The sequence below is a fragment of the Pholis gunnellus genome (assembly GCF_910591455.1).
Source record: "Pholis gunnellus genome assembly, chromosome: 20".
Classification (NCBI taxonomy): domain Eukaryota; kingdom Metazoa; phylum Chordata; class Actinopteri; order Perciformes; family Pholidae; genus Pholis; species Pholis gunnellus.
This window is the reverse complement of record NC_136547.1, coordinates 11,252,560-11,324,648: the sequence shown is the minus strand read 5'-3', so window position 1 is coordinate 11,324,648 and position 72,089 is coordinate 11,252,560. Positions and strand designations below refer to the sequence as shown.

At 42.4% G+C, this 72,089-nt stretch overlaps 2 protein-coding genes across 2 annotated transcripts; both read left to right on the top strand.

The window, feature by feature from the left end:
• Window positions 1-14,174: 14,174 nt before the first annotated feature.
• On the top strand, window positions 14,175-17,391 carry LOC306712425 (phospholipid scramblase 1; the record flags this gene model as incomplete). Its single annotated transcript, XM_079181707.1, has 7 exons — window positions 14,175-14,225; window positions 14,724-14,814; window positions 15,526-15,568; window positions 15,695-15,915; window positions 16,054-16,215; window positions 16,734-16,895; window positions 17,362-17,391. Exons 2-7 carry the CDS (start codon window positions 14,746-14,748, stop codon window positions 17,389-17,391), a joined length of 687 nt encoding a protein of 228 aa, XP_079037833.1. The 5' UTR covers window positions 14,175-14,225; window positions 14,724-14,745.
• Window positions 17,392-26,049: 8,658 nt separating this feature from the next.
• plod2 (procollagen-lysine, 2-oxoglutarate 5-dioxygenase 2) lies at window positions 26,050-53,553 on the top strand. The gene is made up of 20 exons (XM_079181227.1): window positions 26,050-26,479; window positions 35,596-35,687; window positions 36,719-36,855; window positions 38,820-38,983; window positions 41,444-41,556; window positions 41,655-41,718; window positions 41,985-42,082; window positions 43,034-43,135; window positions 45,219-45,344; window positions 45,432-45,553; window positions 46,115-46,219; window positions 47,097-47,222; window positions 48,043-48,184; window positions 48,924-48,986; window positions 50,009-50,122; window positions 50,416-50,481; window positions 50,707-50,811; window positions 51,871-52,017; window positions 52,233-52,358; window positions 52,539-53,553. The coding sequence occupies exons 1-20, from the start codon at window positions 26,377-26,379 to the stop codon at window positions 52,692-52,694; spliced, it is 2,271 nt and encodes a 756-aa protein (XP_079037353.1). The 5' UTR covers window positions 26,050-26,376; the 3' UTR covers window positions 52,695-53,553.
• The last annotated feature ends 18,536 nt before the right edge of the window (window positions 53,554-72,089 follow it).

Sequence of the window (72,089 nt, the reverse complement as noted above, 5' to 3'; positions counted from 1 at the left end):
AAAAGACAATATGTCAACATCCTCTCCAAGTTAATGTGACGGCGCCGCAGACACATGGAGACCGACTGTCTTCCTCCTCCTCCTCCACCATCCCACCGTCTCCCCCCCGTCTCCCTCCCATCCCTCCTGCTGGAAGAATTCCCAACCCTCTCTGCAGGTAGCCAGCCAGCCAAGACCAGCAGAACATGTGTTTTCCTCCCCTGGTCGGGTCAGAGTGAGGTCGTTCATTCATTCCCGGTGATATAGCGGCACATCTCACCCACTTGCATGCTTATCATGCGCCGCGCCCTCGCAACAGATGATGAATTTCACTCAGCCGATGGATAGATAGAGATAGAGAAGGAGAGAGGGATGGAAGAGTGGGAGAGAAAAAAATGGAGAGAGAGACCCCCCTCCGATGCCTCCAGACACATCTCGTCCGAGCCAGTTTGCAACTCAATCAGTGACATGTGCGATTTTAAGAGGGGAATTGAATGTTATGCCACTTTTTTCTTTTTTTTTTTTAGATGTTCGAGCCGGGGTTGGTTCTGAACTTTGACCACAAAGTTATGAATTTTCCTTAGGAAGGCTCAGAGGAACTTAAGGAAAACATTTTCGACACAATGTACACAGGATATTCATGTTTCAAAGCAAGTTTAGATTGCAATAACTTTGGGAAGTCTGGCGTTTAACCACGCTGTTTGTTTTGTCCATTCTTCAGATCATTCATAATATTGATGCAAGGAATTTTAGATGTCCCAAATACAATATTGCTCCACTGCTGATCATGGGACGCTTATGAGCTCATTCACTGAGGGAGAAATTATATTTGAGGATGAGGTTTGAGCAACTTTATTTTTTGAATGAGAGACTTGCAAAATGTTTGCTCTTATCATTAATCAGATTGTATTTGCCGTGCACAGCAGCCTCACCACGTCCCCATGGCCTGTGATCATGCCAGAAGCAGCCACTCACGGGGTGTAGTACTTGCCAGAAAGACCAACGATGCTGGAAGGTATTTTGTCCAAGTGCAGGTGCCAGACACACAAAGCGGGATTACAAAATATCTGGGTAACTTGGCTAATTAAATCCCAGAGCCCATTGAAACCTGGAATTAAGTCAATTGTATGACACTCTCTCCTGGTCCAGAGAAAAGTCATCTTAAAGACATGCTAACCCCTTGTATCGCTCCCTTATCTTCCCCAAACGAGCTGAGATGACTGTAAAACACCGAAGGCACATAAAATGAATAAACAACAATAACACTTAGGTATCACGGGCTGTACTTAATGTTTATCAGGTGTCGTGGCGGCCATGACACCGTGCTGAGTAAGACTCTCTACAGGAGGCATCCTCTTGGCCCCGTCACCAGCATGTGGGCACCGACTGGAGCTGAAGAGGCGAGACAAGAGATTAAGCTTTGTCTGTGCGCCCTCCCTGCCTCAAACACAACAACCTCTCCGCACCCCCACCCCCGCCACACACACACACACACACACACACACACACACACTCACACGCACACAACCCGCTCCCATTTTTTCTTATTACCGTAAGCTTGAAGGGGAAAAAAAGGACAAAATAGTACTTACTAATGGACTAAAAATGTCCCCAAATCCCTACCCTTTCACTCCCCAACAGCCGGAAAAACCACTCACCAAATCGGTTCTCAGTCGCACTGTTGAGGACTACATTTAGTCAATCATACAGTGCCCAATAAGGAGTGGATTTTGGGGACATCTTGTGAGACCGGGTGAAATGTTGAGCTAATGGGAAGAGAGTCAGTGGTTGAGTGAAGAAGCCAGGCAGAGTAGGTAGTTAAAGAGCAGAACAGTGCCTTAGGGGTACTCAGTGTATCCGGACTCACACTGGGAAAAGTGTATTTATCAACTTAATAGCAGGTGTCTGATTGAACATGACTATGATTACAGTAAGTTGTTCCTTCTTTTGGCTCCTCTTCCTCCTCATCATACTCCCCCTCCCCGTCCCAGTCTGTTTTCCACCTCGCCATCCTCTACCTTCTTTTTTCAAAGCTACAGGAAGACGGTATGGCGGGTAATATCATTGTCAACACTGCCTGATTTAATTACAATACAGCAGCACAACACATTGCGGGCGCAGATCATTTATAATTCAGTTTACGAGGCATGTCAACAACCTGTTCTCAGAACTTCCTCACTGCTACCGTCTCCGTTTTGCTAAGTTTTATAATGAGCTTACTTTCAAAGTCTAATATTTGAGGGGATAGCATGTTCAGGTAATCCAGAGAAATAACTGGAACATAAGAAGCAGGAATGGTATTCTGAGAGAGAAAAAAAATGTGCACAAACGAGACGGGGAATCCGACTTGTGGTAGATGTGGAGCGGGAGCCATTTAGCTGATAAGGCAGGGAAGGCCCTTCAGGTGTCTCCTGCTCCACTGCTGTGTAAATGAGCTCCAATTAAACAGGCAGCCCCTAGCTCCGGGTCTCCCCACAGCCCTCCCCAGCCTCTTCAGCCTCCTCCTCCATTCCCTTAGCCTCCCCCAGCCCCTCGCTGCTCGCCGTAAGGCCCGACTCACCCCATGGCTCCTGCAGCTGCTCGCTCACTCCCACTCTCTGTTTTTCACTCACACTGCGTGACCCAAAGGCCTGCTTAACTTGTGTGTGTATGTGTGTGTTTTTCTCTGTGTGTGTGTGTGTGTGTGTGTTTGTCAGCCCCGCAGCATTTCAGCTTATTGTCAACTCTCGATAAGTGACAGCGTGGCGGAAATGCTGCATCCCAGTGTCTGGTTGATTTGTGTATATTGCAGTAATTGCTCTGAAGCTGGAAAACTTATTCTCACCGTTGTGATATTTAAACATTAAATGGATAATATTAGACTGCTCTAACTTTGTTCTACCCCCCAGCCCTTATAACCTGTATGTTCCCAATTGTTCAGTGTCTCTGCACACTGACCAAACACAGCATTAGCAGTTTGCAAACATTGTCTGATTCCTCAGAAGGCCTTTGCCACGCAGCAACGGGGGTCTGAGAGCAGCGGGTGATTTGGCCAATTAGATGAGGCGGTGATTTAGGTGGCCAGATTGGGAGAGTCACTGTTGGCTGCCGGCCAGGACTCTGGGGTTGCCACCCCTGAACCTCGAGACGCCATGCCATGAGTTCCTAAATGACAACAGCGACGGGGAGAGGAGGGATTGATCGGTGATGACAAATAATTTTTTTTTTACAAAATATTAGCTTCTTGGTCAGAATAAAGACGAAGGAGGTTCACATTCACATTGTGGAGTAATCTGATGATTATTTAACATCTTAAACAATAACGCTCCAAAAACGGTGAAAAATTGCCAGAGCCCAAGGTGACAGATTCAAATTGCTTAATTCCATCTGACGAACAGTCCAAAACTCGATCGATGAAACGATGATGTGAAAACAGAAAAGAATCTGCTGATTGTTACACTTTAAAAGGGACGATGTTTGGCTGTTTTGCTTGATGAATTACTTCCAACAATGAGCTAATTATCAAAACTGTTGGTTCTCCTGGCCAACACACCAACCTGTCAACTACTGTCAATTTTGTAAAATGCGTCGTTACAGCACATTTCCGCAAAAAAATTCGGTCTGAGTCTTGTTGTCGTCGTTGCCGATGGATGGGTCAGAGAACTACAAGCCAGACTCCAGCTTGTGTGAAACAGATCTCTCCTCACCTCCCGCCGCACGAGGAAAGCACAATTACCTGTTCTGGTCGACGCATAGAGACCCTGTCAACAGCGCCTCGTGCATAATACATACCTGACATTCTGCTGACGTTACCTGCCACATGCAACCAGTCACACTGTAAAAGGTGTTTGTCTGCTCCCCCGCCACTCCAAATGCTAGATATTTAAAATTAATGGCTGTGATTAAGAGACTTTAAAACCCTGCAAATGGTATATTTAAATATTAAGTCACATGTAATTAAGCAGGGAGAAATATTCATTCCCGTTGTTAGGGCAATTATAACAATCTCCATCAAGGGATTTCTCAGCTTGACTTTTGTTCGGAGCAATAGGGATTAATATTATGGTTAATTGAAGTCATTTTCCCCAAGACCGGTGGTATTTCTTATTCCCTGGCCTTAGGAAAACGGACGCTGGACACAGCGGCCCGGTGTAGAGTCTTAACGGCATGATTTCCTCCTCTGTGGTTCCGTCCTGTGAGCATATTTAAGTGTGCGTAGGGGGGTCGTCGAATCAGTGGACAGTCGGAGACGAGGGCTCAGTGGGGAAACGCCACTCGAGTTAGCGGCATCTTCCGGACGTCACTTAGTAAAAGAATAAATAATAATAATGATGGTACGATGTCCAGCTTGTTATAACACACCATGCAACGGTGCAATCAGACAATGCCATTAAAACTATCAGTAATTATAGGCTATTAACTGAGTAGTAGGTACATCTAAACGATACAGTCGAAACATGTCTTGGGATGTTTGACCTCCACTGTGCAGAGTGATGAATGTGCCGAGTTTTCATATTCTGAAGGGGGAACATTTTTCATCTTTCATCTGATTTCCAGACTTGGTGTAGTGACATCACCACAACTACTGTTTAAAAGACATTGTGATGAGGAAATGTGAAGCTGTACATCTATAACGTCTCGTTTCTCATAGTTAAACTTTGAAACTGACGATATCTGCATATGTACCAATGAGGGGGAAGATGTTTTTTTTAAATTATAATATCATATATACTCTTTAAAAAAAAGAGATGGTCTTTAATATGACCAGGATTGCATCAGCCAATATAGTTTGTGCATCAGGAGATGTTGACAACACTTTCTTCTTTCAGAAGAAGTTCTCCCGCTTCCTCATGTGGTATAAACAACTGCCAGTGCTGAGATTATATGTTAATGATGATGCGGTTGAGTAAATCACATAATGTGAAGCAAAAGTAACCGAGCTGACATTGTCAGTCAAAACTGACAAATTGTTAGATTGGATTTATCATCTGTTTATGCAACAACATAAAATTGTTTGCCATTTGCCAGAATTTGACATTTCATTACTCAAAATCTGTTTACTTGATCATGTGACGATGTGCCTCCATCGCAGCCAATTGGCGGCTCCCTCTGTTAAAAATCCTCAAATCAAGACATAATTGTCCCGCAAGCACTCACGCCAGACAGTACAACTCCATTTCCAAATCTGTCTTAGTGTAAGTAATACGCCTGCATACTGTCATGAGTGACACAGGCCTCTTCTCAGCGGCGCCATGACCCGTTTTAAAGATCATCGCCAGCCCATGAGCATGCACCCAGCAGTTGTCCTCCCTCTGAATGTTATTACAGAGGGAAGCAAGGTCAGATTGCAGAGATGATGATACATGGGAAGCCCTTTTTGAAATAAGAAAGTCCTCTCTCTTTTTTTTCTTTAGCTCCTGCGTCGCATATTGACCTTGGCATTTCTGACAATAGCATCCATCACACACACATGAAACCTTTCCAACAGGCAACTCTGGTCTGCTGAGCAGCCAAGTGAATACGATTAAGGAATAACACTAGTAGATGGATGCCTGACGTCAAAGCGGCAGAGGGATCAACGTCCCTGTTCCTCGTGCACTCCACTTCCTCCGCCCGCCCCCTGCACTGCCTGGCTGGGTTGTGTTTCTCTGATTTTGACACAAATGATTAACGGCCACGGTGTCACTGCGTTATTGATCGATACTGCAGCATTATGGCGTTATGGCATTGTGGCGTTAATTAATTTAGTGGCGCATTGAGAGGTTGTCGATCGAGTGATCGGCCGACCGCGGTGCATCACTTCACAAAAGAAATAAGTTATATGAGAGTGAAGTCTATTATGTACGTATAATTTAATCAATCGCTCCATTTTTATTTGTTTGCTTTTTGTGAAAGATTATTTCTATTTCAAGTTACTGCAATTTGCTATAATATGAAAAACCTGCCTAGTAATAAAGTCAAAACCATTACCTTTATGAGGTTTCCAGCTAATCACTGCCTGACATCCATGACCCATTCACTGCACACACCTTGTTTTCAAGTATTTCGCGTGTCTGCTTTCAATTTTCCAGAACCATTAATGCTCACATTTTTTATAAAATAAATATTAAAAGTGACGAAGAAAGAAATGACTCATTTTACGGGGGAACCCGAAGTAAGATTCCAGGCTGACGGTTGCTTTGCTGTTTAATCACACGATATCCTGCAGGTCCTGTTTAAGAGCAATGATGACTGTGGACTTAGAGAATCTCCTCAAGGATAACTTGATCACTTTATTTACTTTGTTTAATTTCAGAACGCCATCTGGTTTTCTTTTTTATAGCCTAAGATCAAACCATGAATAGAAAACAGAAATAGTTTCAGGTTTAATGAGAATGTGTTTAAAGAGATGCTATTAGAGCATTTTACTATGAAGGCTGTTGTTCTTAGCATCATTCAGCATTCCCTCTGGTGCTTTCTTGAAACAATTTTTACTGATTATATAATGAATGACAAAAACATGCAGTTAATGCTCGAGTTTCAGAGAGAAATGCAGACTGCAACACCGCCAGAGTGTGCAGAGTGCCAGCATGGAAAAAGACATTAACACAGTGCACGTGTGGATGTGTGTGTGTGTGTGTAGGTGTGTGCATGTGTTTCAGAGAAGGGCTGCACTGAAGTACTCAGCTGGGAGCATCCAGTCAGTGACCCCTGTCTTTCCAACTGTGTGGAGAGAACTCTTCAGTGTACATGCATGAGTGTGTGTGTGTGTGTGTGTGTGTGTGTGTGTTGTGCAGAAAGAGAGAGACAAAGAGAGAGTGAGTTAGAAGTACAGCACAAAGGACAGAGGAGCATTGTGCGGTGGTGAGGCTCCTCAGGTCCGCTCCGACCGTCAAAATGCTGCAGCTCACGAAGCCCGGCCTGAGGAGAAGTCCTGAACCACACCGGCCTTTGCACTTTACGCCGACACACGGCTCACACAGGGCAAGGTGGCCGCCTCTCTGTCTCCGTCTGGTCAGGCCAGGTTAGACAGACTCCCTAAGCCGAGCAGAAACAGCACACTCACTGTACGCATGCAGTCGTTCCTCATTTAGCATTCAATCCTGGCGCGCTATCCCCGGCACACTTTTGGAAACTGAAATGACGTACATTTGAATACTGATGTGTCCTAAGAATGTTTACAAAAAATAAATTAAAACAATTTGTAAAAAAAAAAAAGACAAAGCATTGAATTGAAAATTATTATTATTATTTTGTTATTGTACTGAATTTGCAGATGTTATTTATTTCAGCATCTGTAGTCATCGGCATGTGACATTTTTCTTTGGACATAATTGAAACCCTGACTGAATATCTAGTCCTTATCTAGAACCAGAATATAGAGATTTAGGCAAAGATGAACAAAGTAAGAGATGAATTGGTGAAAAGTAAAAAAAAAAAAAAATGTAGAAACCATAAATCATGGGCCATTCTGTGCCAGTGCAACTAAATTGATAGTTTTCAGAAAGAAAAAAAAATCATATTTAAATCATAAATAGTCATAAACCTACAAGGGTTTTGGAATAAACATAACAAATGTAATGTTATTTAAAGAACAATTTCTTTCCTTTGTGCTGTTACTACCAAAATTTGAAAATAAAAAATAAAAATTCCAATTTTTCCTTGAATCATTCTCAGCGTGATGGTGTTTTCCACAATCAAGTTTTACGGTGTGCCAGCAGGACACCTTGTCCACGGGGACTCTCCATAGAAAGAGGTCAGTATGCTGCGGACCCTCTCATGTTATCACCACCAGACTGTCATGGCTTTCCATCCCATTTTACCTTGCATGCGTAACCGCCCCCCCCCCTGAAACCTCGCAAGACAACGAGATGGCACCACAACAGCTGCATGTTCTGCAGCTTTGTCCATTTACAGCACATTTCATAGTCTTCCTGGATGTATTTCGTGAAATGGAGACCGCCGTGTAGCACAAAACAAGGGAGGGCTCATTTTGTGTAGGCAACTTAGCGAGCGTAGAGGCACAAAACTAAAATGGAGAGGCTGATTTCATTTTTTTTTTTAAAAGGGGAAGAGAAGGCGGTGGTGTCGAGTGTAGAGTTGCAATGCACTGTACGCCATTCTGCTGAAACATGGACCTGGAGCACCCTCTACCCATCACAAGTCAAAATGCAGGCCGACTCCAGAGTCCTCCCCATTACCGCGTCTGTAATTGTCTGGGAGCCAGGCCTCGCGCCTGCTCTCCAGAATTTTAACAGAAACCATGAGAAGGGAAGCTTCTTTAAAGGCTTCATCAACTGTGACCAACCGCCGTCAGCAGTAACCCATGTTATACAGGCCGCGGTTATGACACCCTCAAAGGGCTGCCCCCGAGGAGGCAGGCGACAGGGAGGGGGGTACAAGGGGAACAGGGCCTCAGAAGTTTCCCACCTTCCCTTGAACCGCAGCCGCGAACCCTCGGCAGGAGGTGGACAGGGCCAGCTTTGAAAAATAACACCTTTGTGATCCCCAGTGTTTTGGGGATGGCTCGTGGTCTGCAGATGGCTCCGGATACTCTCGCTATGGAGGGATGGGACAGACAGGGGGAAGGAAAAAGAGCAGAGTTGCCAGTTAATATATCTAAATATGACCTAATCTTGCCAAGTTATTGTATTATTCTATTCTCATAATGCTGTTTCAAGATCGAGCTGCTAGAGACTGAGAAAATAATGTATAATAGTAACAATAGTCCATGCTCAACAAAGCTGTCAACGTGCGCACTAAATTGCAAACAAAGATGCTCCACGTTTAGCAGTTTTACAACGGTGCCTCCTCTAGTCAGGATGATCTATGTGAGCTGCAATTAAGTTATACGGAAAAGCCGCCATCAAAGTTCACACGTGTCCTGCATGTGGCTAGCTAATGTGTGCGCGAGAGCTCAGACGCATAGGAACGGGAAGCCTGAAGAGTTTTGTACAGGGGGGAATAAATTACAACGGGCCTAGCAGCAGTGACAGCGGGGTTTTTTTTTTCTCCAGCAGTCTGGGAGAAGAAAACGGTGCGCTGAACTTTTAACCCCAGGATTGTGAAATCATTTTTAGCTGCAGCTGACAGTCGGTAACCGGCACTTGACAGCGAGCTCGCTAAGGGCTGGTGACACTTTTCCTGCGTTCTCAGCAGGGTCCTCAAATGATCCGGCCCTCGGTGAAGGTGATCGGCTGTTGTGCCGTTTGTCTTGGCTCTCACTATGGAATCGAGCATCTTTCCCTCTTCTTGTTCGGCTGCTAGCATCCAATTAATCAAAAGGCAAATGTCACAGTATGAACGTCCTCTTTTTAGCGTCCGGCTAAGGGCCAAAAATGAGGGATTTCATTCAAACGAAATAGGCAGACTCACTCTAGGCATATTAGTTGTCTTCTTTGTAAACTTTTTTCACATATCTCGGAAGGTTTTGTGATGATTGTGTTACAGTCTTTCGTATAACAACTCAGCTTACAAAGTCAGCGTGAGTGCCAGTCTGGGAGCTCGGTGCAGAAGACAGTGCCTGGTGAAGGCTTGTGTTGCCTCCAAACAGCTGTGGTGCCTCTTTTGTGTTATTTGGAGGGCCTGTTGCCCCTGCTCTATTCAGGGCTTTCACACCAGTCTCACTCACTTCTCACTCCCTGGGTTCCTCCTCACAGGTCATAAATTAAGCGGGGAGGGAGGGGAGGCTTGAGATCAGAGAAAAAGATCAGTCAGGACCTCATTTCAGTTCAGTTTTTCCAAAATCACACATTCTGCGATATGACGGCGCCGAAAGAGTCAAAAGTTCCGTAAGCAACAGTAAGATGCGAACCTGCTGCTCGGGGGGGGGGGGGGGGGGGGGGCAACTCTCGGATGCAAAGACAAGTCCGTGGATTAAGTTAAGTCAGAGGATTTGGGGATTTATCCACTTGGGGGCCACACTGCTGTTGACACTATACTTTAATGAGTGTTGTGGTTAATGTGGCCACAGCTCATGGCTCAGAGGTGTTGCTAGGCTGTGCGTGTGTGTGTGTGTGTGTGCATGAGAAGTTGGTGAGTGGGGGGGGGGTCCAAAATATGCTTATGGTGACAAGCGCTGGGATAACTCATACTGCCTCTCCTGTCAAAACAAAGACTATTGGAAGTGAATGAGGCTGGCAGAGACCTGGAGGAGGCTTTTGATGCCGCTGACTTTTATTTTCCTTCATGTGTGGAGATGGACTCCATTCTCATTTGCACTATTCAGAATTCTTTTTTTTTTTTTTCTTCAAATGCATCATGATGGACATATTGTATTCAGTATGGTCGACATACTCAAGCCAGCAGTGCATACTGTGACAATGACTTAATGACATGAATAGGGGGAATATTGCACAGCCCAGTAGCTGTATTGCGTGCCATTATCCCTTTGTGGAAAAGAAAGATCAAAATTATGAAATATCATGCGACACATGTGGGACCCATTCAGCGGTATCACAAAACTCCCATTGAAAAAGCGGTTAAATGGCTTTGCATGAGGCTGTGTACAGAACCATATGGACGCCTCCACAACTCCTCATTTCATACATGTTTCTTTTGACATCAATAATGCCGCGGTATCCAGTGGCGCTTGGAACACATCCAAAACAATTATAAAGTTGCCGTGGAAACTGAGGTCCTGTGCCAGGGTGAGGCATACTGTCTCTGCTCAGATAACCGCATGGAAAGTCACGGCAAACAAAGCACTTGTCAGGGGTGCAGAAATGGGAGAAATAAAAAAAAAAAAAAGGAGGGAGGGAGGGAGGTGAGGGATGGGCAGAGGTGAAGAGACAGAGACGGGATAACAAAAGCGGTGAATGTGGCAATTTTGGACATCCACAGATGATGAAAACATGCAGAATAGATTTGCATTTGTGTGTGTGTGGGGGGGGGGGTGAGTTACAGAGATAATCTATTAGAAAACCCTTGTGATGGGGACCTTCATAAGCCCTACTGTCCCAACATCCCTATAATAAAAAGTCAGATTTTGGCTGAGAATCAGTGCTTTGTTGAGGTTCAGATAAGGGTTAAAATTGGGCAAGTACAGTACTACTATGCATGCTTGTGTGTACATAAATAAATATTATCATGGCAAACTAACACACAAACCCCTCAGTGACACACACAATGTTGTGAGTGTGGAACATCGGGACCGGTGTAATGTATTGTAACCTTATGCTAACCTAATGAACAAGAGGATGAAAGCGGTGTAATGGAGGCATTTTCACATTCATCTTTAGGCTCCTCATTATGCGCCGAATATGACAACCTCGTTAGGAGTGCACGAAAGATTACCCGTGCGGGTAAAGAGCACCACCTTAACGCCCCCCCCCCCCCCCCTCCCCAAAAAGAAAAAAACACAAACACACAGACATATTGTAAAACAGGTAGGAATGTAGAGAGCACAGACTGTACAATTGGTGTGTGTGCGCACACACACACACACACACACACACACACACACACACACACACACAAACCCCTGGTGGGAGTAACTGGGCTGTTGGAGTCAGGAAGACAATCTGACGGGCTTTCAAAGACCCCTGACTGTCCGGTCTGTTTATTCAGATGGGAGCACAGAACGCCACCATTTCAAAGTCGTTGCAGTACTTTGTTTTGATCTCACTGATGAAGAACATGAAGTTTCGGGGTTCTGGTCGGGCAGTTGGGGGGTCATAAAAAAGGGCCCTCGACGCTACCAACGGTACAGCTTCATCTTACGTGTGATGCAGTGTGTTTGAAGCTTAATTATAGACCTTAAAAAGTAAAAAATGTATAGCTAATGTAAAAAAATACATAATGTGTCTGTACAGCAGAAAACACACTACTTATTATAAATGCTGTGCTTTCCAGGCTGCGCGAGGTCACTGTAAGCAATTACAGCAACACAAATCAATTAAAACGTGTTTTAGTTGTCTGTGCCTGAAGTGTCAGCAGATCTGTGTGCGAGTCATCATTTGTTCTCATTAGCGTTTCTTGGAGAAATCAGTAGCGCTTGAGGAAATCAGGTAATTTGTATTCGCAAATAAGGATACTCGGCCAAACAACGTTGTGTCATTTGTAACAGGGTAGTAAGTGTATTTGTGGGTGTGTACTGTGTGTACAGCCGTGTGTGTGTGTGTGTGTCTATTTGGGACTGTTTTGTTTAACAATGAAAAAGGCAATTCCTGCATTAGTCTTGGTAATGGCCATGAGGCCGGGAATCATTAGCTCAACACTGCTCTCCAGTGGATACAAGGCATAACAACACACACGCGTGCAGTTCAAGTGTGCATCAGTTGTGTGTTATGAGGATTGTAACAACTTTTATTAAAAATTAGAAACTACCAATGTCACATTTTAGATTTTATGTGATGCAGTGTAAGACAGAAATCAGAAAGCTCATCTTTCGGTTGTCTTTGAGTCGACATTACTGTTTGCATTGAACTTATCAGATCACAATGCTGAGCCTGCAGCTGTGTTTTACCGTCATGTCTGTACTGCTGGAGTGTGCAGCTGAGTGACATGGCGCACAGCGTTGTGGTTACCGTTGTCAACAGTTATTCTCCCACTGCACAAAACTACAGTGTCTCTCATAACATGCAATTTGCTAGATGCAACACAACCACTGCGGGACATCCGATAGTATGAATATAACCTTCACAGAAGCACAGTGCTGTTCTTGGAGGGTTGCATTCATTCAGTGTTTATGTTTATGTATTGTGTCTACACACAGTCCATATTTTTGTTGCCATTATTTACAAATGTGTTTTTAATGATGTATATGTGTTGTTGTACGTGTGTCAACTTTACATTTACTCTGTAATAACAGGTTTATTTTAATGTACTCTTAACTTGTTTGTTTATTCTATTGTACATTTTTCATTATTCCATTTTACTCTGTGTTTATTGTTACGCACCAATCACCAAGCTAAATTCCTTGTATGTGCAAACGTACTTGACAATAAAGCGTTTGATTCATATGTATCCTTATAATTTGCACTGACTCATATTCTAACTGTTATAGGGATGACCACAGGATTATTAAAACACTATCTTCTTAAAACATTTGAGTAGGGTTAGAAGCCTGCTTATGTCGTCTGTCCCTAATAGTATTCATGTGCATGTATAAAAGGACATGTGTCCATGGAATAATGTAAGAACAGGTTTATCAGCCGACTGTGAAGTGCACACATTTAAACACACTGAGTACTTGATATTTACACTGCAGCTGAGAGTTCACTACGCAGGTGAGTTACTAAATGTCACAGATTACATGGTGCAGGGACAATCTTTGTGGTCCATCTCACTGTGCTCACATCTCCCACCAAAACGCAATAAATCTATAATGCCAGAAATGAAAGTGGTCGCAACACTGAGACATCTGGCAACTGGAATAATGCATTTACATGCCGACCAACGCAGCTATTTATATAGACGGGCTGCAATCAACGAAACCGTTAATATCAAACAGATTAAGTCCTAAAATGACCAGCATGGTAAATAAACATGAGTAAATACATATTACAACTACCAGCATGTGAATGGGTTCCTGCACAGGTAGGCCTGTTTTCAAAAGAGATATTCATTACATAGGTATAATATAGGTATTAATACCTTGCTCAAGAGTTGCTCTGAGAAGTTTCCTGAATCACTCTTAAGCTCCTTGCTAGAACATTTTAGGCAAAGTTAGGATCTTTCTGAGAGTATTCACAGAATGTTCGTGAATGCAACCCCTGATCCGTGGGTGGATGTTGGATTACATCTTATTCTTTGGTAAAAAAAATAGTACATGATGTGTAGATGTTAAGGTTTATTATAAACAATGGAATACATTTGGTAAATACATCCCATTGTGCTGTGAATGTAGTAATACAACATATGATAATATTAAAATACATTGTAGGTATTATGCTTGCTTGCGTGACATCTAGAGGAGGGAAAACTTAAATATGTCAAAACTGTAAATAGTTCTGAAACACGGCCAATAAAACCTCTGTCCAGCTTCTAATATGTGCTTATTAATCAGAAATTGCAAGAACAATAATAATTTGAGCTATGAACAAACCGTGTGTATGTTTTCTACACTGCAGGCTGTGTAACAAAACATCGTTCCTCACCGATAGTCTGCTGTGTTCTATTATATTTCGTTCTAGCTTTCTGTTGAGCTCTCTTCTACACTGCCGTCTCGTCATTGGCGCATGACAAAAGGGAAGTGCGCTGACGTCAACCAATGAGATTATAGCTTTATTCCGTGGGCTTGGTTCCGGAGTGGCCTGTTATTATTTGGAGTAGCAGGTGAAATCTCGGTGAGTAATCCCGATCGCGATAAAAAAACAGCTGTCTGTTTTGGAACATAAACTGCACAGGCTGTGATGTAAGGAGCCCTTTGACGGTAGTTCGTCGCTTCTAACAACTCGCTCTCTCCCTTGAATATTTTAGGGAGGTAGATCAAACCTCGGGCGCGCGCGCTCTCTCTCTCTCTCTCTCTCTCTCTCTCTCTCTCTCTTTACTAGCGGACGAAACATGCAGCTTGTAAATATCACACTCTTCTTAAAACAATCAGTTCCAGAGATCCGCACTAATGACCTACTTGTTGGACACGAGTGGCGCTGCGCGTGTCTGCTGTAGGCCTGTTTGTTTAAAGCCAAACGGAGTCAGCGTTCTCGTGGCGCTGTCTTCCCGTCAGAAGCCCCCGTCACTTCCAGATACAAGGGAGATTATCTGTGTCGCCCACCGTGTCGGTCCCTAAAGAAGCACACGATGGCGCTGTGTCTCACTCTACTAATCATTCCATGTATCAACAGATCTCCTTTCCAGGCTGACAACATGAATATGTACGCTGTGCCCAACCCGGAAATACCAGGCTGTCCACCGGGACTAGAATACCTGACTCAGGTAGGAAAGGAAGCAGTTTAAGTCTTTGTTTCCTAAATGTTGGTGACATTTAGTGCACGACCCACATGAAGTCTGGTCATTTCTTTGATTAAGGGCAGAGGAAATGAGCAAGTATCACCGACTCCTTTCATTCCCTGATTATTGAACATCATCACATCAAGTTTAGGATACAATATCATCGAATAATCAGTAGAGTCGTTGGTTTTAAAACATATTTCACACCCTAAATCTGTATATACGGATACTATAATGCAGTGATGCTGCAAGAGATGGCCTTTTTCTTCTGTAAAGACATTTTAACATGTCACGGTAGGAAAGAAAAGGTGTAAATAATTAAATAGAAGAAGCTGCTTCAGTTTCAGGGCCATTGTGCATGCTGACTCACTGTCACGGCTCACTGGGGCACTTCAATAGAACAAGGCCATCTTTAATGTTAACAATAACAGCTGTGCTATGACAAGTGAACTGGTCTACTGTAAAAAAAAAAAAGAAAAAGGATCTGAAACCCAGAAGCTGTGGTCCTACTACAATTCCTCTGTTGGAGTATTTATACACATCAGTGGTGCTTTAGAAGTACATAATGTCCACACAAAACATATATACACTATATAACTTTTTAGGCTCTCCTTTTCAACTACACCCACTGAACCGCTGCATTTAACAGAAATGGATCCAGTTGAATCCAGTGCATGTGGCTGTGTTGTTTTCCAGGTGGATCAGCTGCTCATCAAACAGAAAGTTGAGCTTGTTGAAGGTACAGTTTGTAAACACGCATCGATTTCTGAGACAATACATAATTCGTGCTGCTTATTATGTTGATTACAAATGTGGGTCTGGACGGCGATGACATCTCTTTATGCCGTGTTGTTCGTCCACGCAGCCCTCGTCGGCTTCGAAAGCAACAACAAATACGAGATCCGCAACAGCCTGGGTCAGAATGTGTTCTACGCCGTCGAGGAGAACGACTGTCTGAGCCGACAGTGCTGCGGTCCCATGCGCTCCTTCACCATCCACGTCCTTGACAATTTTGGACAGGAGATCATCACGGTCACCAGGCCGCTCAAGTGCATGTCGTGCTGCTTCCCTTGCTGTCTACAAGAGGTGGGTGAGACCACTCTTTAACATGAGATTATAGTGTTCAAGGTGTTTTTGTGTTCACCGTATCCATTATTGTTTACGCTCAGTATTCTCGTGAGGATGTGGCCACAAATCACACTCTTGTTACAATCCCTCACTCAGCTGGAAGTGCAGTCCCCCCCTGGTAACACAGTGGGCTACATTAAACAACAGTGGCACCCGTTCTCCCCCAAATTCATCGTCACCGACGAACACTCCGAGCCTGTGCTGAAGATCCACGGGCCCTTCTGTGGATGGAGCTGCCTGCCAGATGTCGACTTTGAGGTGGGTTTATCTAAACACAGAAATCCATTAAACTTGTGAAAACAGAACGGGACACGGTAACATTCTGGCCCTCTGGACATTTTTGAAAAGAGATGGTCCTCGTGCTCCGAAGCAGGAAATATGTTTCCCATCAGAGCGTGCTGGAGCTGGGATGAAGCCGCCGCACAGGGCATGCTCTTGTGTGGCACAGTGTGGCCATTGTTGCACGGCTCAGCTGGTTTTATTAGATTGAGCAGTGAAGGGGATTTGGGTCAGTGACACAGACCTTTTTACCAGACCCACAGGAGGGGGAAGTGAAGCATGATATTACCATCCCGGTTCTTCCCTCGCTGCTTTGAAGTCATTACTGGGATAGAAAATGCAAGTTACTGTGGCAGAGGGCAAAAAAGCTGAAATTGGATGGGATTATGAATTGTTCCATGATCTCTCTCCAATACAACCAAAACCGGTTTAAGGATTGATCGTCATCCTAATGCAACACGTCTGCATTTTGTCCTCTCTGTAAACTCTTTCCGCAGGTTTTGACGATGGATGAAGTCAGTAAGATTGGGAAAATCAGTAAGCAGTGGACAGGGCTTCTTCGGGAGGTGTTCACAGATTCAGACAACTTTGGTATCCAGTTCCCCATGGACCTGGATGTGAAGATGAAGGCTGTAATGATCGGTGCATGTTTTCTCATTGTAAGTCATTTTTACTGGGTCTTTAGTTGTTCGTCAACGTCATCAAAAGTTAAAAAATTCCTTGTGAAATCAAATTTCAGTGTAGCAAAAACGTGGCTGCTTCAAATGCAGTAGCCTCATATGACCTAACTTTCTTGGGGAATGATGTTCAGTTCAATGCTAGTCAGAGCTTTGTGTAACTACCACTTAATGCACCACTTACTGTAGCCTACAGTTTGCGGGAAATGTGACATGACACCATCACAATCACCGCAAATGCAAAACAGCTTGTCGGAGCAACTTTCTGCAGTATCGTGACCCACATTTGCTAAAATGCTTCACGGCTAAAACCTCAGGTCGTTTTCTCGGCTAACTTGGCAGCGATCAGTGGATGAATTCTAACCCCTCCGGATCCATTTTAACCCCATGTGTCATTGAAATGCATTTGCTTTGCCATTAACACTTTTTGTGGTGTTTCTCTCCACAGGATTTCATGTTCTTTGAGAGTACAAACTAGGAGCCAAACAGGAAATCCATGTAAGCATACAAAACATTCCTGGAAGAACAAAGCCACGATGATCAGCCCCTAACGTAGAACAACCTTCAAAGCAGATCATTTAAAGGAAGTACCAAGTTGCCGAATTGCTAACATTTTGCATGAACAATGAAACTGAAGGTTTGTTTTAGTCTTTAGTTGCTCGGGTTGGTTGTTGAAACATGTTGCTGGGTTGTGAATGCACAGCGCAGTGGTTTTAAGACAATGTTTGTGAGGAGGTTTACATTTGTGTTTACATTATGGTCGCAGAGCCCATCTGGACCCAGAACCTTTCGTTACTACTTTAAAAAAAACAAAAAACTTGTATAGTAGGATAACATCCATATACAAGTACATGAAAAGGGAACACCATTGCAAGCAAGTGCTGTTATACAGTTTGTGAGAGAAAGACTCATTATATGCCAAATAGCACCTGTTTAATTTGGTCATATTAATAGTCAACATGTTAATATATATTGTACACTATGCTTGTAGCTATATTGTGTGAGAACTGAGCGACTTGTGTATTGTATTAGTTTCTAGCTCAGATAGTCAAAGCCCTTATTTATTGATTTATATTTTGGTCTGTTAAACAATTTGTCAACATACATTAATGTGCGTGTGTGTGTGTGCACTGCTTTGTGTGCGTGTCTGTGTGCTATGAGTGTACTAATGCGTTTTAACTGAAACATAAACTACCATCGGATTACAGTAATATGATTTATTTAAGAAGGATGGGTTATGGCTCGATGTGTCCCAGTCTCGTCCACATGAGGGAGCTAGCTTTTCATTTAAGAATAACCCGACTCAGCCCAAATGGACGAACTCAATACGTGCTTATGCCATAGGTTTTTATTGAAATACTAGTTTCTGATAACATTGTATATTTTTAGAGAAACTCAGGTTGAAATGCATGCTACTTTATTGTGGTGATGGCTACTGCTTGCTCCAGGAAATACACACCTGCACCTGATACTATGAACATAAAGATAAAGTCATCTTTTGGAGGAGATGTGGTACGTTAAATCATCTAAATATAATGACGTCATACATTTCCTGGTATACCAACTTGAATGTTGAACATTTACACTATTGCATTGCACATGGTCCCACAGCTCTACATGTGTCAAAAATGCAAGAGTAATATCAGTGTGAATAGGGATGGTAAAAGTTAAGTATTATAGCAAAGACATTATCGATGTGCTACATCAACATTAAGGCCATTAAGAGCTTTTTTGTAGCATCATGACAATAACATGTGTCCTCGGTTGTTTAGGAAAACTAAATAAAAACACCCATCTTAAGTCATTTTCTAACAGATATTAAGTGTTAAAAGCTTTTAAGGCTTTTATTTTTCTAAAACAAAGTATAACAAACTGCCATTTGGAAGAGCTAATATGTCCAGTGTAGACTTAACTTTTCTTGTGTCAACAGAGTTTAATTGTGTTTGACTATTTTTCAAAACTTGATTTTAAGACTAAATACATTAAGTACTGAAGAATGAGTGGATGTTTTTTGCAGTGGACAACTCTGAGTAAATTTGACATTCTCGCCATTAAGATTGGATTTGATTTGATTATGATTTGGTTGAACGTATTAATAGAAGAAGTTGCTGGTGCTACGTCCTCTGAAGGCCCTTCGATTGTGTTTAAAAGTTAAAGCCAGAATGTGATATAAAAGGAGTTTAGCTATTCCAAGTCAACTATGTATTTAAAAGAACCATACTTTTGCACTAACGCTGTCAATTACTTTTAAGTCATGCAATGAATGCAAACAAACTCTGTGAGCTTAGCTGAAATTGTGCAAATAGTCCATGGAAACAGTTTAATTAAAAATATTGTGATATTCTTTTGGGTTTTGATTCTTTAATCACCACCACCATTCATCATCACAAACCACTGACTCTCAAAAGAGACTTTTTACATTAGTACTTGCTCCTCTCAGGGACCTCCAGTCCTGTCCATACAGTTTGACACAGGCGCTGTTCCAATGGTCAGACCTTGGTCATGTAAAACCACTCCGCTTTGATTGTTAATTCATTCACCAACTGCTGTGATTGCCACCTTCATATTTTCTAAGTAACATTCTTAAAGGCTCTCATGAAATGTGATTTCTTTTGCTGCAAAAACAAAAATCGGGCCTGCAGAGTACAGATGTCCTTGAAGGAAAACACGAGAAAGGAAATAAGCACATTTCATGTTCTCCCTTTTCAAGTAAGCCATTAACCTGAAGCGGTTAACCTTGGGTGTTACAAAGAGAACGCATTTAAAAACAGCCTTTTTAAAAGGTTTTTGAAATCACACATCAATGAAAAGAGCGACTTGAATAGAGGGTTAAATCCTTCATGGGGGCAGTTTGGAACCGCTCATACAATACAACATTTGATTAATAGAAGATTCATTATTGTGTAAGTATTTCATTCACATTTCGGTGGGTCTGATGACAGCGAGTAGTCATTCGTATAACACAAAGAAAGTCAAGAGTACGGTCTAGACCTGCTCCTCTAACTGTTTTGACTACAAATGATTTGAGGCCACAGGTCTCATTTAATATTTCACATGAAGACACTGCACTATCTCAGACAGAGGATTTATGTGAGTCATGACAAAGCCACCTCTTTTGTTAACACATTGCTTGGCATGACCTTCTGGAAGACATGACGCTGCACTGCGCTGAGTGCTTCAGCTAATTAAGCTGTAGTTGGAAAACAATAAGAGAAGTGTGTAGCCAATGTACAAGGAGGGCCAGAGAGGACCTGGGTATAGGGATCGGTTCTTTTTCCATTCCCACGCGTAATCATGAGAGCATTTTTAGTCCCGGTGGGACCGCCGTGGCTTTTAGGACAGCACATTGGTCCAGAGGTAAATGTCTCAGCAACTATTGGTGGACTATCATGACATCTGGTACAGATCTCTTAGTGTCCGGAGGATGAATCCCAATGAATTTCACTCTAGCGCAACTAATAGGGCAAAGTTTCTATCCTGAGAAATGACTCAACATCTGCTGGATGGATTGGCACAACATTTAATACAGACAGTCATGGTTCCCAGAGGATGACGTCGATGTCCTTTGGTAACATTTGCGGTTGCGAGTGATTATTGGATAGATTGTTGTTAAATTTGGAACAAGCATTCATGTTCCCCACAGGATGAACCAAACACCATTGGTAATCCCTTCAATTCTTGTCTATTCTCTTATAAGGTCAAATTTGTTATTTGTGCAATTCTTTAATTTATGAGCAAATACCTGCAAAACAAATGGCATCCCAATCAACCTCAGCTGTACTCTGTTTGGTGGTATTAGCAAATGTTGTACATGCGTTTTTTTGTTTTTATTTGTGGCATAGGGGATGAATATAAAACTTTAAATGAGGGCATTTTGTATTTATTTTACATACGTTGTCTTTTAATTAGGCTAAGTGTTTTATTTCTGTATGGTGACGGGACTCACTAAACTTGTTATGTCCCACCCCTGCCCTCTCCTCATTGGACCTCACGCCCCATCTTGGCAAATGAATAGTTGCATCGGCTACAGAGATGTGCTCCTGGTGGACAGCCACAATGCGTTCATGCTTCACAGTCCCTACAGGAAAGACAGCCATCCAAATTCCATTTATTTATTTGTCATCGTTGCAGCTGTCATGTTGGCTGAGCCTACTACACAGCTTTCTACATAGACTGTAACGTAAAGGTACACTTTAGCCGAGTTTTCTCTTGTTTCCTCAGTTGGAAATTTGTTTGGTACCATAAAGTGTAAACTCTCACCTATGAACTCCTAGTGACCCCGCTTTTCAGTTCTGCAGTGGGAACTTTCCCCGACTACAAGTCAGTACAGGAGCAGCTGTGTTCAGCAAAGATTAATGTACAGCTACTCAGCGTTTCCTTGTTTTTAGATAGACTGTGGTCTCCACATGCCTTTTACCCTCTCTAGGGGTGTTCTGTAACAGGATGTACATTTCTGGATTCGCAGGAATTGGGCAGCCAGATGAAAACATGTTTGGTATGAATTAAAACACCCAGACCAAACAAGTGATGTCACTGATGTCATTCCAGCAGTGATTTATTTGGCTTACGCGTGCCAGACTGAGAAAAACACATTGTTTTTATCACAATCGATTTAAAAAGACTTCCCTTATAATGACACGCATATTAAAACGGTGCAGCCCAAAAGCAATGATTGGTAATTATGTGTTACAGCAAATGTCTTGATGTCAGAAGTGGCTGGTGAGACAAATGAGTTTGACGTCGGGTTGCTAACAAACAACAAACAACTTCAACGTGTCTGCGCTTGCAGAAGTTGGAGCAGCCAGCATCTTGGTTTAATCTGTTTACACACATTCAGGAGCTGTGGGCTGAGGCTCTTCTGTTGTTTATTTCAGGACTTCTCGGTTGAATTCCTGCGCACATCTTGGGTATGAATTTAAATGGCGAGACTCATGGGGACTGTTTTCCATAAACAAGTCCTGTAAGGTTTGTGATAACAAATCAGTGAAACTATGGAAACTCTGTTTCTAGCCAACGCGGAAGAAAAAAGTATTCTCCTTACTTTTGGAGCCCAACACACACACACACACACACAGACCTACAAATTGTAGTGACAAACTGCACTCACTGACAGCACACAGGATCTGGAATTTCTGGTGCTTTCAACCCACTGTGAGAAACAAACGACTGAGGCAACATATTATGTGCAAACGCAGCCAAGGAAAACACCATAGACACACAATCGGGGGCAAAGAGAGCAGACGTCTAATATAAAACGGGGGATGGGTATTTACTTTTACACGAGCATTCCTGGGAACAAATCAAAGACTGGAGACATGTTAGGCCTCACCAGTCTCCTAGAAGTGACTTTGTAGGAAACATACCGCTGCTTACGTTACAGTTTGTTATCAACAGACTGGATTGAGGAATAAAAGTAGTTGATTTGTTCTACAATACATGCTCCTTGGCAATTAAAGCATGAATAATGTAATGAAGCCAAATGTAATCATAACCTAACCTTTAGGTGCTTACGTGGCTAGTCCTAACAACATGTGGGGCACAGGACCCCAATCCGAGTCTGCGTTGTCAAAGTCCTGAGCTTCTGGGAAAAATAAAGATGTCACCCTTCCTGCATTTGAAAACCGTCGTCCAGGCCACCGTTACGTTTCCTCCAAACTGTATTTGACTAAGCAAATTAGAAATGTGTAAATGTATTTTTAGGGTAATAAAGGTGGCACTGGAAGGACAGCATAATGCTAGGTTGAATCCTCTTCTCCTTGACCTACTTCTGGTGTGTTTTTTTAAAGCCTTGTGGTTTTAACATGGCGGCCTAATGATGACATTCAAATGAAAGGCCAGCAAAGGAGCTTATTATGGGTAATTTTCAAGGAACGCTGCTCCTAAGCCCCAGTCTATGCAGTACAAATACAACTTTATTGGACCGAAAATCGCACAGGTTTGAAAATTGCACAATTGATATAATTTGCTGCTTAATTCTTCACAGTAAACTCCGGCTTGTGGCCTGAGACAATAGAAGGCAGACCTCCCATGATCAAAGTGATTAAATCCATGTCTAACCTCTTTCCCCTCCTGTGGCCAGACTCTAGGCTGACAGTAAAATGTACTTGCTGTGCTTGTTAAACTTCTTGGTCTCAGATTAAATGCAGTGTTGATGAAACCCCTTCCTAGCTACCTCTAGACCACACCCTGAGCTAATGGATGCCCCGTGGCCTCATAAGTGGGACCAACGTAGACAGACCTGAGCCGGGGATGACGTAAAGATAAATCACCAGGAAGATGAGCGGGTGAGGGAGTGCTGCCCTCCTTCCATTGATCTGGAGTCGTAATTACTTTCTGCTGAGTGATCAAAGCATTTGGGATGAAAATAAAAACCCATTCTTTTACCATCATGGTGCAATTGTGGGTTCCTGAGCAAGGTTTAGGGTACCAAGTGTCTAGGACAAGTGACTCACCAGTGCAATTGCAAAACCATCCGGTTGTACCACTAAAAGAGGGTCAGAAATAGATCCAAGGTGTGTCCAAACCACTGACAGTGCTTTTGGTTTAGATATCACCTAAAGTAGCACACTGACAGAGATGAAAGGGTCAACATGGTCTTTAGATTATATGCTCACCGTTATAGATGGTAGTCCAAAGAAAGAAAAAGAGAATGAATGGAGGAATAATTGCAGCTTCACATTTCCATGTGTTCTCTTCTTCATCATATGCATTTCTAGTTCAATAGTGGGCATCTCCTTCATAGTGTGCCTCCCCGATGAATCATGCATTTCTCCTTTGGGCTTTATTAAATGTAAACGGCGCCTGCAAAGCCACCGTCTCCACAACAGTGCTGGAAATAGAGGACGGTCTGCTGTTGTCATAGAGCTGAAACACTGTTTAGTCTTTTTTTCTAATGCGAGGACAAGCAGAGGGCTGGAGGCTTGTGTGTTTTATTTGGCACTGAAATAAGCCAGAACTAAAACGCAGACTCCAGAGCACACCACCTGTGCTGTAGGTGGGTTCCAAACAGTCCTTTTAAGGTTTGATAAACAGCTGTATTTAGCTGGAAGTTCATGCGTGCTGGAGTCCAAAGGCTGCTGCCGTCTACTGATACCCAGGCTGATATGGTGTGGGGATAATTATGTGCAGGTGTCCTGATGAGTTCCTGGCTTTCTCCCCTGTCCTCACCCACCACAGCAGTCTGCCGGTCTCTGGATTCTGTAAGTGCCTATTTATGTGTAATTAAGTGTAATTTTCTCAACCACACCACATGTATTTCACATTAAAACGTGTCATCGGTGTCCCTGCTGCCACCATGAGCTCTTAACACGTGTCACACTAAGTTCATGAATCTAAAAAACTACAATGCCCTTGTGTTTTTTTTGTATGCTACAGTATTTCACATCTCCAGGTTCAGGCCTCTGATGGGGTATTAAACCTCTTGTATAACCTCTGGACATGTTATCAGATGGTAATGAAATCCAGAGGATATTTCCAAATGTATGGTGGGTTGAACACTTGAGCCAGTGAATTGAAGCAAGACATAGCTTCTTCCCTTTCGGTACGCTGCCAAGATGCAGCATGACGTTCTGCACCACAAACACTTACATTTTCCAACTGCACCAAAACACAGCGACAGAATCCCAGCTAGATATTTGACACTTCGACGTTACACACTTTCTTTAAGGCTTGTTTAGCTTGCAAATAATAGGTTTGTTACCTTTACGAATCTGTGTTTTTTCTGTGCTTCACAATAGGTAAGATAGCCTTTTTTTGTTTGAAGTGAGACAGCAGATTCAAGGTGGTAGTTTCATCATGACACACTCATTTCCATAAGGCGCTCACTTACAGTAAATGCCAATTGCATGCTGAATTGCATTAAAAAAAAGAACGGTTAAAGTCCAAGTCAAATAGTCTATGTTGTGTTTTCTGGCACGGCTCCACATACTCTGGGTTTATCGGGGCCTCTCTGGAAAGAAATCATTTATCTCATAAAAAACATTGCCTTCTACTCCCTCTGCATTCAAAAACCATGAACCCTGGTGATGTCATTAAGTAAAACAATCTGGGCACGGGCAGTGAGTGCAACTGTGCAAAGTGTTTGCCAGACAGGAATGGTTTGCGCCGGGGGGGGATGTCTGTTACTCCTAAAAAGGAATGAGAGAAAGCATTGGTGTGAGGGTCAGCTGACACCCTGACAGACGCGGATGCAACTGTTGATGGAAGCTTTTTGAATGTTGAAGTCTAATGTTTCGTTCCTGTTTTCCTCTTCATTTCTCCCCCCTGTGTGTCTGAAAAATGTGTTTTTGGTTTGATGCCAGAAATAAGGTCTGGGTTTAACACAAGCTTAAGAGATTTTAACGTGTTGTTCTATGACGTACAATAAGTCAGTAAATACCACAATCGTGAAATGTGAAGCTTTTACGTGTCTTGAATAAGGCAGTTGCTAACAAGTGGCTAAATGAGAATACTAAACACAAGCAGCCGTCATCCCTGCAGCACTCTCGGCTAGAATTGTATTCTATTTTAATAATCTAGTTTATATTTACCACCGTTAAACTACCATTACTGTCATTATAGCTTTCAACTGTACTTTATTGTGTTTCATCATTTTATTGTCCAGCGTGCATTGGTCTACAATTTGCTGAATTGCTTTTGTCTTTTCTGTCGTTTTCACAGAACGCAGTTTATGTTTGATTTTATCAGCTCGTCAGTCATCTGTGAAGCACTTTGAGCTGCACTAACCTGTAGGAAAGACAAATAAAGTTTGACATAACATACCCATAATAGCTACTTCTGATTGTTAAATATTTGCTGAAACTAAGTATTCTTGCACTGTGGTATTTCTACTTTAACTGATGTAAAGGATCCAAATATGTCTTCCATTACGGATATATATGTACATTTTGCTAGATACCCCCATATGAAAATCAAAATGTGACTATAGTTTTATTTCACAGTTTTCACTGATGAGGCTGAATGGAAAGTCTTATGAGCGTGTCTGAGCATTGTGTAGAAGGGGAGTAGTGTTGGTCAGACAGGGTGCTCGGGGGGGAGGGGACCATGGGGGAGGGATAGAATGAGTAACAGTTAAGGGTGGGGCGGGGGGTCCAATACAGCTGTGCTTAGTGACACTTTCGCGCAGGACGTCCCGGAGTCAGGGCTGAACTCCGTTATCTCGGCTCTCTTCATGGGCTGGAGCTTCACCGGGAACAGGCTGCAGTTGCAATTAAGAAACCACGCCCGCTGGCCTCTAATTCCCCTGATTTACAGTACTTATACTTCTCTTCCCTGGAGCACGATCCATCTCCAGAGCTGCTCGACCAGAAAACTTCACATCCTCTGAAGGACTTTTTTTTTCTTTTTTATTATCATTATCGCGAGAGCGTCGGCTGCATTGCGATCCTGACCACTGCCGGGAGAAGGGCTAATAGTCCGGCGGTCACTCTCACTTTTTGTCGGGGGAACACGCACAACACCAGCAATGGAGTACCTCGTGTTTTGTTTTGTGTTTTCATGCTGGGTGAAGTTTGCAAGTAGCGTCTCTTCTACTGATACACCCCAACCTCTTGCGCCTATTCCCAAAGGTAAGAAACTTTTTCTCTCCCTCCTATTGTTTGCGCCGAACTCAAACTCCGCATATCCACCGCTAACTAGCGCGCTTCATCAGAGTTTATTCAACACATCGTGAGACTACTGAATAATAATTAAAAAAAAGTATTCTACCACATGATGTTAACTGTACAAGAGGTGCAGGTTGCCCGCGGCTCCCTGTCAAGCATGTCGCAGAGTTAAAATGACATGATAGTGCTCAACATAAAAGAGCCGTCTGCGGTTTCTCACACTGCGGGTTTGCATTTGATGTTGTTTGGCTGCGCCTTTAATGTGCACATGTCAGGCTGTAAAACGTACGCGCGAGAACTAACTAATTGCTAGGCGAAATCCATTTGTTGACACTCTCTCTGAATGTAAACCAGAACAGAAGGCACGATTTGCCATAACAAAAATCAGAATGCAGTAGTATTGGATTTTAATAGCAAACACGCTATTACGTGCTTGAGACACAGAGGAGAGGCTGTAAAGCTGATGTAATTGAAGGCTGATGGAGCCTGCTCACGTGCTCAGCTGTTGAGGCGGCCTACATACAGTAGCCTATAGGCTGCATGTGTAGGTCCAAAGCAGCCTGTTGTGCGTGTGTGCCGTTTTATTGACTTGTTGGCATGTCCCTCTTGCTCAATTGCTCTAAATTACCCTCATATCATTTAAGTTAAACGCAGCTCTTTTCACATGTCCCAGGGCTTCTAGTAAAGACCTGCAAACAACAGCATAAGTGGGTACATGCGTTTCTTTAATGCCAGTGTTGGTGTCAGACGTGTCCTGGGTTCGTGTGTAAGTTAAGTCTCAAAATCTGGTACTTTTTCTTTTAATGATGTATTTTGTTTTGGGGGAGGCAGGCCAATATTAGGGCACAACAGCTGCCTTCAGCCTCCACAAGTCGGTTTTGTCCTCTGGTCTGGACTGGGTGTCTCCCCACACGGTATAGCCACATTAACTTCACCGGGGTTTGCCTGTGAAAGTCCTGTTAGTACACCTGGGGGGTTGTATCAGGAGGTAACAGCGATGAAGCTATTAAAACTATCAGGGATTGAATGTTTTGCAGCTGTAAATGAAGGCTTTCATACTTTTATATGGCCAAGCAAACTGAGTGCAGTGGAGATTTCATTTAATGACGCCGACAGGTTATTATATAAAAGTATTTTAATTGCATTGGGTTTCCTTACCCAAGATTTAACCAGGTGTCAGATTTACAGAGAAACTTTGAAAGTATATAATGAACTGCCCTTGCTACAATAGTTGATAAGAAGGAACACTTTTCTTTTTAGAACAATAGAAGCATTTCAGGTTTGGATAGATTTGATTTATGTAGGAAAAAGAGTGGGTATATAGTCAATATTTAGTTTAGCTGTGTTTCATCGCCAAAGGAACATCATGCACAGATGTTTCTGCAAATAACTCTTTCAGTGTGTAAAACAGCAATACGTGAGCTAGACTAGTTTATCATTTCTTTATGTAAAATCATTATTTTTCTACTAAATACGTAGCAAAGCACTAAACAAGGCACTAACTCACTTTGCAGTTTATGCAACACAAATCACAACACCATTAACACATTGCATTACACACATGCCTTGTATTCCAAAGCTTTAGATGTCCTTTTGTTTTTCTTATTTTGCTAACCCAAATAGAAGCCTTTTATTCTCGACTCAGACAAAGTGATAAAGCATTCTCGTCCTGGCATGGGGCCTGTGTGGGTCGTAACATCTTTATTACACCTATTGTATCAGGTGTAAACAGTGTGTAAACATTGTACCTTTTACATGGGTCAAGATGCTGGTCATCTTAGTGACAGGGTACTACAAAGCAGAGATAGTGGATAGCAAGGAACCAATAAAAAGGCGACAATATTGCACACACCGGCTGTATAGTTATTTGTATTGAATGCCACCTGTGCAGACGTAGGGAGAGTGTTTCTCTGTTGGTTCAGACTTCACATTCTGATACCTCTCCGCCAACTCCTCTCTGAGACCACAATGAGCCGCCAACGGGTGGAGCACAGACTGAAACGGTGTGATACAGCAACAAAAAAGGGACAGTGGAATAAGGAATGCAGGCCTCTGCACCTCCGTGCACCTTGCCAGTCGCTGTGAAGAGCTGACGTGGCTGTCGGATTGTCGGTTTTGGAAAGTTACAAAAATTGGGCGGAGTAGACCCCCCCCCACTGTCCAGCCACCTGAAAGGAGCCTTTCACTTATTTCTGACAGACTGTGTGAACAGCACTTCTGAGTAACAGTAAGAGTATTTATTGGATTCTACTTTGACAGTTTTAACTTGAAGATGCCACTATCTGAAAAAAAAAAGGTAAAATCTGTTTTACATCAACACTATCTTACAGAGAGATGTTGACAGTTGCGTGGAAACAACCTTCTGACATTTACAAGGACACACTGCTGGGTGAGTGTGTGTGGGAGACCAAGATAAAGGCCATAAATCAGTATGATTTGCTCTGTGCCACTGTTTCATGGAATAGGCATCTTTAGAATAGACCTTTTCCCAGACAACAACACTGACGTGTCAGCAGGGAGCATTTTATATAGAAGAAAAGGAAACTCCACCTCAAGTTGCCCTTGCCTTATACTCTGTATCACAGCGCTTTCTATTGCATGTAATTCCAGTGTAACAAAGAAACAAACCCTGTTGGCAGGGCAGACCTGCAATCATGCCTTAGAACGTTGTTGCTTCAGCACCACAAGGTCGGTTCCCTGGCTCCTTTTCAGCCCAAGAAATGGATGCTGTTGTCTGTTTTTGTTTCTGAGCTGTCTGTGGTATTCTGCCAACTTTCAAATATATAAGTTGAGCAGGATATCAAGAGGATAGTTCCCATGATGCAACGTCTTCCTCTGATGCAATACTCAAAAGACAAGTGACATTTCAGCAAAGTTGTCAGGACTGGAACAAAAATCCCAATGTGCTACTTAACAAGCCATTTAAGTGACCACCGTGTGACAGTGTGAATTAACAGCTGCTGAAGACCAATGTTGGCTGATTCTTGAACTGAAACAGTTGACAGGGTGGACTGTTGAAATTGCCACATATTGTCCAACTTGTAGAACTTTATTTCAGTTTAAGTGTGAAGGTACTGAGGCTGGAATATGTAACAAATATGGAACATATCAATGCGATACAGTTTTCAAAAGGAGAGAAATGGCTTCATGAAAATGACACCATCCCAGGAAAAAAAGAACTAGGCAGGACCAACTAGCAGCTTTTTACTTGGAAGTTTGCCTTCAGGTATCAAGTACTCCAATTATTTCAAAGTAGTCTTTTTTGAGAGCCAGAGATTTCAGTTTGCACTTCGGGTCCATTGAAGCCTGTTGAAATAAAATCAGCTAGCTGAGGATAACATGTATAGATGCCAAACCATGCACTTAAAGAGCCCTCGCTGCTCGTCTTTAAAGCCTCAATTCACTTTCCGGGTAGAGAAACGGGAGCCATTTCAAAGAAGCAGCGTGTGGCTGTACATAAAAACACTCTAGTCATATATCCTTTTCCAGGAAATATTATCAAAATGTAATAGCTGATGATATAAAAGTGGGTTCTGCTTTCCATTTACAGCAATTCCAAGCAAACTAAATTGTTAACCTCTAAATGCGTTACGTTGAATTAAACTAGTTGTGTTCCCGTCAACAATGAAGGATTTAAAGCTCTACAGAGGAAATGAGCGGCCTAACTGTAATGCATGACTTAAACCAGATAATACTAGTTGTTTTTTGTCTGCATTTGACTTGTTTTTGTCGGGTAAAATAAATAAGCTATTCTTGTATCAAAATTGTTTCCTGGCCCAGTGCTGGTGACATCATGCCACATCCTAAAGGCTCAACAGCCTGTGGTTTGACATGTGTAATTGAAAACACAGCTATTTTCTGCAGACGCACTCAACACGGCCCGAGTGGTATGGACATGGTGTGCTTCATCAATTATGGTGACTTTAAAACGTCGCTAGAAAATAAACTCCATTTTAGTTGTGGACAGCTAAGATAATGTCCGACTAAGCAACCTGTGAGCATTAGGTTATCCAGTTTCTTTGTGTATCCATCCCTCAAATATGGTGACTACAGCTAATTACAAACGCATGCATACTCACCTATAGCAACAATGGTATGTCGGCAGGTCCAGGGGCTTCTGCCATTAGATGTCAAGTGCTACTTCTGTGCCAAAGCCACTTGCGGTTGCATTCAAATTCGAACGCATTCTAAAGCTTTAAACTCTTTAAATGTAACCGTAGGTCGGGTAGCATGCTTCTATGTTTAGCTAAGGGCTGAGAATTGAATGGAGTATATTTAGGGGAAAACTAATATGTATTGTTCATATGGAAATATCGAATTCTTACGGAGATGTAGAGTGAGTTTCAGGTCATTGTTGAGCTGTCCGCCCCACAACTTTACTGTTTTGGTTCACTCTCACAGTTTCCAGCCGCATCAGGCAGCTGCTTTAAGTGAAAGAGCTTTAAAAAAACGCAGCTCAGCTCCAAATGTTAGTTAAAGAGCCAGATATTTCCCCCCAGGAGTTGATTGAAAACCAAAAGCTAAAAGAATATTGGACTTACATTTGCTAGGTGGCCAGAAACAGGACTCCAAATGACTGATAGTGTTGCTCCATAACTGCTGGATGAGTAGATGAGCAGCTGTTTGCTAACAAAATCCCCATATTAAAATAAAAAGGTGCTCACAAACTATTTCCGCTGTCCCCAGATGGCCAAAAAGTAGTTTAATATCACATAAAGCCTTTATGAACTACACAGTGATCATTTGATTAAGTCCAGAGCGGTAGTGTTATTTTACAGTTGGATGAATAACACGTTTGCGAGATTAAACATCTTCCTGGTTCCAGCTGTGACCCAATTTTCCAATTCAAGCGCCACTTGAATGTGATTATGTTTTTCAATGGAGGTGAACAACAACTTAAAAGTTCAAGTAGAGAAACATTTTGCCATCCAAACTGAAGTATTAAGCAGTGCCAGAGTCAAAGTAAGAACATGACACTTGCTCTTTTATCTTTTGCAAGATGGATGAGAATGACTCTGAGGAATGTTCTGCAGGTCTCTGTGGAGCGAGATACGCTCTGCTTCTGCTCTGATTAAGCCTGTTCACTGTCCAACATATGGATTGGGACTTCTTCAAAATGCTCGTCTTCCCTTCACCGTTTTGAAAAGTAGAACACCAACTTATTTGCCTCTTCATTCCTCTTTGCTACGGTTTTATCTTTCACTTACATTGTACATGTGTGACAGGTCTGTTTCCATTCGTTTACTTGCCAACAGAATGTTGTTTTTTTAAATGAGTAATACAATGAGGGGTTTCATCTGTACAATGTAGCAGTGCACATTACTGCTGACATTCTGGCACAGCTCAAAGGGCCGGGAGTCAGCTACACTCATTGGAACAGTTTCCTCACATTCTCTCTGTACCCCGATAGCAACGTCTCCCTTCATTATTTCAGTTCACTGAGTTCAAGTTAAATTCACATTTCATATGATGAGGGCCGGCTGTTAGGAGGGTGCTCATCCTCAGGCAAATCTCCAGGTTCAGACACTGGATCGCACTTAAAAAAAGCAGCACTACTGGTATGAATCAGGTCTGATTTGGTTATTAGCAATCAATTTTTCTTTTCCCCGTCTCAAAGTTTCTTGCTGTACCTGGAGTTAAAGGCAGGCTGAGCAAACCGATGCAAGGAATGAGGGCTGTTAAAGAAAACGTAGAAATAACATTTCACGCCGAACGCGAATGTTACGCGGTGCTAATTTAATTTAATATGTATATATATATATATATATACATATTAAATTAAATGTTATAAGTAGGCTACAATTAACAGGAATACGAACATTCAGCCACTTCAACATTGCATCGCTGTTGGTAATAACAGTTTTGATGCAAAACATTCACAGGGGAGTATTTCACAATGTTGTGTCATTTATTCATCACTACTTGCACGTTCCTTTGCCTGACACCTTTTGTGTTACTTAGACGAGCAAAATAGAAAGAACAGGTTTGTGTTCACTGTCCAGGACTGTCTTGTTAAAGAGGAAAGATCCTGTTATACTGAAGCTCAAGGCCAGGGAACATTCCCATGACAGTGCTTTTCGTTCCGCAGGAAACGCTTAGGTAAGCGTTGTCCCAGCCAGTGAGTCAGAACTTTTGCACATCTTAGTGGGAAAGTTTACCTAGACGGATAGGCCCATGCGGTACAGGAAGACAGCATTTAGCAACCATGCAAAGCTACATCAGCTCTGTATGCAACCCTGTATGAGCTACATTCCGTTCCTCCAGTGGGCTTTTTCATGCAGTACTGACAGGTTTCTGTGTTTCCTCTGACTGGCCACTCATCCTCCAAAACCTTGGCTGTCTGAAAACCTCTCCTTTTGAGTTTTGCCACTGGTCTCTCAGTTATGCTTCGTTATCAATGTGATTGACATAAAGACACATCAGAGAACTGGAGGATTGGCATATGATGCAATGTTGTAGTTAGATTGGAAGGTAGGTTTCAAACTAGTGTTGTTGTTTTTGTCCTTGGGGATTCATTTGAACGATGAAGCAGTACGAGACAACAATCCTTATGAAAACAAATCAATATACAGTCTGCACTTTCAATGAAAAGGGCAGATATCCAGACACTGTTTCTAAATAATAGGCAAAGAGAAATCAATTGAGACCTTACTACTTTCAATCATGTGAACTCCGAGATTGTTACCATTAGATATAACTTAATAAGTGGCTGCAGATCATCCTGTGTAACATAGCATTAGATGTCATCTGCGTAGAAGGCTGTGATTGCGTAAAGTATGGGTGAAAGTCAGATTGGGTGACGGAAAACCCAATCAAAATCTGGACTAATTGACAACCCCTAATTTAACATGATACAAAATATAGACATAGGCCTTGGTTTGCCATAGAATTGGCAGATCATAACCACTCTCAAGGTGTTTTGTGTTGGATGTAGAGACAATATCCAGCCATGGTTTCCTTCCACAGTTCACACGAGGCCACTGTGAATAATAACAGATTTTCTCCACCAAGAATCGTGTGTAGGAAAACCATGAAAACAGATTTGTTGACATGTTTGAATAATGACTTTAATGTAAGCAATAAAGGTTTGCCTCATGTCTTCTAAATCAAAATGTGGTTTGAATCCCCAGGCTGTATTTAACGAGGGGCTTGTTGCTTGTTGAGATGCACCCATGTGACCTGCATGTTTAGGAAGGGCGGGACGGGGCACGCGTGGTTCCATAAGGTCAGGGCGAAGTCACCGAGCGGTAATTGGTGTAAGCTGTCGGCCTGTTTCTTCCCGACGGCAAACGTCTCCCTGACATCACGAGCAAGACAATGTTTTTGTTTTCAATGCGCGTGCTAAAGCACTGCAGTAGTTTAGTGTTGTTAGACATTCAAAATTATACTACTGTAAGTGAACAGAGCAGGGATCACAACATGAAGCTCACCACTGGCTTTTACTGCACATACGTGTGTATGTATATATATATATATATATATATATATATATATATACATATACACACACACACACACGTAAAGTTACTGGATATGAGTTTCTATTATATTGCAATGAGAAATAAAAAACATGTGTCTGGCAGTTATCAATAGAATGGAATACAGAATGTTTCTGGAGGTTTCCAAATATTTCATTCCAGCAGAACATTCTACAGCACCAGTATACTCATACTCAGTGAGAACTGCATGCCGGACGGTCGAATAGTTCTGGAGACCCTTTTTACATTTTTTTGTGTCTGTAAGTATTATGAATGGCTTCTAGGAGAGATGGTCTTAAAAAGTGTCTGGAAATGTGTTTCCCAGATGTGGGACATACTCACCCCTGCTTTATGCTCCTTCATCCAAAGACAAGAGCACGGACACACCTAGTTATGTGGCTCAGGATAGGCACCACTTCCTTCTGTGTGGTGCTCTTTTAGAAACCAGGCTGTCTGTGTCTTGATGCTGTTAGGGTTAGAGGCAGAAACGATTTCCAGCCTGGTGCAGAACCTCTGTGTCAGAGGATAACTGGTATGGCTATTAGAGGCGCGACAGGGCCACAGCCTAGACTGGGATGAGAGAACGGCTGAGTCCCATTGACAGGAAATGGATGGAAGGTTGTAGTGTACTGTAGTGTGGGTGGGAAGTGGGTGATTTTGATTGTGCTGACAAATAAAGATTTAGAAGAGGACCTAGGCTCTTGTATGCCCGGAGGGTGTAATTAGTTTAACCTTAAAATCTTCACAAAAATTAAACATTAAAAGGAATGTCTTGCACAGTTTAAGAGCTGGAATACAGAGTGCACTTTTGGGCCCTTTATATGGCCCTGCGATGTTCTCCTTCATACGTCCAATACAATAAATCATTTAAAAAGGTCGAGTGGAAAGTAGTGCAGATTGGCTCTTGAGACATGAAAAGCAGGATTTGTATTCAACTGGTCCTCTAAAACCATATTAAAATGCTATCAACCTCATTTTTGGCCTGCCTACTAGCGCAGAACAATATTTTGCGCATATTTAAATTTCCTTTTGGAAGCCGGAAATGAATAAGTACCCCGGCTTCATGCAATAATAGAGTTTGATGAACCGGATCGAGTAATCAAGTGGACCCCCAGTTGCTTTTACATAACACAGTGGGTGTAGTCTGCCTCTCTCTAGCTTCGCGGGAGGCTACGGTGCTAGTTTGTATTCGGTCTAACCCTTCCTCAAACCTCAGACGTCGGCACTCATGGCCACTGGAAATGTCCCGGAGGTTTGCGGGAGTTCTTTTAACCCAAGACGAAAAGAAATGTCGACGGAAGAATCCCAAGTTTAAGAATATGCTTCTGTTTTTGAATCAAGTGAAAGCTATAGTCGATGCTCCTAATTTGAGATGTAGGTTTAGACTGCTAAACCAAATAGGAACCAGTTTGTTGACATAGGTCTGAGGTTTACAAGGAGCTTGGTTCACAGACTGGGGAATCACAATACTCACTGTGTCTTTTAGCTGCAGGAGTAGAGCCGCACATCCCTATAATTTGGTAGGCAAAAATCAAGTGATGACTTTATAAGTCGCAGCTTTTGGACTGAATGTAAGATTGTGGAAATTGCTTTATTTTGCAGAGAAATTGCTCGTCCTAACTGTTGCAACAGAGGAAACGGATGGCTTCCTGCGCTTTATGCAGTCTGCAAACTATTTCAAGTACACTGTGAAGGTAAGGTTTTCTCTTCATTTTCTAAAATGATGCCCACTAATGTGCAGTTAGTCCCGGCTAAGGATGACACACACACACACACACACCATCACACACAGCAGCCAAATCTTTCCAACATACACATCCCAAGATTGATTAGGCCTGTTAACAGGAACAATGGAGTGCAGCAAGCTGCAAAAACATCCATCTTAAAGGGATATTTCCTTAAAATGGGTCCAGAAATCCCCTCCGAGGTTGAAACCAGTGGTAATAAAAACACTGGATTTTAGTGCACCGCCCGAAATTGTGTGGTTCACTGCTTCTATGTGTGGCCCAGCTGGACTTGTTTGTATTCAATCTCCTGCAGACACACACACTTGCAAGCTACTTCGCTAGCTTTTTTTGGGACACTTCCTGAGAACTTTTATAAATACGAGTTAAAGTTGTCATCTTCCTGTTATTCTTTGCTTGGTTATGCCGTTGCTTGGTGTGGATCTTTGTACAGCAAACCCACTGACACTACATTAGTAAACAAAGACGAACAGGGACCTGATAATTTGACCGCAACTTAGGTTCTAACTCAGTTCTGCAGGAAACTCGGCCCATGTGGACCATCGGTATGAAGCTGCCTTAAACTCCAAAGCTCGCACTCTTATCTTCATCTCCCCATACAGCTGTGTGCTGTGTTATTTCAATCAAGGGAACATTGTGTAGAACTGTATTTTGGCAGCACTTACGCAAATGAGCTTTTAAAATGGAACATACTTGCCCTGTTTTTCAAAGCAGCGTCTCTGTACTCTATTTTCTTCTCATAGATATTAGTGGACACATCTTACTCCGCCCTATTCGAGGACAGTTCTTGGAAAAGGCCCCCATATTCAAAGTGATTTTTTTTTTCCCTCCCAATGGCAGAATTGCTCACTGGTTTTGAGAAATAAACAAAAGAAGAGTGAAGGACTTTAGGTAGTGGGTCTTATTACAGTGCTGCTGGGCTGCCTTCTGGCGACGTTTGGTGTCAACGAGGCTCTAACGCTTCATGTGTTCTGTCTCAGGTGTTGGGAATGGGAGAAACATGGAAAGGTGGTGACGTGGGTCGCTCCATCGGCGGAGGGCAAAAAGTCAGACTCCTGAAGGAGGCCATGGAGGCTCTGGCTCACCAGGAGGATCTTGTTGTCCTTTCCGTGGATAGGTATGTTGATGTACAAAGACATGTTATTGCTTTTTTTCTGTTTTTTGTGGTTGTTCATCCCTTACAGTCATATTCCCAAGCGACATATTACCTTTAAATACTGTAGGAAGTTGAAGTGCCTCATTCTGACTCCAGATGTTTGTTACTATTTTTAGGGATTGAGCGTTGCTCCAATTTAGCTTTCATTTAAAATATAGAACATTTCTCCAACAAGAAAGAGAGGCAAAACACCTTTAATTGCTAAGTAGATGTATGAATTAAAAATTTAAATAATTTTCACAATCACAGACTGTAATAATTGCTATGAAAGTGACGCCTCCTCAGTGAGGTGCTTCTGCACATTTATGTAGTTCTAAACCCCCCCCCCCCCCCACACACACACACACACACACACACACACATTCTTCTAAAGGCATTATTACAGAGCAAAGGCAAATATAAGAGTGTCATTTTCACATGCAGGTAGCTGAATTATGAGTTTTCAAAGCCGATGGAAAGTTTTACCGAGTTAATGCGAGTGGTTTAGAGTAATAACAGCTTTTGCACGCCATATTTCCTCAAATGGAGCAGAAGATGATGATACTTAGTGCACGATGTCACATGAATAATGTAAGCTATAATTGCTGTGCAAAGTTGTCACACCCTTGAAACAGGTAATTGGAATGCTTCTTCATTTAGAGTAAATAATTGTAGTAACAAACTGCACTTCATAGAAGAGGGAGCTATTCAAATGTGTTTTAAAATCTATAATCCTGCTGGTTTTCACAATGTTTCATTCAGTCACAATCTCACATTCTGTCCTACATGCAACTCCCTCCCCGAGATGGAAGTGAAATTCAAATGTATTAACTGTGTTGTTGAGCTTCTGAGCGTGGGCTGAAATTCTTAAAATGAAATAAAAAATGATTGCATGCAATTCAAAAGCCATATAACTCAAACGGAGACTTCAATTGTCATTCACAGCTAAAACATTTTCTGTCACTACGTACATTTGGAATTGGTGGAAATGTGTCATGTGTATAAAAAAAAAAGAGGACTTTTGGGCTTTAAAATGGGAAAGTTAACCAGTTAATCAGGTTACATTATTACCCAAACACCACACATTTGTAAAGAAAGTATGAAAAGGTGGTGGCTCCCAGTTTTGAATCCATTAGGTATGTTTCTCCTAATATCACAGTTCTGTTGTAGAAGCAAAGACATGAAGCAATCTTAGATGATAACGTAGGTAGCGAATGTAAAACAGTCCAGTTCACTCCCAAGCAACATCTGTCTTGTTTATTTCCTTATTATTCACTTTTTAAACATCGTCATGGAGGTTGTGTCCTTGATTGCAGATCTTTTTTATACTAAAGCAATAAGCATGATGAATGAGTTAACAAGAGACAGAGGGTAGTTGTATGAACATGTGTCAGCCAGATGTGGATACAGTAGAGTCACCCATCTTTAAACTTCTCTTCATCTCATCACATGCCTGACCGAGGTTGTCTTTCACTTTCCATGCAACCTGATATAAATTGTGTGTATATAAACACAGAATTTCTTTTTGGATAGGTTTAAGACTGGTGTGTCACATCTCCAGAAACATTGGTTTCCACATCCGAACAGATCTATTTGAATAGCAGCCCGCTTTAAAACAAGTCACCGCGAGTCCTCTTTAAAGGATTAAGCACAGTGCCGCTGTCTGTACAGAACTGTGTGTGTATTGTGTGTTAATGTCTGTCAAAGCAGCGCTCTCTTGGAAATACCTCACGGTACAATCCAGAACCGCTTGCCTATACAAACGCTCACTCGTGAAGAATGTTCACCGTTTACATTGATATGTTTATCCGTCTCAAGCAAGTAGAAACCGAGGTTGTGAGTCAGACGCACGATAAAACAGACTTAAAGAAAGCTGTCAGACTGCCCCTGAAGGGGGAAGACGTGATAGTGATCTGTTGTACTCTATCTTCACTCCTCCCTTACAGCTACGATCTTATCTTTTCTGGGGGACCAGAAGAGATTCTCAGGAAGTTCCAGCAAGCCAATCACAAAGTGCTTTTCGCTGCAGAGGGACTGGTATGGCCGGATAAGAAGCTAGGTGACAAGTACCCCTCAATCCGCAGTGGCAAGCGCTACCTCAACTCTGGAGGTGGGTCCCACAAATTCTAAATGTGATCAAAACATGTTTTGACCCGTTGAATCCCGTCCGTCATGGTGGCTGACAAGAACACATTGTTATCTCCGCCAGGTGTAAGCCTGGATGGAGGTCATGTGTTGGTCGTGTGTGTGTGACTGTGTGAGTGTGGACCTCCGCTTACTCCTCAATCACCGCTCTGAACCAGCCCCCGGCCGCTATCGAGTACACAGCTTCTATTCTGTGACCAGAGACACAGTGAGGCGAAAACAGTTAGCACACTGTTCTTGTTTTGGATGGTGTGTTTGGCTAACGGCTAACGAAACACTCTGCTGAGTACCTCTCAGCCACCGTTCTGCCGCTCAGTTTTATTGGGGTTTTTTTTGTGACGCCGTGTTTGGCTAACCGCTAACTGATCAACCAGTGCACACACTGCTGTACCGCTGCTAAGCGGACGGACAGCGACTTCGAGCCCATTGTGAATGTAACATAGCAGCGCTGCTTGTTTTTTTATTTCAATGAAGTCTGTTTGGCAACCCGTTACAGCACTGGTTGCATTCATCCAACCGCACAATACAAGCAGTGGTCGTTGCAGACCCACATGGCAGAGAACTGCACTCTACTGAGTGCACCTTTCTGGTTTGGATAATGCAAACGCCACCCTCAATTACGCAACCATCTGGTGACGAAAAGTAGATGTTAAATTGTCATCCTTGTCTAGATGTATCCCTTATATGAACATAATATTTGGATTCCACAATCTAAAAGTTGATAACCATTTAATTTATGTGATGTGTATAGCGATGGTGTGTTGGGGTAGACTAGTGTTTGAGTAACCGGGTGGTTATCCCAGAACTTCTACGGGTGGGCATGGCTTTATACATTCCACCTTCAAACTGTCAAACTTTGAAGAGCTGCAGGCCTCGCTGGAATTCAGGGGGCTGAGCAGCCGTGCAGCAGCCTCAGTGTTTTTGCTCTAAAGAGTGGTGGAGCGGCTTCAAGGTATGACAACGAACCGGAGTTAGTCTTAAAATATAAAAACCACAAGACTTGTGGTACCTTCTTACCTCCTGCTGTAAAATGAAAGTATATTTTTCCTCTAAACTGTTTACTTGAAGTATTTCCTGTCTAAGGTGGCAGAAGAACACTTGTGTGTATATTAGGCTAACTTCAAACTTCCTGTTCAACCATTTTTTTACTATAGATTTCTTCAGTGGTCACTCTTCTGAACCTCATATGAGGCTGTTTCGAGGCGTAATATGATTGTGACATGAACTACATGAAAGATGCTAAATGAGGGAAAAAAGGAGTGAATATGTGCAGATTATTGTTTTTTTACAAAAGGAACAACAGGACCCGACATGGCCAGCTGCAACCAGCCAGTCGTTCAGGACACTGAATTACTGCTTTCCCTGTGGTCATCAGTCCGGTCTGACCTCCCGCGTATTGGAGCCCAGCAGTCTCAGACTGATCACAGGCCGTTTTTAGCGTTCACTGTCATTGACATGACATGTGGATTTGTCTTGGCCCCCAGAATGTGCCACAGTTTGTATAAAATTGCAGGCTTTGTTTGTGTTCCTAAGGCCACCGCCCATGTGACCATTGGGGGAAAGTTTTATGGCATCTGGACACACACTGCTTTGTCAACGAGAGTGGAGTAACTCAGGGACGGAATCAAGATACAGAAGGGTTGTGTGTGTTTGATTAGGTATATTAAATCTGATCACAAACCAAACGTATGGTGGTTGTAACAAGGGGCGTGGCAGCCATCAGAGGTAGCATGAACAGTTGCAAGAGCTATAAATGAAACAACTTCTGTCAGAATAGACACAGAGCAGCGTAAAAGAGTGAATTTTATTTTGCATTGGGTCAAAAAGGCATGCACTTCCCAGCACTCTCCAGGATTTCAAAGCCATAAATTTGAGGATATGCTACCGACAATTGGATTAGCATAAAATATAATAATGTCCTTTAACTGTTTTATTGCTCCTGCCATTTAGATTATGTCATGTCTATTCGCCGACTTGTTTACGATGTCTACGGCTTTGCTTTTTCTTTTTTTTTTCTTTTTTTTTTAATGATGGGATGCAAAACTCTGCACACCAGCGACATAACCAAACCCTGCATTCTGACACTGTGGTCAGTGTCCTTGAGCAAGAGAAGGAAAAAGAGAAGATGGGAAAACTTGAGGAGAGATAGCCATGAGACTGTACATTTAGAGAGGGTGTACACACTGTCGGGAGACAAATATAACGTACAGATTGCAGCTTTCTTACCGCCCATTATCGCACTCCGTTCTATCTACAGACTGGGAAGAGAGAGTGATGGCCCATGCTTGTGTGCTTTGGGTTATTGCCAAAAATCGCTCAGGCAGTATAGTGTAATTGTCACCCAACAGTCTGTCCGGACCTTGTAAACGACTCTCAACCCTATACTTTACCGCTGGATGTGTTACATACTGTTTATTACTTGCAGGTATTATCGGCTATGCCCCATACCTAAACAGAGTCGTTTCACAGTGGAACCTCCACGACAACGACGACGACCAGCTCTTCTATACCAAAATATACTTGGATCCCTTACAGCGAGTAAGTATCTTGTGTCAATGCTTAACATTAAAGTATATATTCCTATAAAGCGTATCTTGGATGACTAACATATCCTTTTATATTTCCGTGTCTTTCAGCAAACTCTCAATATGACTCTGGACCACAAGTGCCAGATTTTCCAGAACCTGAATGGAGCCGTTGGTGAGAAATCACAGAAACTCAACCAATCTGTATATTATATGTCAAATAGGTTCAAACTCAATTATTTTAAACCACAGTGTTATGCTGGCTCTTGTAAGTAGAAATAAAACCATGTTGTTTTGCTCACGCACTGTGAACGATTAGATGATTTCAGAGAAGTTGTAAACTTGGAGATTCACCCAGTGAGTTGAAAACCTTCTGAGCCCATGTGGCAAGTCGATTTTCATAACCTGGCCTGAGATGTCTCTTGTTCCCCTCTTTGGCAGATGAAGTGCTTCTCAAGTTTGGAACAGACCGCGTACGAGTTAGAAACACAGTGTACGACTCGCTGCCGGTGGTGGTCCATGGCAACGGAAACACCAAAGTGAGAAAGAAGCGATGCCGCCAGACACACCTAACAGAGCGTACTGTGGCACAGCATAGAGACGTTTAAGTTAATCAGCCTCATGGACAATAGCTTTGGGTTGAGTTATTCAACTCTTCGTTTCCATTTGCAGTCGAGTTTCTGTATTTGCCCATTTTCTTTTGATTTTCATCCAATGAGCAGAATCACCAAAGATGTCATTGCACTGCATGCATTCTCACGCATTCAGGAAAACATACAAACTGTTCATATGATACTTGCCAGTAATCCTGGCCAGGAAATCCAGCTCATTATGTCTGAGGAGGAGAGAGGTCTGGCCAAAGCTAGGCTACAATAATTCTGTCAATATGTCCCCCACATTATTTTTGCAATCAGTCTCTGTAAATTAAAGTGATGGACTCCGCGAGTAGAAAAGCAGGATGTCTGTAAGATACCATCATCATTCCATAAAGTGTTTTTTTCCTCACTGTACTGTCAGCGCCTGTCTCTGGCCCTTCTTGGGAATGAACCAAACCTTTGAGTCATTCTTCCCAGAGAATTACTAGATCACAGAATCTCCATTAGAGCAGGGGTTCCTACCATTAGAGTTTCCTCGCTAGATTCCTGACCATTAGTTGTACTTTTTCACAGTTTTTTTTCACGCTATGACCATTTCTGGTTACAAATACGTGATCACAGTGATAGTGTGATAGCGATAAGAGATACAGAGAAGGGATAATTACACCACATCGTGAAGTCTCAATTCCACAAGTTATTCTGCCTGGTCACCTAGTTTCTCCAAAAAGAAGGGGATTGAATACCCGCAGTAATATTCCAAGGTATTCCAAACACATCATGATGAAGATCAAAGGGAGCCCCGCTCTGAATCACAGACATATTTGGAGTTTTTGTTTTTGCTGATATTAATCTTGTGTAACGTGGCATTCACCTGCTGAAATCTTTCCTTTACAGATGTACTTGAACTATTTGGCAAACTATGTCCCCGATACATGGAACTACGAGCACGGCTGTAGCCACTGTGATGACGACGTCGTGGACCTGTCTCAGTTAAAAGTAAGTTCTTTTCTTTGTATTTGCTGTTCTCTTTTGTCTTTTGTCTTTTTAAAGTGCTGCTATGGAAAGTTTATATTAAGCCAACTCCCTGTGGACACAGGAAAAGAAAAAAACATTGCCTGGTCTTCCAGCATGAACCATCCATCTATCAGTGACTGTCTAGACTCTAGACAGTAGGAGTGGAGCCGAGCTTGTGATATTTCAACAGATATGCATGACTGTTTGTGCTGCACACACTCCCTTTCCAACAATAATAGGCTGTGTACCCGTTGGTCCTTTTGGACCCTTTTAAAAGAGCATAAGTGCCAGGGAAACGACTCGGGGAAGAGGAAGCAGGGCACTGCTGTGGTGCAGGATATGGCTTCTGGGGTTTCCACAAGGGCTCATTTAAAGGGGAGTCACTGTTGACCAGCCTGCCTTTTAGTGGGCTTCTCAGTGTGGGTTGTACCCACACTAGTAAGTTACAGTGGTTACGCGGAAAATTTGTGGCAGATTTCAGCCAAGGCTGGCGACGTATAGACAGCAGGAATGGCAAAATGATTCGGCTGCGACTGTTATGAAAACTACTTCTCTCGTTGCGGGCCACTGAAGCGTAGAAGAGTTCCCAGTTACTCGATTATATTATCGCTGTTTTTATCTACTTTTGTAGATAAACAGAGGAATTTAGTTTGGTACAAACCTGCCCAAAAGCGCAACAAAATGTACAGCACAATGTAAATCACAAAATGTGAGTCACGAACCCCTCAACCGTTTACTCTGATTCTGTCGGCCCCATGAATAAATGTGCTGAAACAGTTTCACTGGAGCCGATTCAATACAAACCCAGCTACATGAAAGGCATCTCTGTGAAAGCCGCTCTCAGTGACCTTCCATGGTGAACGAAGGAAATTGCTGCCTCTCGATAATAGGCAAGTTAGCGGAGAATTTCATTCCGCCGTGCCCACTCTCTGCCTGTTTGGGACAGAGCCGTCTGTAAGATCACGTCATCTGGAAACACTGGTCAAACTGCGTCCAGGCCTTTCTTGTGGGCTAAACCCAGACCACTGGCTGTCTAGCTTGGTTCTTCGTGTCCTTTGCTTTTGGGAATAAGCCACGGCCTTGCAAAGCGTGTTACTTCTACTCTATACTGAGCAAGCCAGATCCTGTCACTACCTATTTTGTCTCTAAAGACCATGTGTTGCTGCTTTAACACACACTTTAGTCGTTCTGTCCCCCGCCCTTTTTGCAATTCCTTTCCTTTCGCTGCCTATCCGTGCATAACGTCTTCGGTTCACATTGGCAAGATGCTCGGGTTCCCCCCCTTTTTTTTGTGCCTGAGACGCAGTCATTGCGGAACACACAAATTAGACGGTTGGGCTCAGATCCCTTTTCATCCCCGGCCCAGACCTTCGCTGTGAACTGGACAAGAGGAAGAGGAAACCAGACGGGCTTGTGTGGGCTGGAGCTGTCCTGGGAAAATGTTTCCTCCTCTCCTCTGAGTGTCGTGCTCTATTTGTCTTTATATATATATATATCTTCTTTGCCCCAACTGTCTGAGCCTTCACTTTGTACTGTCCTCACATTGCACGTGGCAACCGCAAACAAACGAAAAAGGCAAAGAAACATACGAATAGTTACTGTATGTAACTTAAGTTCTATGAGTACAAGGAGGAGAGGAAGAGAGATGGTGAGAGATGACACGGAGGACGTGAATCATGACCAGATTGTCATAGTTTATTAAAAAATATATAATATCAGTTACCTTACTTCAGTAACTATCAGCTGCCTGGATGTAACTGGAAACACTTCCACCTCAATGTGTTTGTACTGCAATAGAGTCTGCATCACAGAGAAGCTAATAATGAACTAATACATACTATAATAAACAGATAGTAAACCCCTCTAACGCTGCCCCCATGGCAACCCTCCCTTTCCACAGGAAACACTGAAGAATGCCGTCACCGACAACATGTGTTGCAACTTCACTGTTTGCTTATGTGTGACGTAAAATGTCAAATCATCCATGATTTATGTTAAACAGTGCGCCTCCGCCAAGACCTGTTGTGTGAAGTAGTACTCATTTGTCTCCTCTCTGTTTACACAGGAGTATCCGAATGTGTTGGTTGGAGTATTCATCGAGCAGCCAACTCCATTTCTGCCTGAATTCTTCCAGCGGCTGCTGACGCTGGACTATCCCAAAGATAAACTCAACATTTTTATCCACAACAACGTGAGTGTATGCAGCTGATCTAGATATCTACCCTGCATGGCCCCTTATATGTGGCTTCTAATCCATTAATATTGGCTCCCTGCTCAGGAGGTTTACCACGAGAAGCACATCCAGAAGTTCTGGGAAGAGAACCGAAACGTGTTCGGCTCTTTCAAGGTTGTGGGACCAGAAGAAAATCTGAGCCAAGGGGAGGCCAGGAACATGGGCATGTATGTCTCTCCATCCGGCATCTCTCAGGACCTGTGGTTTGAAATGCAAAATTGATGAAACCAGATGATGGTGTTTTTGGCGCCAGTTGATCATCGCCAAAAGGAAAACTAGCATGTCAAATGATCTTTAAGCCTCTAGATGGTGCTTGCATGATTCTCTTAACATAGCAGTCAAGTAAGGGCAATTCTTCCCTCTGATTCATTCTCCATGTGCTCCCTCTCTCATTGATCAGTGTTATAGTATAACTAGTCTGTTGTCACGGTGATAATTCAATCTGCGAGACCGCATCACAGAGATCCCATAAAAAAACACGGCATGCCTTAAAGCCCTTAAAGTTAAGGACAGCCCTATAATGAAGCCTCAGGTGTATTAGCAGTCTCTAATCTTCCTAAAATCACATTATCCACCAGAGGCCAAAAGACAAGTCAGTGAGCAGCCTGACTGCAATTAAAAATGACATCTTATCTTAGGAGTTAATAACTTCCACCATGTGACCGTGATTACTTCATTGAACTGTAATCAGCCCTGGATTGAATAATCACCGCTTCCTCTTTCATTAGGGATCTCTGCCGTAAGGATGCCACGTGCGACTACTACTTCAGCCTGGATCCAGATGTGATGCTCACCAACAGACAGACACTGAAGCTCCTCATTGAGCAGAACAGGTAATCACACGGTGGCTGGAATAGAAACCGCGCTGGAGCTCATTCGACAAGCCTCCCTGGTTGTCGTGACTGTTGAAAGTGGCAAAACCGCAGGAACATTACAGCGGAGTGAATAAAAGTTTTAAAAATAAGCCGCTCCGGCTTCCTGTTTGTGCTCGGCCTCATGGGAACAGCGAGAGAGTCTAAGGCACCCTGAAATGCCACTTTGCATTATACCAAAAACAAACTTTTTCTGCTTCTGCACCTCGTGATTGTTAAGAAACCTTCCTGTGAACTATGTCATTGTGGCCGTGGCGCTGCATTGTGATCTGGGAGTCACGGCAGCGTGAAACCCCGTCTAGGATTATTTAAAGACAGCATGAGAATTCTCTGCTGGCACTGAAGTTGCGGCAGGAATATGCCAATCTATCGCAACTCAAAAGAAAGCATTAGAATGCCGTAGCGCATCCATATCAAACAACACTGTGATTTACGGCTCAAATATTTCATGTCTGCCCAGTTTATTTCATGGAAAAAAAACAATCCCTTTCATTTTGGTTTGGGTTTGCTAAAAGAACAGCAGTGGAAAAAATCCAGTGTTACTGTATGCCATGCAAATTCAAAGAAATAGACCAGATTCTTGGTAACAAAAACAGCCTTCTGCAGCGAGCTGTTATCCTCTCTTGAATCCAGTTGTGCATGATCTCTGGTTTACATTATGCGCTTCAACGATCTGCTGGTAACTTGGCAGTGATCATATCTTTCCACAGAGAGGTTGGTCTCCTTGATGCTGAGAGACCCAGTACATTAGGTGGCTGGCTTTCTGTGAGATGCAACTGACTTTTATCTGCTCTGACAGAATTACCATCTCTCCACTCTGCCTCCTGCTTCCCTACAGGAAAATAATTGGCCCCCTCGTCACTCGTCACAGCAAGCTGTGGTCCAACTTCTGGGGAGCCTTGAGCCTGGATGGTTATTACGCTCGCTCTGAAGATTATGTCGACATTGTGCAGAGGAAACGTGTGTAAGTCACAAGTGCATTAAGGCTACACACACACACACACACACGCACACGCACACGCGCACGCACGCACACGCACGCACACGCACACGCCGCACACACACACACAGCAATGGCTTTGCATTTTTATGGTTCACACAATGGATCTCTCAGCGTGTCCATGACTTAAAATAAATCTTGCCCTATTGCGCTGAAGCGGTTCTCATCCATGTTTAGCCATAAACACCAACACACACACACACACACACACACACACACGATGCCTTTATTATGAGCTACATCCTAGGATACACATGTGAACATGTCATTAAAGCCACAGTCAACCTGAGCGGAGATTTAGTGCTGGGCATCAAAGCCGTAGTGTGACATAAGTTGAAATGGCGACCAGATGGCGCAAAGGAGTAAAACATTAATCCACCAAAGTGGAAACCACAGATTTAATCACCCGCGGGCCTGTGGGGGTGGGAGACAGTAAGGGATCAGGTCCTCATCGCTGCACGGTTGGGATCTGGAGATAGACTATAGTGCAAGTGGAATAGGCCGTAACAAACTGGGACAAAAAGAGGGGAACATTTCAAACACAAACTTCTTGATAAATGCTTGTAATTATAATATTCAGGACACCTTTTACCACATTTGACATGCGCTGCCCTTATCTTACCACGTAGTTCACCAATATGTTCTCCACCAACTCCTACCACACACACACCTGTGGTCATGGATGGCATGAGGATTACAATGAAAAGCAATCTCCTGCAGCACTCCAGGAACGCAGTTTACAGTAAAATGAGCACTTCCTTTCTCCGTGTCGTGTTGTTTCTAGGAGTACGTGGAACATTCCTTTCATGGCACACGTATACCTCGTCAAGGGCACTGCTTTGAGGAAGGAACTGAAGGAGAGGAACCACTTTGTGCTGGAGAAACTAGACCCAGATATGGCTTTTTGTAGAAATGCCAGAGAAATGGTAAGAATAATCGACCGTCATCCTAATGGATTCATGTCTCGATAGTGTCCACATCTCGTGACGTTGTAGTCTGCACAGTGTAGCGTCTATAATAACATGTCAGTATTAGGGCACTTAGCCCCTTGTAGGGGACGTACTAGGAAATGTAATTCTGTATTATATAGGAAAGATTAACGAGTTTAGAATCTTGACACTAAAAAAAGTTCACAGCTCAACGGAAACGTTGAAAAGACGGGCAAGTATACGGGCATGAACCTCCTCTGTTTGTGGTTGCTCTGTGGTGTGTTTCAGGTTCTCTGCTCCCATCATCCTTCACTTTCTCTTGCCCTTATTGTCATGTGACCACAGGCAGTGCAACCCGTTGCAATGCAATGTTTGTCTTGTCCGTTAAGTCTTTGTAATCTGTTCCTCCAGCTGTGTTTTATCTCACTGACATGTCACCTGCGCTCTAAACTAAACATCTGCCATGCCTGATCCAAACTTGGTGTGCTTTTGGATTGCTTGGCCCTCCCCCCCCCCCCCCAGCATGCATTCCTCCCATGTTAACCCACGAAAAACATCAGCTTCAGAGGGACCCTTGCTACTTGTTCATGCAGGCATTTTTTTCTTCTCCTCCTGAGTTGCTTTATATGTGACACACATATATATATATATACATATTTCACCTGTCACCCCATCTGTTAATCTGAAACAGTCATTTATGTTATCCTATTTACATTATGCTTCTCCTTCATTTTAGACCAGTCACAGAGAAAAAGACTCCCCTTCTCCGGAATCATTCCATATGCTCAGGCCCCCAAAGGTTTCCATTTGTTTTGATATATATTGGTGGAATTCATAAAATGGAATATTGATTTTCTGTCTATGCTGCTGCCTATATCCTCACGTAAAAAGAAAAAAAATCAGGATGTCTGGCAGATCTTTGGAAATTGATGTTGATTTTCTTGCTTTAGTTCAGGTCGAAAGTCAGATATTTGTTGAAGCTAGATAGAGAAAAAGGCCAAGAGGAGATCAAGAAAGAATAAGAAGGTCGGAGAGTGGATTCACATGCAAGTCCCCTGTCCTGATGCTTTACTCCAAATGGCCAAACCTTCCAGGAAACACGTGTAACCATCTGCTCCCTCTAAACACACCCGACTGATCTCAGACTAGGCTCCAACAATATTATACTTTTCACTCATGTAAACCATCTGGACTAAAACACAGCTTTCACAATACGTTTTTGTGCGTTAGCAATTTCAAAACTCACACCAGGATTTTGCTAAATTACTTGTAATTTGTCATATTTCCCCCCCACAAAGCCTAGTCTGATAGTGAGTCCAAATCTTGCCCCCCCCCCCCCCACGCGCTTCACTGTAAAGGAAATTCCTGGACTTGCTTTGTCCCAAGCTGCCCAACTCCCCTCTATCCCTATTCTACCACTCCTCACCCCCCCCCTGTCCTGTTCCCAACCCACCGCGATCCTGCAGCCCTCCCAGCCACCACCCATAAATAATCTTAGATTATTTATATGGTATTCGTCTCTCTTTTGGTTCTTCATTGACCCTAATTGATTCAAGTGTGTTAAAACACACTTGAATCGCACTTTATTATTTTTGGGGGGGCAAATGAAGCTTTGAAGTAGTTTGCCACAGGTAACGCTTTGTCAGATTTTATGCCAGTGCTAACCATTGATGAGTGTTAATAATAATTATGACCTGCCGTGTGCTGATGTGCATATATTATGGCTCTGCAGACATGAATCAGTTAGAAATCCTGCCAGTGAGACATTAAAGAGATTCTAACTTTTTGTGGAACTGACTGAACTTTTCCCGTTTGCTGCAGGGAGTCTTCATGTACATAACAAACCGTCACGACTTCGGGAGGCTCATTTCCACCGCCAATTATAACGTTTCTCATTATAACAATGACTTGTGGCAGATATTTGAAAACCCCGTGGTAAGTCATTATGATCTCTCATCATTGTACGTACACAAAGCAAAGCCATTGTTTTTTCTTCTGAATAGCTGAGATAAACAGCAGCCACCTGTAAAGGTTATTAGCCATAATGGAAGGATTAGAGATGCGGGACGATTTTGTGGTAATGACCTCAGCGTGATAAGACTCCTGACTGATAAGGCTTTGTGATTTACTACTGTATTTGGCATGCTGGGACCTGCCCTGTGGGAGAGGGGATTAACTCTGAGGTATGTAGGTCAGCAAACCTAATCTAATATGATTTATCCTTACAGGACTGGAAGGAGAAATACATCCACCAAAACTACACTCAAATCTTCACTGAGAACAACATGGAGGAGGTTTGTATTGAGCATGTGTGTGTATCTGTGTGTGTGTGTGTGTGTGTGTGTATGTGTTGGCGATGTAGACCGAGACGGTGAAAGAGAACGAACACGCGGGACAGAAATCTCCACATCTGTTTTTAACATATCTCGTACTACATTACAGTCACTGCAGCTCGAGGTGAAGGTGTGACTCAACTCTATTCTCAGTGGTCTCTTTGTGTCTGTGTGTGTGTGTTGCAGCCGTGTCCAGATGTGTTCTGGTTCCCAGTCTTCTCAGAGAAGGCCTGTGATGAAATAGTGGAGGAGATGGAGCACTACGGTTCATGGTCTGGAGGCAAACATGAGGTCAGTACTGTTAACTGTCAGCTCTTGTGTGTCGTAAACCTTAGTTTACGACACACAAGGCTATGCTAACATCAGCATGCTGACACGCTCACAGTGGCAACTATAAAGGTATAACGTCAACGTGTACAAAATGTTTTTCATTTGCCCAATTAACGGAAGCTTTCTTTTTCAAATTAAAGCGCATTATCTCTCAACAAATGAATTATTTCAAACTTTCTAAAGTTTGTGACAATATGGTTGCCCAACTCATTTCCTGCCACGGTTTCACACAGACAGCACAGTTGGAAACACCAGGGCACATTTTCTCAACCCCATTTGCTGTAATGTATTCAGCAGGCATTAAAAACGTACACTACTTTGAAATTGCCTGAAGCCTTCCATGTCTCCTTGTGGTTAAGTGTTTGTTGTAATTATTGCAACCCAGACAGCAATAGAAGGGAAACAATCCCTCACGTTGCCTTGTAAACTTAATTGTAACAGCCATGTCTCTGATGTCTTTGATGGCTGGGGGAGCTCTTACTTTCAAGCTACCTTTCACACCATGTCATGGGGGGGGTGGTGGGCAAATATTAGCCAGATGTAGGGGGTAGTAGCTACTTTCTTACATTTGTACGTCATATTTTTGTGAGGACACGCACAATATCGCACAGACACATGAGCGGTGTTCAGGGTATTTTATTATCATTCTTTCCAGGTCCATAGTTTGGATACAACCAAATAAATGGTTATGATGTTGTGTTTTATGTTAATGGTGTCTATTTCATGTGGCCTGTTTTATGTAGTTTGAAATTGGTAATTAATGTGTCTAAGAAAGTTTGCCTGGGAGACTAAATGTGCACAGACACTTTGACTAACTCTGGGTAAAGGCTGAGCTGGATGGCTCATTAAGCCTCATGCAGGACAGACAACAGTGCAGCCTGCGGTGTTAAAAACACACACAAGCACACAGACACGTCGTCGTTACACTTTGCGATCGCACCACATTGGAGGACGGTGGGTCATTTGCTCCGTCGTCACTCACACCGCATCCTGCTTTATTTTCCCTCTACTTTCTCTCAGGACAAGCGGATCTCCGGCGGCTACGAGACCGTGCCCACGGACGACATTCATATGAGGCAAATCGGCTACGACAAAGAGTGGCTGCACTTCATCCGGGAGTTCATATCGCCCATCACGTTAAAAGTTTACTCTGGCTACTTCACTAAGGTCAGTGTGAACTCGTGGAGGAATAGAAGATAGATTAACACCATCTCTATTTGCCCCAAATCTAAAAATTGAAGCCACCTCTTTCCATGGAACCTGTTTTTACATGTGAAGTATGTTAATGAACAGTGGCTGACAGCTTTTTTTTCTCCCATTGGATATGATCAATGATACACTTACTGTCAGCTAACTTGATGTATTCATGCGCTTTATCGCAGGGTTACTCAATAATGAACTTTGTGGTAAAATACACGCCTGAGAGGCAAGCGTACCTGAGGCCCCATCACGACTCCTCCACCTTCACCATCAACATTGCCCTCAATAACAAAGACACAGACTTTCAGGTAAGGACTTGTCCTGAGGGAGATGCATCGCGTTGGTATTATGGTGCAATACCTCAATGCATCAAATTTGATTACAGCATCTTCCTACTATCCTTGATAACCCCGTGACTTGTCGGGACAACCATTAATCTAACACTCAAATTTAAATCTTGACCGTTATCTTTGCTTTTTCTTTATCAGGGTGGGGGTTGCCGTTTCCATAGGTACAACTGCTCCTTAAATTCACCCCGGAAAGGCTGGACCTTCATGCACCCAGGGCGGCTGACTCACCTCCACGAAGGCCTGCCCACCACCAACGGCACCCGCTACATCGCAGTGTCCTTCATCGATCCCTGAGCTGATCCCATTATTCTGTAAATGAGTCTTTTCACTTCGCTTTGCTTTCTTTTCCCGTCATGTTTGTTTTGTCTCCCAGATGTTTTGCTGAAGCTATTCTTTTTTCTTTTTCTTTTTTACAAAACCAGAGCTTTAAAAAGGAATAAATGATTGCATGAAAGGAATCTCTGTCAAACAGAGTGTAGATGGGAAAGGAAAGTAACAAAAGTGATTCACACTTTAGACAAATATGCAAGTAGGGTACACAGCTGTGCCACACTCTCATTTCAGAGGATTCTTTTAATTCTAAACCAACAACCTAGCTGGAATAATTGGTGCTGTAGCTTATCCGGATTTTCACATTAGTAATTTACGGTTCCATAACTTTGCTAGCGTTTAGCGCTACCATGCTAGCATGCGCGGACGTTTGTGTTTCAGGTAAAATGTCACTGAAGACATTTGTACTGTAAAAACCGGTCACTGCTTCAATGACTACTGTTGCTTATCAACACTCCACAATTCTGCATTCAGGATTTAAGTAAACATTTGTTTGAGTGTAAGTGTTTTTCTACCGTGAAACAGTTTGGATTATATTTGTGATTTAAAATTTGATACGTGCCCCGAGATGAATTAATATAATTTTGGAATTTTGCACACCAGAAAAACAAGACAGCAGAATTCAATATGAATTATGTTTGATGAAGTTCAATATTCTGTTTTACTTGAAATATTTCTCATCCTCTTTTATTGGAAACTGGTAATATTCATTGGCTTTCCTGAAGACATGTCTGCGATATTTTTCTGAGAGATGTGTATGAATGGATTTTTAAACTCAGCAAGTTGTTTAACTTATTGTCAAAATGTAATAAAAAAAAGTCTTTATTAAAAAAAAAGAAATATTTTCTCATTTACTATTCTGATAATTATCGATTTTGCATTTAAAGCAAACAATAGTTTTATCTACACACTCAGCTTACAGTGACTCAACAACTCAGCGTCTTCTTTTGCTGATACTTCTGGCAGAAGGAAGGCAGAACCTGGAAAAAATCACTCTCCGCCGCAGACAGCCTTTCATTGTGTGTCGGTTCATCTGTCGGGTTGTTCTCTGCGGAACACGTCACATGTAGAAACAATCAGGCCGGGTCTGGACTGCAGGATGCAGCACTGGAGTGTTTGGGGCGTGGTGCGATGATGTACATCGGTGCAAATGAAGTTCAGTTTACTTTAGGGGCTCAGTGTAAACATGTACATGTGACCTTATGAAGGTACACAGCTGGGGCTTGTGAGACCGATGACAGAAGAGAGAGGGAAAGTATGGAAGGTGGAGCATCGGTGCTCTTTTATTTAGATCTGCTACCATTTCAAATCAGCCAGCAGGATTTAGCAACGGGGACAAACTCATGAAACCTGATCAACTGTTGAATACTGGAAACAGATGAAATGTGAGCAGCTACAAGCCGCTAACTCTGTTACCACCCAGAAACTGAATACAATCTCAACCTAAGATCAGTACTTCACTCGTGAAACATCATCTAAGGTCTCACCTTCCTATCAAATCCCATTAGCTTTTGGCACCCAGAGTCCCTGGAGACCCCCCCCCCCCCCCCCCCTCGCCCCCGCCCTTTAGGACCATGTGTTTACCCTGCATGGTTGACTCCCCGACCAGGCCCACGTTTGTGCTCCCTGTGAAGGCTGGATGTAGGCTGAATGTCTGAGTAGCTGCTACGAGGCAGAGAGTAATAGGGGAGAGGGAGGATGAGATTTAGGTCAGCATGGGGGAAAGGCTCTCTCCTGCTGAAAGAGCCCTTTGTGGCCATCCTTTCCCCCGGTCTGCCCCGTGTTCAGACCTTCTGAAAGGTGACATTGATCGCAGCCAGGCATGCAGGAAAACCTGCATACCTGCTAAACTAGCAGGTTGTCACAAGAATGGCTTTATTAAAAAGGCAGAAAGAGAGGGAAATGCTTTAAGCCTGGTTTATTTCTAAAGACAATTAGAGAATAAAGCACGCCGGGTATTTGAAAGTTAAAGGCAGGTTGTTTTTAGGGTTTTGGTTTTAGGTATTTGGAAAAGGAAGGTTCATGTTTTTTTTTACAGTCAAAGCTGAACTCACCAAGAGGCCAAATACTCCCTGTTTTATATAGGCATGCTTGGGGTCACTGGGTGTAGAAATGGGAAACGTGATCCTTTACCAAAGTAAACGCAAGTGTGCCACTAACTGCAGGGTGCCCAGTGACAGATAGTGATTTAGCTATTACTGCGGCTCACAGTCCTGCCTAAACAAAGGATTTAAAGTGCTTGCAATGAGGGGAGAAAGCGAGCGTCCGAGGCCGGGCGCCGTGTGGTCGTATCTGGTGTCCGTGGCTTGAAGGCGTTCATGCTATGTGGCATTCATGAGCCGTTAGGTTGTCACCTATTAACCTGGCCAGGGCCAACGCATGAATCCATCAGTACCAGCTTGTGACCTGGTATGTGACACAAGGAATCTGGGAAAAGTCAAACAATGTATCATCTATCACGCTACCAAAGCCCATTCATTCCGACTGAACACATAAATAAAAGACAGGTCCACAAATATATACTTTCAATTAATTAATTGTAAATTTCCTTTATTTTAATTTCCTTTTTTCCCCCTTTTAATTTCCTAAAAGGGCCGGGCATTGTTGTTTTGAGTATCTTTGGCACCAGGGCGGTGCGTGTAGCTCACTGATGGGTTTTACATCGTTTTTGACACGATGGAGGTCGATGGAACTGACAAAAAGAGCTGCATCACGCTTTGACTACACGTTGGTTGACAGTTAAAATATAGAATACCATCAGCCGTATCCAGTCACTCATATATTTTCCTTTTAATGCAATAGTTTTGAAACAGATACTCGGTGATAAAATACTGGCTCACTTGAAATATAGTTAGACATGAGAAAGCCATCTGTGCAGAATACAATGCAATGTATGGCCTGCTTCAAAGCATATGAAGCAGGCCAACTGTGTGTGTGTGTGATCTATGCATGGTTCCCTCACTGTAAACTTATATTACTTTTGAAGTAGAGAGCGGAGGGGTTGGGGGGGTATCTGGGTTCAGGAACAGTGGAATTATGAGTCAGGCATTAGTGGAAAAGTACCGGGGTAGAAAGTAGTGAGGAAAGATTCGATAAAGCTGGTCACAGATGCAGTTGAGTGTGTGAGTGTGTGTGTGTGTGCATTAGTGGATGGGTTTGGGTGAGTTTGTGTCCATTATTTCTACTTGTGTGTGCAGTTCAAAGGATGTCGACTTCATTAGACTTTACATTTCATATAAATGAGACTTCAGGGAACAACGTCTTCTAGGAGCCGTGTGCTCGAGCAAAGACACATTTCATACAGGAATGCTTGAAAGCTTGAAACAAGACCCCCTCTGTGTAATCTGCTACTTGGCAGTTAAAGGCCAAGCGTCCCCATTTATAACATTCCCTGAAAACTGGGTACGATGCAGCACAAGCATGAGGCTTGCTGATGTCTTGATACTCGTTTGTTCGAAAGGTAGCAAACCAAAGGGATTGAGGATTAAACAAAGATGCATGAAGACAAAAAGGTGTTTAGGGCAGTGACTCACAGTGTCCATAATGTCCATCATTACAGGCTAATAAAAAGGCCTTGCTTGCAAATAAAGCACTACAAAACCGTTCTGATTGCAGATAGGTTACAATAATCTACATTTAACTTTTTAAAATTAGCTTTTTGATTACATTTCCATCACCGTAAAGGCAAGTTCAAGTGCTTTAGCAGCTGAAGAGAAAGATCCTTTCAGTCTTTAATTTGAACAACTTTAAACCACCATCTCTGGCAACAGAACCAGTCCTAACACATTGTAAAAGTAAAGTAAAAGTTTAATGGGCTCTTTAAAATGTCTATGGGAATGTAGCCTAGGCAGAGTCCCGCTTCATTTTTGTGCTGGGAATCTCTCAAAAAGGTATTAGGCTAATAATCTGTGTGAAACATGAATGGATTCAGACGTGTCAAGGTAAAGCCTGATGGAGTGAATGTGATCTCTATTGTATAATTTCACCAAAATAGTACATATTATCACGAGCCTGCCATCATGTCTATCTCCCAGGTACGTAATCAAGAATGTCCACAGTCCACAACACCAATTACAGCTGATTGTACGCTTGGAGTCTATCAGCACACTCCCTTTTTACCAGCCAGACTGTTTACCATCTCAGAGTAAACTGGGTGCAAGTACCATTTAGCCAAATTACACAGCAACGCTCTGCAAAAACAATCAGCAGCCCCACACCCCCAGACAGATATTGATTTATGGAAAAGACAAAAGCGGAATGGAAGACGGGGTGGAGGATGGGGAGTTGTCAAAAGCCACAGAGGCTCCGTTTATAGTACGCAGTGAGAAATAGAAGTCACACAAAGTGCCTTTTATGAGCTATTACGGGGTCGTCTGAAAGATCCCTCAGTGTGTTTAGTCTGCTTTTGCTCCTTCAATTAGCACTTTGCAAGTTGAACTGCAGATGAAAGAATGAGAGTGTAGAGTATTCGGGAGTCAGGGTGTGTGTACGTGGAGGCTACGTGTCGTAGGTCAACACGGGTGTAGGGAAAGGAGCAACAGACCCCCAGAGCCCCCGTGTGGGCACAGCTTTCCCCTCTGTGAAGTGAGGAGTCTTGATGCAACATCAATGGTCTGCAAGAAGAGGTTCTGCGAATCAATCTTGTGCACGCTATGATGCAATGAAGAGCAAATACGTGTATAAGCTATGAACCGCAAGCGAAACTGAAATTCTGACTTGACTGGTTGTTATAGGCTGCTGCATCAAATACAATATGCCGTTTGTACGGATTCACAACGATGATTGTTCTTTGTCTTCACATCGAAGCAGCAGGTAGCTTTGCATTTAGTGAGAGACGGTTTAAGCACGTTCATAATATAATTTGGGAGAAATGTTGCCCTTAGACAGGCACCACAAAAGGGATTCAATGTCTGTCCCAACGCTTCTTCTAGACAAGCGTTGAAGCCCCGGTGTCAGATGATGCTACTGTATGTTTGTTGGTGTCTGTGACCGTCTCCGGTATGTTTACATGCACCCTATTTCCGTGTTTGGTTGTGTTTGTGTGTGTTTGTGTGTGTTTGTGTTTGCAGTGATGGGGATGGCCACCCACGCTCGCCATGTCACATCATGGGAATCTGGCGTTTTAAGATTGTTTCCATTTATGATTCATAATCTTCCTGAAATCTTTCACCCTATTGGAGAAACCAAATGAAATGCATCAGAATGTTTAGCAAAAGCTTTCAACACTATAAGATGTGCAGGGCCAAAGTATTATAATCAACAGTAAAAGTTATTTTACTCAAGTTTACAAAAGATGAAAAATATGTAGCTTTTATTCAGCATATAGTAGAGGACCAACTATTGTCATATCTTTAATATGTATCGTTTTTGAAATGGATGTACAAAAACATTTTGCTGCTAAATAAGATTATTTCGTTGATGTTTTGATCCTCCCCAAAACTTCAAATAGCTAATGTGTAAGCTTCTCTTAAAAGGTACAGTGTCTGCCTCGTCACATGTATCTCTGGAAATAACAATCAGGCATTTAAACATGTGGGTCTATGCGGATCGACTCTCTCTTGGAGCCAGACTCAAGTAGCCATTCGAAGAACTGCAGTTTCTGGCTCTTCTGCCTTGGCTTCATTTTTCAGCACCAGAGGTTGCCGCTACCAACAGTAAACCATAGTAGTTGTAGACCGTGTGCATTCTAAATGTCTCTGATGGTGTGCTATCATTTGTGATACTGGTAGCCTCTCCTAATGTTGAAGGGATCATGATGCGTGGTGTCTACTAATAGAGGGTTCAGTCCCTTATGCGGCTCTTCAGTGTCTCTGAAACTTTATTTCCCTGATTAAGCCTCAACATATTTCTCAGGCTATGCATGATTTTTACCTTCTTCACTGCAGCGGGATGGAAGAAAGACCTAACAACATACCATAAGCATCTATAATAAAAGGCATTTGACTAAGTGAGCGGTGCAGCCTGCGGGCTGAAATGGAAAGAAAGGGAAATTCAGAGAAGACATTACCTAAAACATCCAAGACGTCCTCAGCATAACCGTAGATTTCAACAGCACACAGACATACTGTAGCAACCATCTATCTGCTGTAATACAAGAGTGGGAGTAAAATGTCTCACTAATCTGAATGTGCCACAGGGCATGAGCCAGGCTTATCCAGGAACACAAAATGAATCAACCGCATTCATTTGTTCCGTGTCTGAGTCTATATTTATGCCACCAATTCAATAGTGGATGAGCAGATGCAGCAGTTGAGAAAGAGAAAAAGAGTTTGCGACACGAGAGCATTCCCACCGCTCTTGACCTCACGCCACAGAAAGCCATCCGTCGGTATGATAAAATTGCAGGTTTCTAAGTTGTGTGGCTCTTTTTGGATTTGTACTTAGCACATCTTCTTCGAGTCCTATCAGGAATACATGTCCTAAATGTGACGAAGAGTCCCTCAGGAGTAGGGCGTGTTTGTTTTGAACCGTCCCTGTGAACCTGTTGCCCTCCGAGGAGCCAGAAGCAACACAGCGGCAGACTGGCAATCCGGTGACCACAGCACATCAAGGAGAAAACGGTGGTGATCCACCCTAATCATTTCAGTTGGCTCCAACATAAAAAGACCAACCACAAGTGAGGGATTTTTTCTCTCTCCTTGAATACCTCTCTCTTGCATGTACAAAGGAAAGCTCGCACACTGGATGTTGTGGTGTGTAGCTCCGTGTTGTGGCATCGTGCCTCCGTCTGGGCACCGTCCCATAACACCATTTGGTTTTGACTTTCACAAGTTTACCCAGAGGGATCATTTATGATCCGGGTCAAGTGAAACTAGCCATGTAATACTTTAATATCAGATTCTATGAGGGGGGGATTTGCCTAGAAAGGCACACAACACCCAAACAAATAATGGATGTGTGAGGGATTATATTTGTTTACTCTTTTTTTTGCCAGTTTTGCCCTAAAATTAAAAAAAAAATGCATAAAGATATCCAGTTTTTTGTTTTTTTCATAACCAGAGCAGGAAAGTAATAGCAACTACAGAATGGTTTCAGGTTTTTTTTTTTCGTCAGCTTGCTACTGAGGCGTTTAACTCAAAACCACAGATGTCAACCTGATGAAAAGAACAAGTCTCGAGTACACATCCTCTGGGAACCATGAATGTCTTGACAAAATGTTGTGCCAATCCACCGAGTTCACAAGATAAGTGAAAAGTTTGACCATTAGATGAAAAGTCACGGGAAGCGTGGAGGTCAATAGCAAGGACCCTCACCATGATGTAATAATACTGTATTACTGTACTGTATTAAGGAAACCTACAGGACAATATAATACTTAATAACAAGATATTACAAAAGCAGTAATTCAAGGTAAGTTTGCATGATTGTTTTGCAGGTGTTTACTGTTTTGGTAAGAGAATTAAACAGATTAACAAGATAACTAAAGTTGTTTTAAAGCAAATGATTGGACTGACAGCCGCATGAGTCCATTTAAAGGGTTACTTTTCCCAATTTTAGCAATTTTAGCCATGTCTGAAATCGCTCAATACGAATAGTTCAACATGGTAGAAGGGAATAAAGAACAAGAACCAGGACTACTGCATCTTCACACATTTTACAAACACAATATTAAACTGAACAAATGGAAAGCCAGGTCTGAGCTTTCAAAGACAAAGTGCAGTTCATTTGCAAGGCTGTCCCCAAATAACTGCTCACAAAGCATGTGTTTTGTATCACAATAAATAACTCCACCTCAAAAACTGCAGGCAGGGTACAGTTTTATAAAAGTGTCTCCTCTCCCTATCAGAAAATGACTATTGTCTATATCAGGTATGTCATATTGTTTTTGGTGGCAGGAGATAAATCTGTCAGGTGCTGCCCCGTGTAATATTAGGGTTGGTTTGATACGATTACAGAGTAAACCCGGACTCCTCTCTGGAAAATGGCAGAGTACATTTAGTCTCTGAAGGTCAGGGGTTTGGTTGAGAAGCGAGTGTGGAGCACAATGCCAATGTCAAATGCTGGTCATTATGGAGCACCCATGGGAGCCCCACCCCTACCACCGCCCTCACCCTCCCTTCTTCCAGCAAGGCACACACATAAACACAGAGGTTGGAAACCAAAGTGAGCTGTGAAAGCTAGAAATCACACAGTTCTCTGGAGCAGCATCACCTCCCAGGAATGCAAAGCCTCAGACTGGTTCACGAGGTCAAAACGTATATTCTCTTCCGTCGGATGTCGTTCTGTATCATGCTTCTTCCCTTTCCACCGCTTCCTCCAGTGCTGTAAACGCATGCGAGACCATCAAAATGTTTAAAATGGTCATAGCATGCCGTTTGATATTTGCTAGTGCGTGGCTTGGAATAGACTGTAAGCTCATTCATGTGGCAGGATTCGATGGTACCCATGATTCATAGCAGGAAACGTGCACATTGCGAGCATACACATGTTTCCACTTTTGTACATCCAGCTTTACTAATGCAAAGCCTGACATACACACAGGGCTTCAAACCTCCAACCACGTGAACTGTTGCCCTCTACCAGGCATCATTCTGTCACCGCGGCTTGATAAGAATTCCCCAAAATGTCTCTGAAACGTAGCAGCATTATGCAAAGACCCGATCACTTCAGGCTGCTGCACCTGAACCTCTGTGTCGTTTCGTGCAAAACGCTCATCTCTATGGTTTATAATAAACCATCAATTATAATAAACTGTGATTCCCACTGTGCAGCTGGCCATTTTTTAAGATTATGAAGAGCGGGGGAGTCTAGGTTTCCCCTCAACCAGAAACAAAACAACGCTCTTGAGATGGCCTCACAATTCATTGCTCGTCTTTATGCTGACGTGCGCTTATGAAGACAGAGTCAAACAGCTGCAGTAAGGTATGTTGGGAAAGTCATCTGTTCTGGTTGGACATCTCCCCAAAATCTTGACCTCACATTCACATCATCGCAGAAACATTGGAAGGGTTTCCCGTGTGCCATTTGGGATATTCTGTATTCTAGCTGTCATTATCGAAGATCAATTTCTGTGTATAAATATGAGCAATAAAACTTGGTTTCGAGTATGCACGTAATTTATATTGTCATGGGTAGTATACTGCCGTGGCATTACTCACTGTATGAAAATTTCCACCACAATGTTAAAGTTATAATGAACAACTCATAAATATGAAGCAGTTGGCTTTAATCGACGGAAGGATTTTATAGTTTGTTGTTTAGAATGTCGAACTCAAACAAGATGATTTTCCTCACGACCTAAACCATTCAAACGCTGAATATACCGTAACTATTAAGCAAATCATTACACGACATAAGTGGATGTATACAGGCACTATATTCTGCAAGAATGTGCTGTAGGCAGGCAATACTGTACTAGACCCTCTCACACAGAGCCTTTCAAGGCACTCATTTGATGTAGTCAGTAGGCTGAAATAACTGGGGTCAATCAGTGGTTGCAGTTTGTTTGCCTACGTGCATATTCACACACACTTTCCTATAATTTTCAACCCTAACCCAGGAAGCCAAATAAGCGTATATTTATGGCCACCCAGCTATGTATAGTTGTGTACTCAGCAGTGGGTTTGTTGATTGCCTTCTGTTCCACCCACCATGTGCTGCTTCTGCTTCTGAAATCTCACAGTCCAACTCCACACTTCAAGGAATTTCCTTATTGCTGCATGTGTGGTGTCTAGGTTGAGTGTTTTACTGCTATATGTGTCACTGGAAGGAAAAAAGAATGTAAACAATGATAAAAACTCAAGGAATGTTAATTCAATGTTTGTTTGTACAGTAAACCTGGGCTGGCTATCTATTAATTTGCATTCTTTCTAACCACACAACTCACAATGCAGATATCCAGAGATATAAGAAAAGTCTATGTATGTTGGAAGGGAAAGGCAGGGGTCATCACAATTAGCAATAATGATGTCAAGTGAGCCATGATGGAATGAAAAGCATTTAGCTTGCAGGAAAAACTCCAACCCATCAATCCTGCATATCGCTCTAAACCAGTGCCACACTCACAGGAATGCGTCGCAGGAAGGGACGCAATTACAGCGCGCTAACGAGGCGCTAAAATGCATTTGTTGTGTATAAGAGAGCTGTGAGAAGGAATCCAGTTTGTGGTCGGACCCTTTGACGTGCGTGATCAAAGCCGTGGCTGGTTTTTCATGCAGAAAAAAGAAGAAGATGGAAATGGGAGTCGACAGAAAAATGGAACTGCGGGGGTGTTTTTCCTCACCGAGCTGCCGTGGCACTGCCAAGACAGTTGTAACTGCCAGAGGTCCAAATGTAGGGCACTGCTAAAGCCCAGCCTGAAGCTAATGAGTCATGGTAGTTCAGGCAAAAGGTGACATCATTTCCTCTTAGCCTCAGCTTGGAATGTGACCCCCCCCCCCCCCCTTCCTAATCCACCATCCAGCCGCAGCTGCTGCTGTTATGACTGGATGTGACAAAGCTGTGAAATACATCTGCGGCGGGGACACCGAGACCTCTGAGTGGAAGTCCAATACGACGAAAGCGGGAACCTCCCAACTCTTTAGGATCTACAGGAGAAGCAGACATTATAATAATATCATTTCACTTGAGGCACTTTAAGCTGCATAAAGAAAATAATAACAGTCCTAAAATGACAGCATGATTTGACTGCTATTTGCAGAGATGCGCTGTAATCCAGACTTGTCAAATTGCAGGGTAGTGCCACGAAAGAAATAGGCATTAAGTGAGTTTTTCGTCCATTATGTCCGAGGCATGGATAACACATAAAGCTAAATGCCAAATTGAATGGTGCCATTACCCACTGATGAAATACAAGGGATTTAAATGGGACCATGTCGCAGATGCAGAACTGAATGTGAACACCCAAGAGTGAAATAAACTGAAGGCATTGTTGAGTAGAAATATATTCACCGAGAAGCAACTCGGTGCTGATGAAGACGGATATGTTCTCTGGAAGTTTAAAGTTGTGTGTGAGGGAGAGCTCTGTGAACAGTTGGATTATGGCTGGAAATCACTCTATATCCTCTCCATTCCACTCCCATGCTTCACTGACCAGATGTCTGTCCCACGCAGCCAATCATGCACCACTGGAAGACGAAACCTTCACTCCCAGGAGGCTTGGTGTCTCTAAAAATCCAGGGTAGATAAAGATAATGATGGTAATTGAAATTCTATTTAAGTGCAGGTTCAAAATACTTGTTCTTGTTGTATTGACCATCTTTAAGTGCCTGAAGGGAAAGCAACAGATGGGAGGTCTGTTCATGATCTGTAAAAAAAATACTCAAGGGTGGTGTTGTATTTATTATCTCCCACATGTCAAAACAAGTCCCAGTGAAATAATACAAAGCAAACTAAATCAGAAACACCCTTCACCCTTGTTCAGACACAAGTTGTGTCCACATTGTGTCACAATCCATTGGAAATGAACGGCTGATTAGAATGTGTCTCAAGTGAGCATTTACATCAAACTTTATTTTTCCAATAATAACCTTTTAGATCAGAGTAAACTGAAACCACTGCTACACGTTTGTGCTTTGCCTCTCAGCATGAAAATATGAATATGTTTAAATATTGCTAATGTCTGCCAGCCTCCACAAGGTGTCACTGTGAGAATGACCCTCAGCAGAATCCCATCCTTCTCATGCAAGAGCCCATTGCAGGGAGAGATATGAAGTATATATATATATATATATATATATATATATATATATATATATATATATATATATATATATATGCAAAACAGTCTGGATCAGAAGCCTCATCAACACTTGCATTCGGCAAACGCTCATTCATCGTAAGTTGACTGAAGTTGATGTCAACATCATTAACAACAAAGCGGAATTTCAAATGGCAAAAAGGAATATTTGATCCCTGAGATGAGACGCTGTGCGCTTGAATCTCTTCCTCTCTTCTTCCCCCTTGTGGCTGAGGATGGGACACAGAATCGGTCCACATGAAAGAGCCGCTTTCTAGATTTGCAAGCATGTGTTTTAAAATGTGTTAATTCATGCCGCTGGATACTTTGGCCAGCAGAATATAATCGTGAAGGGATTTCTGTACCATAAACATGTGTATTTCTTTACAAAGAACCTGCTTTTGTTATTGATTTTGCAACTCAGATATCTTTTGTAATAATTAAATAGCGATTTATAATTGAATATGTTGCTACTTAAAGTGTTTGCTTAAGGGGGGGGTGAAATAAGCAAGTTTGTCTTCAGACCACAAGGCAGCGGCAGTGAGCTGCAAATGGAATTTACAAACTCCCGACCTGCATCCCAAAAAAATCCAGTTTCACTCTGAAAGCTATAGCTGCTCACGGTGGCTGTGAGCTCCTAATTGACGATGTGGGTTTTGAGTTCCTGCGCCATTCATCGGGAGCAAACTGGGTCATAATTTACAAACATCATTTAATAATAATAATGTCAATTCATTAGTGCAAGACCCAAGCAATCTCTTTCATCAGCTGAATAGAAGAATGCCACTGGGGCTTGAAAGCAGGTCGGGGGGTGGGTGTGTGTGTGTGTGTGTGTGTGTGTGTGTGTGTGTGTGTGTGTGTGTGTGTGTGCGCATATTCGCCGAATGTGGCTACCTGCCTGCCTGGCGGATTGCTGTGCCTTCAGTGAATTTGTGATCAGAAATGAGCTTCATCTGCAAAGTACAAGCAAATGATTTCACAAGGCACTGATCACTGATGTCTTTGACTAAAGCATAAAGAAAGCATGTGCTCTTATTCCCCGCTCTCTCTCTCTCTCTCTCTCTCTCTCTCTCTCTCTCTCTCTCTCTCTCTTCACAAACTAATTGAATAGGCCCATATCTTTGCAATTAACTTAAATCCGCAACATATTTCCCTTTGGAGGTGGAAACGTATTGCTGTCAGTAGTTTGAGCAGCAGAGAGAGAGAATAGTTGGGAAGTGTCAAAGAGAATTGTTATTCAGCGCGTCCTGCTTTAAAGAAGATCAGAGGAGACTGCACAAGTAGAAGAAGAGATGAATGTTCACGGAGGAGGCTTGGTTTATCTTCTCTATACGTTCGTGTCCAGGGAGATATGACGGATGTCTGAAATAACCGTGACTCGAGGTGTTGGCTGGATGGCGGAGGAACAATAGAATGTGTCTTTTATTCTTTCTCCTCAAGGTTGGTCCCGTATCACCCAAGGATAGGGACACTTATCTACCAAAATTGCGGTCCTGAGAGACAACATCAGGTGGCAAAGGAACGGAATTGCTTCGCATCCTGCTCTTTGTGTCTGATAGATGATGACACCACGAGCACTTTGCTCTCACAATATTGAATCAGCTTATGTCATATTCACTGTGAATGGTAAAAAAGCAAACATGAGCCACTCTGGTGTTCTGAACAAGAAACAATGATAGAACTGTTATTATAGGGCAGAAATAGAAATAGAAGTGCGCTCCGAATAAACGTATTCATGTGCAAATCCTCAGGCCAGCTAAAACATTCCTCCTGATATCATACGATGTCAATTCAAACAAGCTAAATGTACTTCCGTCTGTTTAACAGTGTTAACGTGTTGAGTGCAGAAGAGGCGTCATCAACCGGTGTCTCGTTCCAGCTTTGCTGCTCCAAGCGACTGGAACGAGTTGCAAAAAAACCACTTTGTTTTTTATATATTGTACATATGATGTTTTGTATGAGATGGTTTGAGATGCTTCTATGTTTAATTTGTTTGTAACGACTTGCCTCCTGTTGCTGCCTTTTTGGCATCTAAATGACAACTGGTTCCTCATAGACTTGTCTGTCTGAATAAAGGTAAAATAAAGACACATGTTAAAAATCATTTTCTGATCATCATTCTGACCATAATAAACTTCTCCAACCTAATAATCTAACTCTTGTCTTGGTATAATTATATTTTAGGCAATTCATGCCACTGTGTGGGGAAAAAACAGTTTTAATTAAACAAATAAAAGGAATTTACTTAATTTCATAGCTTTAAAAATGCAACAAATTGGTATAGCGGTGTAGAGTAGTGGTAGGTGGATGACATATGTAAATATTACTTCATCATTTTTTTATTATTTGTTACAGGGTTTTGTAATTAGATGCAAAGGTAGCCTGCGTAAAAGTGACTATGAAAGGGTTGTGTTTAAGGAAGAAAATGTGCTTCAACATGTTTGATAAAAAAACTATTCTTACCGGTAAATAAACTTAACTTGAGAATGTCCTGAGTAACAAAGAATTTCTGTGTGGAAATTGTTACCTTGCTTTTTTTTCAAGTAAATGCCACTCCAAATTTCTTTCATTCTGTTGTGCATTATGTTTCTCAATGTTGAAGCACGCTGAAACTTTAGAGTTCTTCTCAAGAACCGAACAACAGGACATTGCTCAAGGAGAATTAATTCAGCCGAGAATAAAAACCCATTCAGGTCCAAAGACACCTTTCAGTGTCTCGGATTAAGTCCCACTCGGGACCGATAGATGAATTATTAACAGTAGAGAGCTCTACTCTCCGTCCACAGCGTCCACACAGTACCAAAGTGATTCCCCACCATGCCGTCAGGACGATGAGGTCAATGTCACAGCCACGAGAATCCCGACTGATTTCATGACCTTTCAGCTCGTATTTGAATTTTGTGGGTTGGGAAGTTCTTGTTTAAAATCGTATATATGCACTAACTTTAGCATATTCTGTAGTCCTTGGTAAGAACAATGCATCTAACTGGTATTACAGTACATTTTGTGTGGGTGATAAGGCATCATGTGGTTTAAAGGGAAGCAATATCTGGGGTGAGGAATTTAAGAGGAATGTGGGAGATGGAACATAAATTGAGACATCACCTCTCCTCTAACTCCGCAGGCAGCTGCCTGTAGTGCCATATCTTACCGTATTCCCATTACATGCTCTCTTCCTCTGGTGAGCACAGCAGAGTGGTAAATAAGAGGGACAGGGGGAGAATGAAGAACAGCAAGAGAGAGGAAGAGGACCTGAAATACAGCCCCCCCCCCCCCCCCCCCCATAAACGCCGTTGTCAGTGTTGGCTGTAGGAGCAATTAATCTCAACCAGAGGAGGCAAAAAAAGGAGAGACGCACAAGTACAAAAGCTATCAAGATGACAAGACTTCGCCGGTGCAATTTACTAGGTTTCTGTTGCTGCCAAGCATATAAACGCCATGATAAACTTGTTATTGTGTGTTGGGAGCATATTGCTGATGTGAGGCCCGTGTCGGTAATTGTTGTAATCATCATTTTCAATAACATCCGTTTGGAAGCTAATGAAGAGAATATAGTGTGCCGTCTTCGAGCACACACACACAATTGTACCCATTTGTAAGATTAGTTGGAGTTATTAAAAAAAGAAGTAAACAGGAGGCGCTTACGAGCATGACTAACATAAGAGAGTCCTACTTTGACAATTCTGCAATTCCAACTGAAAGGACGCCACAGAGACGAGTCAGAGGAGTGATCAGGTGGTTGGACTACCGCAGCATACCATTGTAATGACCAGAGAGCAGAGCACCACCTTCATTCTACAAACACAGCCCTGCATACGAGCACATATACTACAGAGACTCTAATTATGCACCATGCACGCATAGAGAGGTAAACTCTCTCACACCAATGCGCTCTAACTGCTGTCTTTATGATCATTCTAACAATGTATCAGCTTTATTATGACATTCATACTTGCAACACAAGAGACGTATTGTTTCACAGTATAAATCTTTATTATACTGCAACGGTCTCTGCTACAAATGCAGATTGCAAATTGCGCATATTACTGGATTTGTTAATTATTTGCAATACTACTTTTCTAAATGAAATCCCAAAGATAATTGTCCCCCCCCCCCCCCCCCCCCCCCCCCCCCCCCCCGTGCCTGATATGGTCCAAACTGTTACACTGGGAAATAATGTCACACTATCATTTTAGAATGCACGTTGATTTTCAAGGTTACCGATATGAGCTGCTTTCTTTCTTTTATTTTATTTTTGAAAAAACAAGATGGTCCCCGTCATGCATTCTAACAGCACTTGGTGGGATTTAAGGATCTATGGCGGAATCCATCAAAGTTGTGCAGCAGAGTATTAGATATACTAGTGTACTTGTGTAACAGATGCCGTCCTGTCACTGACATTTCAAAGGAAATACGAATCCTGGTCTGAAAATCCTTAGTGCAACTTCACTGCTCGTGTCCCTGTGACAGCTGGGTATGTTTTCTGTTACATCTGAGGAAGTAGCTGATGACAGTGACAGTGATTGACTAATTTCACAGGACATCAAATAGGCCTCGAGTTTGTCAAGTACAAGCAGCAGACATGGAGAGGAAAGCGCAACTGAATGTTAATATAGAATAGGTAGACAGGTTGTAGTTTATGTGACTTAGAGGCTTCGTGAACTATGAATGAACTCTTGACTTTGGAGTAAATAGGTTGGAGATTTCAGGATTCATTTCACCACTCTAGATTCTTCAGCGCTACGGGCAAAACTTCTGGCCATGATGAGCAGCTACATTATCAGATGATTGCCGGTTGATGCAAGTTTATGAGCATTAAATGAATTAAAAGGGTTATGAAATAATTAAACAGCATAAATAGGGGGTAAAATAATAGACGTAATAAAAGAGTATTAAAAAATGCAAGAGTATCTGCATTATTTATCTAAACTGAGGAAAACAAGTAGAATCCTGCAGAAAAGAACAGAAATGCTTATAAAACCAAAAGACAAACACAAATCACAACAAACAAGCAGAGGCATGAGGTAATATATATAGCTGTGTGGAAGAGGGAACTGAGAAGGCAGATAGGGAATATCCTGTTTAGAAGGGAACACTTACACCTACATTTAGACTGTATATAGATTTATATTAATAAAAGGGATTAAGTCCAGAATTGTACAAGCTCTAGCACAAAATCCATGAAAATACAATTTATCCTAAAGAATTTAATGGTGAACCGGAAAATCTGAAATTGCCCCTTCAATGGAGTAGTTCTGTTGGAACACCACGCAGATAGAAAGTGTCAACTGTTCAAATATTAAATCTTGCTTTATATGTGATTTTCTTTTTATATTTTAAAAGCAAAGAAATGTCAGTCTTTTATTCAAGGTATTGCAATTTCATTCAATTCTAATCTGATCAATATTAATTAAAATTAATGAGACACTTGCAATCATAATCTTGACAGGTCCAACGCTGTGGGCACCACGGGAGGTTTTTTTCCCCATAACTTCAAGGATTTATGTATTTTCTTATATTTGCATAAGTGAGCCGGGACTGCATGAATACCCCTGTTGTCCTTGTATTTCATTTTTTTATGAAGAAAATAAAGAGGTGGAGTACCGGTATGTGCATCTTGAAAGCTCATTCATATGTCATAAACATGAGCACGACACATGTCTAGTCTCATGTTCACACAGGAGAAGTAACAGAGCATTTACAGTAAGCACACATAATGGTAATGCTCTTCCTGGTTGAGGATTGTTTACCTATGTGTGGAGGTGACGTACGGAAAAGCTACATATTTATTTACTTGTAGCACAAATAGCCACAGCATATTATGCGTTACTACAGTTTATTGTAGCAAGTTGCTGTGTAGCTTGCATTTTCAAGTAACAACTGGATCTCAAATAACACAACACAAGATGACACAAAATGGAAAATACATGTTTATAAGATTCACAAAGAGTTTTGTCATCGCGTGTAAACAAAACTGGGTTTCAGATGAATAAACCACAGGAACATAAAATGACTTGCTGTCAAAATGCATTCCTACAGCTAAAATATTCAACTTCAGAATAGGAGCAGTGGAACAATTCATAATTTTATGCATCAGTACATAAAGTACATATAGTACATAGTATACATAGTTTAATGAACACTAACTGTATATATATATATATATATATAACCTCAGATATCACTGTGAAAGATGCATCTGTCCATGTCTTCAATTATGAATCAGAATAAAATATTTACTGCTACTTATTGAACTAGAAATCAATGTGCATATTTAACTTAGTAACTGTGTGTGTGTGTATAAACATACATGGTTTCATGTTTTCCACTTGCTTAACTGATGAAGTAAATATCCATAAGCAACCAGATAGAGGCTCAGAGCCGAACCTGCTTCATAGTTACTGCAGTAGTATTTCCTTCTATGGAAATGAGATGCATAGGTTATTCAACAAGGCCGGGATCAGCTGATCGAACTTCTCCCATAATTGGGTGTTTTGAAGATGCCGCGGAGGTACTGGATTTCCCAGGGACGCGAGCAATGGAGGAAATGATGTTTGCAGAGGCAACGCAGAGCCCCTCTCTCAGAGGTGCTCAACCACTTTACATTACAAAAGACGGAAACAGCGACAGGGAAAACTAATTATTCACCTGATATTTACCATTCAGCCAGACAATCTAACATAGCGGGTTGTTTTTCGTCATTTTTTGTCTCCGCATTTGATAAGATACTGAACACAGAGCTGACTTTTAATAAGGCACCGGCACCACACCGCCTTACTGCTCCTCGTGAATCAACATCCCACCAGAGAGGCAGAAAAATGCATACCAAATAGGAAATCATTATTTCTGCTTTTCACAATGCGGAAAATGAGGGGCATAAGGTTTTTCTTTGGTGGCAGAGTAGATGGAAAACATTTCATTTCATTTTCTTGCAGCTTGGAGCTCAGCTCTCATATCAAGTTACTGTTTGCTTCGGACCGATCTGGCGGAGTAATCATTCACTGTGCGTTCGCTTCATGCGGTGCATTTCAGAGGCAGCCACGCACTACAAACCGTATCTCTGTGATAATTATGTCATAGGATCAGCAGCCTCAAACCCAACCTAAAGCACAACCTTATTGCTTTCCATAAAGCAAACCGGGATCGCTCACTGTGTAACACTTTTACAGACATAACAGAGAAACAAATGCTAAACATTGGACTAAAGGTTCATTCAGCCTTGACATGAACATTTCCATTTTTCTTGGTTTTGACCTCTCAGAAATATAAATTTGCTTTAAATCTTTACTCCCTAGTTGACTCTTAAGCGCCTAACACACAAACTTACATCACTGTGCAGAAGCCACTGGTTGCTCGGTTGTTTTAGATACAATGTTAGGTCTTGCTATGATACAAAATAGAAAAAAAAAAGAAGTAAAAATGTCGGTAAGTGCACACTTGCTCTGGGTGTAAAGAAGGCTGAAGCAGGGGGAGAGGACGGTCCTGCCGGTCTTTGTGTGTTATTTTCTCCTCGATTGTTGTTGTTGTTCAGCACTTGTAGCCTACAGGTACGTGTAGAATGTGAAGGTTGTTCTTTGTGATATTTGTCAAGTGACAGTGGCAGAGGAAACCACCAAAGCAGCAGCACTCAGTGCAGAATAGATACTCAGGATGCATCGCTCCCATTGCAAAGAATTCAAAAT

What these genes read in the sequence shown, in the direction of transcription:
- plod2 (XM_079181227.1), top strand. Translation starts at nt 26,377, where the DNA reads ATGGAGTACCTCGTGTTTTGTTTTGTGTTTTCATGCTGGGTGAAGTTT. An exon ending in GCGCTACCTCAACTCTGGAG is followed by an intron (nt 38,984 to 41,443) that starts GTGGGTCCCACA and finishes TATTACTTGCAG; the next exon opens with GTATTATCGGCTATGCCCCA. An exon ending in ACTTGGATCCCTTACAGCGA is followed by an intron (nt 41,557 to 41,654) that starts GTAAGTATCTTG and finishes CGTGTCTTTCAG; the next exon opens with CAAACTCTCAATATGACTCT.